This window comes from Buteo buteo, chromosome 26, assembly GCF_964188355.1.
Source record: "Buteo buteo chromosome 26, bButBut1.hap1.1, whole genome shotgun sequence".
Taxonomy (NCBI): Eukaryota; Metazoa; Chordata; class Aves; order Accipitriformes; family Accipitridae; genus Buteo; species Buteo buteo.
The window spans coordinates 13,984,107-14,055,366 of NC_134196.1; the positions used below are offsets into that span (position 1 = coordinate 13,984,107).

The window sequence follows — 71,260 nt, forward strand, 5'->3', positions numbered from 1 at the left end:
ACATTTTGCAGGTAGATGAAAGCAGCAAGTTTTCTGTGGCCAACAAACTGGATTTTAGATTTGCTTTTTACTAAAGAACAATTTTTGTATCATTAAATACCTTACGCAAATACAATACTTTTGATTTTGGCAATACAGAATTTTAGTCCTGGTTCACCCAGGACAAACACCTGCACATCTAACTTCAAACGCTGCTAAGGAGCTGAAGACTTTTTCACTTTAGAAACTGGATAATTAAGTACGAAATGTGAAGAATTAAGTATGAAATGTGAAGACATACTGGAAAACTAAAACTACAGAGTAAGTAAGGAAAGTTTTACCTAGAAGAGGTGGCTATAACAATGTGTGCTCAAAACTTAAGCAGAAATATCCCTTACCTCTCAAGACTTCTGTTTGGTCCAGATTCAGTAGAACTGGCACAGAAGAAATATTTCAAAAGCAAGATGAGTTTAAGTCCTATGATGAAGGATTGCAGATTCCCAACGTTTTCAGCAACTGAAGTTTCTCATCAGAATGAATATTTAACTGCCTATTCTGCTGCTTTGCTGTGACAATTTATTCCCATTCTTGCAGTCACAAACAGTAAACTGATGCCAAAGCAAATCATCCGGTCATAAAGCAGATGAAAAATGGAGCAATCAAGACGCTAACAAACAGGGTGGAGCCCAATCCACTCTTCTCATGCCAAGACAGTGTCAATTAAAGATTTCTTTTCTTGTTCTCCTGACTTCAGAGATCCACCCAGTGTCATAAATTGGTATTGAAGTTGCAGAGCACCCTATCACTGTACACAACACTCTACGGTACCACTGTTTTAGTCTCAGAAAAGATTGTATTTTTGACTAGATATGAAAAAAAAAACCAGATGCATTCTCAATCTGTGAAAGGAGTCTGTGTTTACTCCCTAGAATGGTCATAACAAAAATAAATAAAACTTGGTGCTCTGCTTTTCCACATAAATCTGAGATATTTCAGTTTTAGGAAGTCTAGGACATCACTGTAACAACAGGAGATTATCTCACAGCTGCCACGTCTTGCTACATGCGATATTTTTTCTTGATGACATAGGCATTGGGTAATATGAATGCAGAAAGGAGAATAACTTGGATTCAAACAAAATCTTCTCAAGAGAAATCTGAAGACATAAATAAAAAGTGAATATTTTTAACATCCATGATTATTTTAGTAGAATGGATCATGATTTTTTGATATATTTTGCATTATTTTGTCTTGAGACTTCACTCAGCCTGCTTTTATGTTAATTATTCAAGCCTCCCACCTGTAAGTCTATTCAGCTCTCTGGAATTCATCTTATATGTTTAATTTCTCTTATGTCAGCCACTGATTTAGTTGTAAGCCTTAGGCACACTGGAGCTGTTCCAGTCTTTGTGAGCAAAGTATTTGCATTAAAAAAAACCCACACCTTTTTTGCCTAAAGATTCAAACCCCAAAGAACTTTTGTTAAAGGCTTTAGATTTTTGTCTTGCAAATGAGGAACTCAAGAAATCTTCCAGAGTAAGTACTGCTCACATCCAAAATATAGCTAGTAAGGAAAAGTTCTCTATACAATAATCAGGCCACTAGTAGCTGCTGGCTGATGTAAGGTACTGAAACTTTTGCAGAAATGTCTCATGGTATGATGTTCAGGGATTCATTGTCTTAGGACACTCGTGTTGTATATATAAAAGTTAAGTTCAGCCTATGGAAGCCACTGTCCTCCTATTAATTAACACAAGGAGATTTCTGCAGTGTGTCCCCCCTCTGAAGTCATTTGACATTAGGTGAACTAAAACAACCAGTAAAGAAATTTTTCTTTCTCCATTAACTAAGAGAAAAGACTGATGATAATTTTATACTGCTAAATAAATAAATAGCACCTGGGTGTAGCTTAAGCACTGACCTCTCTGTAATGGACACTGCTTAATTGTAAACTTACTCTCCAGCTGTATTTGGACTGCTTCAACGAGCGGTTTCCAGGAGGTCCCTAGAGAGTGGGCTAGTCCTGAGGACCAGTTGGCCTTGAGGTCAGGGATTGGACCCAAGCCCACTTATTTAGCAGCACAGGCAAAGTCAAATATTAGCCTCTGTGCTTTAAATTAGGGCTTTTGTGAATATCATCCTCTTCCACTTCTGTTTTGTTGCCAAGTTAAGATTCCTGAGCTTTCCTGAAGATAGTATTAAAAAAAGATGTCTGGAGCTGGACAAAACACTTCAAATTCTTTAATTCTTCTATATATTTATAGTTCAGATTAAGTTGAAGAATAACAGTAAAGTGCTGCAAGAAAAGCTGAAAAAATTGTCCTGGCACTGAGGGTCACGTCACACCTCTTTACATATCGGTTTAATTCTCCAGGACTGCAATCCCAACACTTATCACAGCTACCAGCTGAGAAGTAACATGCATACTTTTTTTTTAATTTAACTTTTATAAGGCATTCATTTTGGAAAGTCTGGCTCCCTTGTCGATATGTTTAATAGTATAAATAATCAGACAACTTGGTGGTCCAGGTCCAATGGGATGTCTTTTTCAGCTGGCATGGCAAAACATCCAATGGAGAAAACAAAACCCAGACAAAAGAAATCACACAAAGTCACTGCTGCTGGTTTTTTGATTAAAAAAAACCCCCAGATACTCTGGTCCTGGGTCATCCCCTAACTGTTGCTGTTCCCCACCCTGTTGCAGCCCCCCTTTTAAAAGGGAAAAGCCAGCATATTTCCAACTCGCACAAACATATTTTCTAATGAAAATGACTCCTGTCAGCAGCCAACATTTCTCTTGCTGTTCTGTCTTTACCCCTGCAGCATTATGTCCTGCCCCTGCCTATGGAGACCACCACGACCATCTCTGTCACAGAACAACCCTTAGCACCCCTCCATGACATCAGAGATGTTCTCCAACAGAAGCCAGACATAATCCTTTTTGTAGATGGGTCCTGTCCCTGTGGCTCCACAGGGCATCCAGCTTCAGGGCGTGCTGTCGTGTACTTCCATCAAAGCTCTAGAAGCTTATTCATTGCCAAACATCTCTTCAGTACAAATTGCAGAACTTGCTGTCCCGCGTTACACCTCTGCGCTTGCACAAAAGCAATCAGCTCCCCTGCGCAATCTGTGTTTACACCGATTCCTGATACGCCTTTGGGGCTGTGCACGACTGTAGGCAACTGTGAAAACAACTCAGCTTCTTGACATCACCTGGCACTCCTATTTGAAATGGCTGCTATGTCGAAGCTCTTCTGCAAGCATTACTACTACCCCCTCTTTTAGCAATAGTACAATGCTAAACTCATGTTTTTCCTTGCGATGATACCACGCAAGAAAATGCCTTAACAGATCAATCAGCAAGGACAGTCGGCCTTTCTGGCCGGCACGCTCCTGACTGTGCTCTCATCAGCCTTTCCAGAGAGCAGTCACCACCTACTTCTCTTTCAGAACTGTCTATGTTACAGGACCCAGCCCCGGGAGATGAAAACGCTGTCCGGCTGGGCCAGGGCTGCCAGTGACACCTCGATTCCTTGAGGCACTCCCGACGGCCGCCTTGCTGCACCTCAGGTGTGATACCAGCAAGAGGGGGGTGATTGCAGCCGTAAAACAAGATTGGTTTGCCTCAGATTCCTCTGTAAGAGCACAAGAATACTGCAGCACTTCTCCTGTTTGGTCCATAACGTCGGATGAAGGGTCAAAACCAAAGTTGAAGCACACCCAAACCCATGGGTTTCCTTTGTAAATTTGTGAATGGATTTTATACAGATGCTCAAATGCTGTAACTACAAATACATTTCTGTAATCGTAAACATTTTCTCAGGATGGGTAGAGGCCTGCCCATATAGAAATGCAGATGCTGTTACTGTCACCAAGAAACTTTTGAGACAATGCCTCATTTTGGAATACCCCTTGTACTACACAGCGACTGGGGGACTCAGTTCACAGGACAAGTTGTCCAGGGGGTCTGTAAAGCCCTGGGAATATAACAGCATTTACACTGTGGAGCTGCTGAAGGGAAGAATTCTGTTTAAGAAATATACGGGCCAAAATTTGTAAAGAAACTGTCCTAAAATGGCCAAATGCTTTACCTTTGGCCCTAATATACATCAAGAGCACTGTGAACATAAAGCACGCATGTCCTGGTTTCGGCTGGGACGGAGTTAATTTTCTTTCTAGTAGCTGGTACAGTGTTGTGTTTTGGATTCAGTAGGAGAAGAATGTTGATAACACACTGATGTTTTCAGTCGTTGCTCATAGGGTTTACAACAAGTCAAGGGTTTTTCAGCTTCTCATGCCCAGCCAGCAAGACGGCTGGAGGGGCACAAGGAGTTGGGAGGGGACACAGCCAGGGCAGCTGACCCCAACTGGCCACAGGGGTATTCCATACCGTGTGATGTCATGTCCAGTATATAAACTGGGGGGAGTTGGTCTGGGGGGGATCGCTACTCGGGAACTAACTGGGCATTGGTCAGTGGGTGGTGAGCAATTGCATTGTGCATCACTTGTTTTGTATATTCCAATCCTTTATTATTATTATTATTATTATCATCATCATCATCATCATTTTATTATTATTAATAATTATTATTAGTTTCTTCCTTTCTGTTCTGTTAAACTGTTCTTATCTCAACCCATGAGTTTTACTTTTTTTTCCCCCAATTCTCTCCCCCATCCCACTAGTTGGGGGGGTAGTGAGCAAGCAGCTGTGTGGTGCTTAGCTGCTGGCTGGGGTTAAACCGTGACAACACACTATCCCCATAAGAAGTTGTAATGGGTAAACCCATAAGGTTACTGCATACCCCACCTAAGCCACTACATAGATCTAAGCTATAGATGACTGATGATGTTATGTTCAATTACTGCAAGGCTCTAATGAACTGCATGAGGACTATTCACTCACAGGTAAAAAAAAACCTTCCAGAACGTGCCTCTGAACGTGCCACTGTTGGGAACCTGTAGACTTGGGTCTACACCGAGGTGACACACCGATGACTCGAGATCAACAGAATGGAACCCATAAAGATGCTCTGTCTTCCAAGAGTTGAAAGTCTTTATATCTTCACATAAACTATTAAAATACCTTTCTTCGGTTGGCCTACCATTATGCTAAAGATTTAGATGTTTCAAAATGTTGGGTGTGTTCCTGTACCACTTGTCACTCTAGTGAAGGTGTCACCATGCTTCCCATAGCATGTAATTTGTCAGTAAAAAGACTAGTCTGGAGTCCCCAGAGGGCAGAAATTCCTTATCCAAGGTCATCCCCAGTGACAACAAATGGGAACTTATCCAAGTTGATCCAATACAGATGTGCATGAAGCTCCAACTCCTACCCACCACCTGGGATTAGTTGCCCCTGGGAACACTTCTTACTTGAAAGGAAATGCAATATGCTACATGGAGCAGAGTAATTGCACCAAAACTATTAATTGTCAGAATGATACTAGATGTTTATTTGATAACTCACAAAAGTGTGAGCTGACATCATCTTCTATACGTACTTCCTTGGGACCCTATTTAATTTGTGGTACATTAGCATACCTGTGGCTCCCACAGGACTGTTTTGGATCATGTTATATTGGGTATATGAGACCAGCTGTTCAGTACTTGTCATCTGTCCCCTCTGAATATTCTCAGAAAAGGCAAGCTATCTCAGAGCCTGAAAAATTGGGGACTGTTATGCTTCCTATGTATGAGGTGGCACAAACCACTAAAAAAATTATTAGCTATTATTTAAAGCAAATTGGTAATAACCCTGCAGATTCTTCTTACCAAATAACGACTGAAATGACCACTATCTGTACAGTCACCCTTCAAAACAGGTTAACACTTGACTTTATGCTGGCTCATAAGGGTAAAATATCCACCTTAATTGGAAAATAATGTTTTATCTCTATCCCAGACCATTCCGAAATCATTAGTGATTTGAGTGAACACATTAAAAAAGAGGCAGCCAAAGCAAAACAACCCAATAACTGGAACCCTTTCTTAAATATGTTTATCACAGAGGTGCTACCAACATCGCTCAGCTTTGGCCAGTGGTGGGGCCGTCTCGGAGCTGGCTGGCACTGGCTCTGTCGGACGTGGGGACAGCTTCTGGTATCTTCTCACAGAAGCCACCCCTGCAGCCCCCTTCCCGCGACCAAAACCTTGCCACGTAAACCCAACACCACACAACACCAGTGAAACTGGTTTATTTGAAAAGCATTTTGTCAAAATATGCAAGAAGTGGGGTAATACATTCTATAGTATTTGCACTTGAGAAATTACTATTTAAGTAGTATGTTGAATTCACGTAAAGTGAGATGGCAAGTCATTTATTTCCTAGCTAACAAAATGCAGTCTCAGTCATCCAGAAATACTTATAATTCTGAAGGGCAGGTTAAGATGAAGAAAACTTAACTGTCTTTCCTGGTCAAAAAGGAGGCGTTATTACTGTTACACCCTGTGTCTCCAACAGCTCAAATCCTCACTTGTGACGAGTACAAATAAACAAGCACCCTCTTGTAATCCTTCATTCTCCCCATCCAAAAACATGTTTAATAAAGGCTCCTTTTATTGTTGCAACAACTAACTTGTGACTTGTGTCCAAGACCAATTTCGTTATCCTCTGCTCTGAGTATATGCTATAGGAAATACTACTTTAAAAATGTTTATATTGAGGAATTTTAAGAACTGAGAAAAACTGCAGGACATGATAGGATATTGCTTCTGTATGTTTCTAAAGTGCTTTTAACAAAAAGAAAGGTATTGTACCTTAATAAGATGAAAATGCTATAGTACATTTTCACCCACCTCATCAGAAAAAAAAAAGTCTTGTGAAATTAATGTGAGGTTTATTTTTTCACTTCTTTCTCCTTCCAACATTCTGTGTGCAACCCAACACGTGGCAATATGAAATGTGACAGAAAACCTGTCACATGTTTATATTATTTTAAATCATGCTAATTTGAGCCCTTAGTTTCAGAGTTTCTGTTTTAAGGAATATCTGAAGTATTTAAAAAGCATTTAGGAAAACCATGAAATACCAAAATAATGGAAAGCGTTGCACTTAATCATCTATATATGTACTTACATACCTATCAAAGTCTAAAAAATGACCACAGACATTTGAACTGTTAAATATCTCTAACATAAAATTGGCTGTAGCATCCACATACTATAAATAATGACTCTCTTAATCTTTTATCTGAAGAGGAATTAAATGCCAAGATATTTTTTATTAGCAAGAATATATGCAAATGGTAGAATGGGAAATGAAAGGAAAACACTACAAGATCTTTCTAGTCCTTTATTTTGATCAACCATGTACACAAGTTGAAGAATTAAGGAACAGCAATCATCCTATCAAAGGGCAAAAAAAAGCATTACGCACTCCCCACAGTCTTTGGGGTTAACCTTGGGCTAGATGTACAAGTACAAGCTTCAACTACAATACAAACTCAACAGAAAAAGCCTACAGTCTTTGCCTTAAAGAGGGCACGAGTTCTATGGTTCAGTTTCTGACCTTGCTCGCTTACTTCTCCTCAACGTGCCATTCATTCTATGAGTCCTTACAGAAAGGCTTGCGTAGAGTCTCAAGTACCAGGGCAGGATCCCCACTTGTAAATCTTTGGGGAAAAAGCACCTTCTAACAGAGGGAAGTTAACTGCTACTTGAGTAAGGGTATTCCATCTGAAGTTATCTGCAGTGATCATTTTAGGTTCCTAAAAATAAGGCCTCTTCCAAAAGAAAAACCTTGTATGCACTTTGGGAAAGACAGAACTGACAAAACCAGCTCTTCCATCAGACGCTATTATTACCTGAGGTGAAAGCCTAAAATCACATTTTAACATCTCCCAGATTTTAAAGAAGTCTTCATTAGTAACTGATAGGTACTGAATAATTAAACAGTCATAAAAAGGGGATTTTTCTCATCACTGAGTGAGTATCTGAGAGCATATCAATGTGACTGATGAATATTTTAGCATTAACTCACCATAAATACCAAACTAAAGATTACAGACTACTTTTTGATTTGAAAAGCTTTTATAAATAGTCTTCTGCAAAATACCTCATTTTCATCTCCTATCTCATGTAAATATCTCATATTTATGTCTTGCATTTTTAACTCACCCAAGGGAATATTCCTTAAGGCATTTAATGTAATTTGCTCGGATGTACCTCTTGGTGAAATATTATTTGATTGGTGTGGAAGATCCCTTTGGCTGGTTTGGGTCAGCTGTCCGTGCTGTGTCCCCTCCCCATCTCCTGCCTACCCCCAGCCCACTCACGGAGGGACGGGCAGAGTGGAAAAAGGAGCGAGCCTCGAGGCTGTGCCAGCAGGGATCAGCCGCAGCCGAAACACTGGTCCATTATCTACACTCTTAGCCGTGGACCCGAAACACAGCACCATATGGGCTGCGATGAAGAAACTCCATCCCAGGCAGACCAAATAAACCAATACAAGTTTCAATTTAATGTAAAGTGAATTAAGCTTAAACTTGGCTAGGTTAAGTCTTGTGTTGGTATCGGACAATCATAACTGACACTTAGAAAACAGGAACGGAACAAAAATAACCATATAGTTAGCCTCAGCCAAACATTATAGTACCAAAAGATACTGAATGCCTTTTATGTTCTGAAATGTGGCCCAGTCCTTAAAGCTCAGATTGTGCTTCTGAAAAACAAGATTCCACTTTACTTGTAATAATTAATTTAATTTATGTGGTAAACATGTTACTAATTTTCTGCCTCAAACTTTGAAAATTCTATTTTTCTCATGTTTTGTGGATGAGAAATTAGGTCACCTAAAGCAAAAACGTCATTGAGACCACTAACTCCAGTATTGTTTTTCAGCTCTGGATAAAGAGCTTGAGACGCGTATTACGATCAAATAAGGCTATGGTAATTTTTTATGTCAGGGATATTTAAAACCTTAACAGAAATAATACTGCTAGGATTAGGATAGCTGCACTAATGGTTATAGTTCACATTTATAAAATACATAAATGAATCTTAGTTGCATTAAAGCTGTGTAACACCCTGTGACCTTTGGTATTTATGTTTACGTACAAACTTGTTACTAACTGCATGAGGTGAGTAACAGGAAGAGATCTTGAAGATATCTTTTAATTCCGTCTTAGCTGCTTATGTACACAAATTTCAGTAATTCAAATACATCTTCACAAACATACTATTTCTCCAGTGCTTTTTTGCCCATGTCTAGAGGTGCAGGTAATATTCAGGGAACATGATAAAGAATAAATCAAATTCTGCGTTCCAGTATTAAGAAGTATGCTTTCCTATAATTTAAATTATTCCATTTGTACTTCACTGAAAACATATTCAGTATTTAACACACAAATTTGTCCTCCAGCAGCAGTATCATCTATTTCAAAGGCATGAAGTCAAATGCAGCTAAGATAAAATTTCTTTATTTTTTGTCTTATATTTACCCATTGCAGTGAAACCTCACAAAAAAATTCTTCATCTACTACCTGTGCCATAAGCAACGAAGTTTCTTAATGTTTTCTCTTTGAATGGCAGCTCCCTCGCAGTTTTCAAATGTTTATGGCCTCTTGTTCAAATGTGTAGATACCAAAACCATCAGATCAACACATTCTTTTTACACATGCCATTTTATTCCCTTTACAGAACAGAATTTAACACTAGCAATTTCCCTGTTTATTAACAGTGATGAATACAGTTAATGAATCTGCTTCTTCCTGAAAATTTAGACATAAAATTACTTGCCTGATAACCCTAGATGAGAAAAAAAAGCAGGCAGTATCAGATAACTGAAATAAAAGAAGGCAACATGATACCATAGGATACACAAAACCACTAGAAGATTCTCAGGATCTTCTTTTTCAGATGGTTGAGTATCTCAGCTAGAAATTTATAGTACAGCTCATACAGCATTGTTGAATAAATTCAGCACACTTGTCAGATGAACTGTAGGCAAATATATAGTAACAATCAATAGAGTGGGAATATGCACATCAGGTTAATTTCCCATAGAGTTGCTGCTTTGTTGCCAATACCTTACATTTCTATAAACATTTTCCTTCCCACTAATAACACTGATTTCTAATTTCCTACTGGTGTATGAAAACACTTAGAAATAAAGGTAACTGTACAAAGGAAACTGGAACCAGATATATGCAAAGCTCTGGGGTGCCCAAGTAAGCAAACATCTGCTTTGAGGGAAATTTCTGCAGCTGAGATGCAGTGATATTGAAACTTCTCTGTAACTACAGTGGATCAGATTTCAGACACAGACATAGGCACCTAGCACCTGTTTAAGAAAACTGCCTGACCTCCAGCTGCTACTTCAGAAAGTTTTCAGTAGGTCCTGTGTCATATTTGTGGATGTTTTTAGTAATGTGGGATATGTAAAATAGTAAAAGCCACCAATTAAGCATGATTTCTAGAGATAACATCTATTTGAATAGAAGAACTGACACAAACAACACACTACTGTAGTATGATGGATACCTGTTAAAAAAAAAAAAAGGCGAACTTTTAACTTGCTTCATTCTTCCTTGTAAATATCTTAATAGAATCCACAGTTTTAAATAGAAGAAATTAAAGAAATTTAGGACGTGACAGACACATTCCATTACTTTGAGTTTTGTATGAAGTCAAGTCATTGGAATGGTATCTATTCTAAGTCATGTAGTTCGTCCACTTAGGCCAAAACAAGAGGATGCAAAGTGTTTTGAGCAAAGAAAGTAAGTTTTTTTGGCACAACATTTTGGACTTTACAAATCATATGCATTATCCACTCTCCCTATTCTTGTGGGATCTAAAGAAAATCTAGAGAGAAAGGCAAAGAAAAATAAATAGTAACATGATACTGAATTTTATTTTTGATACTTGTGCTTTTGTAGCACATTTTTCACTGAAAAAACCAAACCCCTTCATAATTCACCCTCAGGAAAAGCACAAAAAGGCAGCAGTCTATCTTCAAGTTTGGGAACTATGGCAGGTCTGCAAAGACATTTAGCATGCATTATCATGGCAAAGAAGCTCTCGAGGACTGTGCTAGAAGTTTTGAAAGTCAAGTTTTATGAGTTTTCCAGGAGATGCCAATTTGACTTAGAAAGGCTGAAAGGCTTTATTTAAAATAGGGTTTCTCCTTCTGCCCAAGAAAGCCATCACTGCTCACCTGACAGCACCCTGGTAGTGTTGTCCCAGAAGTGGGGTCGTCTACCCCGTGCACAAAACACCAATTACACATAGAGCATAGAGGTATTTTATTCCATTTACACATAGAGGTATTTTATTCCAATTCGTATTTGCACAAAGATGGGGGCTAGGTGGTAATCCACAAAGCTAGCACCCCTCATGCCTAAATGGGCAAGCACTTTATACAGTTCAGTTATACATATTCCATTTCCAAAGTTCTTCCCCAAAACTATTACTGGGAGTCACTTATCTAGTACAGTTTCTATTGGGTTAAAGTTTCCCCCCTTCAAATTAAAGGTAGTGTTCTTTCATTCCACAGCACAAGTGTTGTGGTCTTCAATTGAGTCGGTGGTCGTGATCTCCCCCTGCCACCTTTACCTTTCCTCCAGTTATCAAAGATTTTGGCTGACTTCATGCCTATTAGCAATTTTCCAGCTTCTCTGCACCTCCTGGGGTAGGATGTTCCCTTCTTATCAGTCTTTGAGTTCTCCTTCAGGGGCCCAGTCGTTAGCAAGGCATGCCTTGCATATACAAAGGGTATCTTATTTCACAAGACCTCTGTGGTCTTCTTAAGTAAATCACTCCTTAAGCATATCACTTCTCAAGTTGATCTTTTCTTAGGTACATCAGTAGGATGCCAAGCCCCTGAAACAGATGAGGTAGTACCAGAACACTCAGAGAAGTGAAATTAAAACAAATGATTTAAGGAGTTTATGCAACTGCTTTACCCTCTCTGATGCTCACTTTCCATTGCTGTCACAGAAGCCATCAGGGCCCATCTGAACTTCAAGGCAATTACAGGTCAGGCGAGCTTCCCTGAAAGCTCCTTCTTAAAAATTTTAACAGCAGTTCAGCTACTGGGAGGGAGCTGGCGGGTTACTGATGCCTACCAGGGTGCCGTGCACTGCCGAACGCCCGCTACTTTTCCTTCTTTAGAAGCCTGTGCACTGTTTGGGGGACCGAAGTACACGGGCCCCGCTGACAGAGAAAGGGTCTGCGGCTCGGGGGAACGAGCACCCGGGAGGGCCCGCGCCGTGGTTGGCGCTGCCCCGGACAGTGCTACGGGAAGCTGCCACTGACAGCGGGAGAGCAGCGCAGGCCGCCACCACCCCCCCCCCCCCCCCCCTCCCCTCCTCCACACAGCTCGCCTCCCTTCAACAAGATGGCGGCCCTTCCCACTCGCCTCCTTTACCAACATGGCGGCTCGAACCCCCATTGGCTCCCCCCCCCCGCCACCGCCCCGCTATAGGCTGAGCCACCGGCTTTCCCCCACCCCCTTCCCTGACGCGGCCTCGCCCCCAGTTGGGAACTACGCTACCCAGGATACCCCGCGCCGATCTCGCGAGAGTTCCCAGCGGGCCGGGGCGGGGCAGGGCAGAGGCGGGCGGGCGGGCGGCGGGGAAGGGGCGAGGCGCGGCGCCGGGCCGCCCTGCGCAGGAAACGAAACCGCCCGAGCGGCTGAGGGGCAGGGCCGCGCTCTGCCTTGGCCGGAGACCGTTCGGTCCTGGGCCCCATGGCGGCCGCGGAGGCGGCGGCTGCCGCTGCCGCTGCGCCTGCGGAGGCGGCGGCGGCGGCGGTGCTGGATCCTAGCGGGCTTTCCCCGAAGGAGGAAGGGGAGCTGGAAGACGGCGAAATCAGCGACGATGACAACAACGGCTTCGGGCCCTGTGGCGGCGGCGAGCCCGGCGGCGGCCTCGTCAGCAGCAGGCCCTACTCGAGGCGCAGGCCGCCTCCCGGCCTCCGCGGGGGCATCTCCCTCTCCTCCTCCTCTTCCTCCTCCTCCTCCGGCCGGCCCTTCCCCCGCTCGCGGCACCAGCCCCCGCCGGAGATGGGGCACCTGCACGGCCACGGCGGGTATCGGCCCAAGGACTCGTTCCGCTCCCACCCGCCGCCCATGCCGGCGCCGCGGATGCCGTCGGGTTCGCATTCCGAGACGGGCCCCCGGCTCTCATTTTGGGAACGCAGTCACAGTGCCTTGGATCGATTCCGTTTCCGAGGCCGGCCCTACAGGGGAGGAGGGCGCTGGGGTAGGAGCCGAGGCAGCGGCGATCGGGGAGGCAACCCTCCGGGGAGGCCGCCCGGAGGGGGAGGAGGCGCCGGATTCGGTGGCAGCCAGGGCTGGAGGGAGCCCTCGCCTCGAAAATGTATCCTTGAGACGTGAGAGGGAGGGGAGGCCGTGCTGCTGGGGTGGGCCTGGGGGTGTTGGTGCCGAAAGCCCCGGGAAGGGCCGGTTTTCCTTCCCGCCCTGGCAGCAGGACTCCTGTAGGGGTAACGGGGCGGTGGGGGGGGGCTCCCCTTCCAGGCCCAGGATCTGGCTGGGGCAGCGGGCCCTGCTTCTCGAGGAGAGGCTGCTGGGAAGCCGGATTTACTGCCGTGACCTGGCTTGCGACCTGGCCGATCAGTCCCGTCTAGGGAAAAAGTGTAGCCTGAAACAAAGCCTTAGTCGATTGGATCCCAGGTGGCTGCTTTTCTAGCCCGAAGTGCGAATCTTGTGAAGCGGGGTCAGTCTTTGGTGCGGCAGTTTTAATGTATATAATTAAACCTTCACAGTTGTTAAGCTAAAACCCTAAGCTGGTTAATTTCCCTTATTGGGCAATGAAGGATCCACTGTTTTTTCATTTTCGCTTCCAGCCCTTCAGAGGCTCTTACACATAGCTAAAGCTAACTTTAAAGCTAAACCTAAGTTGAACTGGGACTGTGTGCACAGAATGTGGTTTATACTGAAGTTTGGATAACATAGGAAAGCTCTATTTCTCTATAAAGCCATACCCAGCATTCCTTGTAGGATGTTCTCCACTGATCTCTCTTAGAGTTGCTTAGGTGGCTTTTAATAGTGTTCTAATATTTCCTCCTTTTAGGAGTAGGAACTGCAAAAGTGGTGGAACAAGCTCCTCTCAGTGTAACTTAGGAGCTGCCTGGTACTGAAACTTGATGTAACTGTGCTGTTGCCTCACTGAAAATGTAGATGAGTGTAAAAAAAACCCTGAGCCAGAGAACTAGTGGTTAAAACCTATTCTCCAGAATCTTATAGTGTTTTATTGTCCTCCATACCAATGGTCAAAGGATGTGTGTTCCTTGCTTGACTCTGCTGCTTGATCCGAGGAACAGGAATTTTTCCTACTTGTGCCAGCACTGAAGGCTTTGAAAGCTACTCATTGGATCCTTGTGTTACTTTAGATACAATATTATTTATCAGTGTCGTTAGATTTTTTTTTTTTAGTGTGGATGGAGTGTGTAAACTAGTCATAAAGAGGTGCTTTTATTTAATCTGATCTGGTAAAGTTACAGTGTTACTGAAGTCTTCATAAGAAATCTTCGTTCAAGGATCTTATCTCGAGAGGCAGTGAGTGAAGGTGTGATTTGCCCAAGGTCGCACGGTAAGACTGTTCTAGTGCTGAAAATAGATTTTAAATCTCTTAATTTGCAGTGTTGCTCTGAGTACCAGAAAACGGTCACTTTCTGTGTAATGAGTAATTTGCAGGGCAAACTTATTGATCATCCTAAACAGACCTTGCAGTGCTTGTTAATACTGATACAGTCTCCTTCTCCCTTTTAATAGAGCACTCAGAAATGGATAATTCCATTTTCAAACCAAAAGCAGAAAATGAGCAAGTCTTCTCCCCTCCCCCAATACTTAAGATGCACTCTTCTGTTTAAACATGATAGAGAAGGTTCTAATACTATTGCTGTTTAATAAGTGACATTCAGTTGTTCATGGATCATACAGTTAAGGAAGGCCCATGATTTTCTCTCAATCTAAGTTATTTTCTGTATTTTTCATATCCTTGCCACCTAAAGGAGTCAATATTACAGTATTCCTAAATATTACAGTACCTCCATGTTGCTAATATTAATGGAGTAGGGGTGTAGTTCATGGGCGTGTGACTTCAGAAGAGACCTTCACATCAACTGGTACAAGGAGGCTTGTGGCGTGGAGTGATATTTGGAGTTCCCCCAGGAAAGTGAAATGTTTTAAGCATCTGCTGAGAGAGAGGGAGATGGCTTTTTCTTCTTTATCTTTGGAACTAGTACTTTGCACAGTGCTTTGTAGGAGTATATGTGTAAATGGAGTAAATGACACGGTGGAACACTTCAAGAGTTCTTGTTACTTTTCTTTGGGTATTAGCTTTTAATATGCTTTTCTCTTAATTCCCAGCAACTTTGAGCACGAAGCTGTTGCATAGTCATTCTGCAGAAATTCTTGCATGGAGAATTGTGGAATTTTGAGTCTGAAATACGAGACCAAATTATGACTTCCTGTTTCCATTGAATTCTGAGCCCTTCACAGTGTACATATTTCTTCACTTCTAACCCCCCAATTTCTTCAGTTGATCTCTTTTTTTTTTTTGTTGTAGGATGAAGTCTCTTGAATTGATTGAAGAATAACTGTTGTTTTAATGTATATTTGCCTGTCTGTCTTTCATAGCATTCCATGTAGTCTTGCATTCTGTGTGTCGATCCATGTATAAAAAAAATTTCTACGTATGTGAAACAGAATTTCTGATTAATACCATTGTGGGAGCTCTAGCAATTGTGTTATCCTGAGCACAAAAAAAGATCTCAAAGCTTTGTCTTGTTACCCAACTCTAGATGACTCTACAAGCTATTGAAGTATTTCAATATCAAATAATAGTTAGACTTACTTTTATAAGTGATGTTAAATCTCTTAATTAGCTTCAGACTTTCCTGTGACTCACAAAATCACTAATGTAGTTGTCTTTTTGGACGTAGAAATGTGTTGGAAGTGAATTTGGCAAATACACTTATTAGATAATTTGGTGCTGTACTGCACACAGCTCTTAGTATTTTCAGCATATTTATAGATTGATTGCCTGCTGGGATTTTATGTAGTTTATCTTTACTAGTTTCTGCTTTTTGTGCTGACACTTAAGAAAGCATTGTATAGCAGAACATTTCCTGATACTACAGAAGTTGCTTTTGTAGGATACATACCAAGCTTCTTCATACTTACATTAGAAGTTAACATAGTGAAGCATCTGAGTTGTTAATGCACGTTGTGAGCAGAAGACAAATACAAAGTTATCTTCCTCTGGATTCAGTATGCCTGCATTCAGAGGACACCTATTTTAGCTTTTAGTTTTACTCAATTTATTGTTTTAAGAGATGACATTGATGAAAAAGCATTTCGCATAACTGGGTGTGAGTCAGCTGTTATCGCAGCAGGGTTGATACTGAAAGTCAAATGAGTCAAACCTGACTCAGTATCCAAAAAGATTTCCCCTCGAGCATGATTATTTTACAGGATAGTTTAGCTTTTCAAGTGTCAGGTTAAGGTAAGAGGAAGTGAACCTTTAATAATGAGAACTTTTATTCAGGATACAATTGCCTAAGAATATTTCTATTGCCTGCCTTGGACAACATGTTGTCAAGAAAATCTATCCCTTGAGCACACATAGACAACCTTTTCTGAGTAATTAGTAATTCCCAATCCTCTTTTAGCATTTTTTGAATGTTTTGATTGCAAAGCTTTAGCGACTTTTTTTATTCCCTTCAGTAGTTGATTATTCTCTGCCTTACCTCATTTGTTGAGTTACAGTTACTGCAGTGTATAATTGTATTGTGGCTAGACTTAGAATTTTATGAAAGGATAAAACGAGTGAGAATTAATTTAACCTATCTTCAATACTTGAGTTACGAACTTTGTAAGTCTGACTGTGATAGGGAACTTTTTCAGCTGTTGTTTCTGGGAGGATGGTGTGAGCAAGAGACAAGACTTCTCAGCAATTCGTGAAATTCTTGTCATAAGTAGGATATTTTAAATTGCTGGTTTCAGAAAATGTTTATTTAAGCTGTTAATATATAATAATGGCTACATCTTTTGCATGCTGCTTGTATTTATAAGGGATATTTTTCAAGGTAGCCTTAAGGTAAAATGAAAATATATGAGAATGATCTTAAGTCTGCTTGTCATAATTTAGTCTTCAGTGGTAATATCGCCACTGTTTTAAGGTTATACATGTTCTTGTCTTAGTTTTCTTGACCAGTAATTCAGCCAAAACTTTTGGAAGGTCTCCATCTAGAAAGCAGAACTACTCTTCTAAAAATGAAAACTCTGTAGAAGAAAGTTTTGAGGATCTGCTCTTGAAGTATAAGCAGATACAATTAGAGCTTGAATACATTAATAAAGATGAACGACTGGCTTTGAGCAACAGGGAAGAAAATGAACAACAAGATGATGATAAAACAGCAGACACTGAGGACCAAATAACTGTAGAAAATGACAGTATTACAACGGATGCTATAAAAGAAGTATCTCCTGAGGAGAAAAATCCGGTTATAGCCTTTCAGGCATTTGAACTGAAACCTCTCAGACAAAAACTGCCTACTCCAGCTGAGAGGAGCAGGTTAAAAAAAGGCAAAGAAGGAACGAAACAGTCATCGCAAAAATCTGAAGTCACAGAATCTGGCCAAGGTAAATACTTGTAAAGTTGTTTTAGCTTGTAAAGTTCTTTTTGCTTGCCATTATCTGTCATATTTATTAGGTGTGGGGGAAAACTGTTTTTGTTGTTTTTTTAATTAATGTGTTTTCTTAGACTAACTGATAGTTAAGCATGAGGACAAGACTTGAAGGTTTTAGTTGCTGTTCACAGCAGAAATCATTGCTTTCACTGAAAGTTTTTCTTCTGTTTTTCCCATGTTCTTTTTGCAGAAGCGAAATGTGGGGTTTTTTAGCTGAAAAGATAACATTTAGAGACATCTTTTTCTGCATTTCATCTTTATGTGCTTCCTTTAGTGTAACAAGCCTTTATGAGATATTTTCACCAGAATTATTTTGGTCATTATTGATATTCATGAGTAGTGAAGAAATCATGGGCCAGAAGTAGAAAGGATTTGTAGAAGAAATGTAGCAGAAGGGTAGAATAAGTTTCTTGTCCACGTAGTTCTGGACTGCAAGCCAAAGAGCATAATTGCTCATAAGCATGAACTAGTTAGTGAGAAACAAGTTATCGTGTCCAGCTGACCTGTGGTAGAAGTCCTTGAGCTTACTTTTAAGTCTGCAGCAAAATAAGGCAGCTAGCTTAAGCTTCCTGTTCTGAGGCTTCATCTAGTTCTAATAAGTATTTGCTGTGGTTGAGGGTGTGCTTGTGGATATCACTTGTCATCTTATGTTAGCTAATTTGTCAATGTGTGTAAACTATCAATTTGAGTGGGAAGAGACAAAGTAGTAAATGGATGGGTTAAGACTACAGGTGAGTAATTAGTAGGACTATGAAGAAAGGTAGGACTAGAGCAGTGAAAGTCAGAATGATTTATATGTAACTTCAGAATGAGAATTTAGAAGACAAAGCCTGTAAATAAACCAAAAAAAACCCCTGATAATTAGTAGTTAAACCACCTCATTCTAGGTATTTTTTCCCCTTGTCTTTCCCATTAATAAAAAAAAAAAAGGGAAAAAATAGATTCTGATATTCTTTAAGAGGTAATGCAGTTTTTAATGGGAGACATGAGGAAAAACAACAGATCTTGACCATAGAAGAAAAACCAGTAGCCTGCAGGAAGAGAACATGGCAAGGCAGGAGTAAAAGAGCTATTTAAAAAGCAAAACAGTTTTAAAAAAACAAAAGCCAACTTCAAAACTTAGGAGCACTGAAGTTGAAAATACAGTTCATATGATAGTGAAAAGAGATGCTATAGTATGCACATTAAGAGCATCTTAATTTTTGCACACCACTTAAATGTATGACATAAGAATGGTCTGAAAGCAAACAGATTATGTGTGAGAGTGACCATTCATGACATGTAATACAGGCTTCCAAAGTGGAAAAACCCAGCTGATTTGAGTTACTGCAGATTCATGTGTATCAAGTGAATGTATACTACTTGATTATGCATATATTAGAAAATTAGCAAAATTTGGTTTTCCCATTATATTTATTTTCAAATGGTATACTGGATGTTTCTCCAGACTTGTTGAAGTTGAGGAACTTAAAACTCAGGGAAGTTTGTGTCTCTTTGAAGAATTAATTCTTCGTGGTTCTGCTGTTCTGACAGGGGCTTTACAGTGTTGCCTGCTTTCCTTCCCTCGTTGCCCATTAGTCTGTTCTGCCTGTGTTGTCCCCGTCTGGTTTGAAAGAGCATTTTAGTTTGTGTAGTATGTCCCTGCATATGTCTGTCTGCATCACAGAAACTACTGTACCATCCGTGTCTCCCTACTTCCATCCTGTGGACTGAAATTTTAGGATTTTTTTCTTAGTGTAATAACCTTTTTGAATTTTCTTTTAGAATACGTATGTGTATTGGATATTATTTTTCTTTGTCTTGTATGTGTGCTTCTAAAAAATGCATGCATGTGCAAGCAGGAAGACCTTTAGTGTTTGCTACATGCCATTTTTGTTTAGGTATAAGGTCTTGGTATATTTTAAACCGTGCCTTTCTGAACGTGACTTTTCGTAAAATGCTAGGAAGATTAAAAGCTGTATGGAGTGTAAACTTATTTTCTACCAATTTGAATTGTGGGAAGGAATCCCTTTGAAGAAAGGCTAATAATGGAAAATATGTCCAAGCTTCTCTCTAAATGTTTATTTCCTCCTCTGATGCAGATAAATGTATATATGTGTGGTTATATATAAATTATATAATTATAATTTTGCTATCAATTATATTGATAGTTATTAGCTATAATCCTTAAATTATGTAATGGTATAATATACAGCATTATGTAAATTATATAATAATGTGTATCCATATACACTATATAATAAATACAGCTTTTGGGCAGTCCAACAAATTAGTATGTCAACATCTTAATGTTTAGCAGAAAAGTATTACTATTCACTATTCATTTCCATAGCATAACTCTTTTCTGTTTTCCTTTGGCATGAAATGGAGCAAGTGTGTTCTTACTGCAGCTTTGGGCCTTTATATTTAATTCTGCAAAAGACTGACCAGTTACCCAAAATAGCTGCCAGTGGAATCTGAGATGCTAAGGACAGCAGCTGACGTGACATGTTAGCATAAAATAGATGGCAAGAAGACTTCTTTTCCCCTTGTCTCCAAATCTTTTTGTCTCCAAAGTTTTTCTCTGCTTCTTGGGGAAGTACGTGTCAACCTTAAGACAGAGAATTATTCAAAAATGACAAATCTTGCCTTAGGCTTATGCCATCTTGATGATGTGGATTTCATGAGACATGCCAAGTTTATATTAATGTTTGTTAATGTGATCTTATACATACAACTGCCTATTCTGTTTTACACTATATACCAATGATACTGATAAAGTATGTTTGTATGGATTAAATTCTGCACTTCATTTTAATGTATTTCTGTCTCATGAGGAACAACTCACTCAAAAATATGGTATTTTTCTTTTGGCAGGTACAGAAGACAAAGAACAAACATCAGTGCGAAAGCTTAGCAGTTCAGATGTTACATCTGAAAAGGTGAGAAAGTATTCCTCCGTAGATGAGGCATAATTGCATTATGATACTCTGATGGCTTTTCCAAATTGCAGTCCTGAAATGTTTCAGTAATAGAAACAGTCCAGTCATTCCTTAAGACACTTAAGAGTACAGTAGGATTTTTAAGCTTTCTCGTTGTAAAAATTTTGGCACAGACTTCAAAATACTTTTTCAAAATAGATTTAGTTATTAAATGATGTTTCTTGACTTTTTGTCTTACCCTTTCTTCTCTTTTTTTCTCAAGAAGCTGCTTGATGATGAGGAGGAGATGTCTGAATTGCAACTTAGGCTTCTTGCACTTCAGTCTGCTAGTAAAAAATGGCAGCAAAAAGAACAACAGGTGATGAAGGAAAGCAAGGAAAAATTAACAAAAACGAAAAGTGTAACACAGAAAGTCAAAGCCAGTACAAAAGCACATTCAACAAAAAAACCTAGTGCTACAGGTAATAAGTTTAATGTTACTGAAATGGCTATCAATGGCATGACCTCTGAAATGAAAAAAAAAAAGTATGTTTTGTGAAACATTGGGCAATGAGCCTTTAATCCTTCTAAAACCCCATACATCTACTCAAAGCTCTAGGATTAGGGGGAACCATTTAGGTAAGGTGCAGTTAATCATGTATCTTTTTATTTAAAGCCAAGCAGGCTTTGAGGAAACAACAGACGAAGACGTCAAAAAAGATGCAGCAGCAAAAGGAACAAGACAGGCGTCAGAAAGAGGAAGACCAGAGGAAACAAGAAGAGGAAGAGGAGAGAAGAAAGAGAGAAGAAGAAATCAGAAAAATTAGGGACCTCTCAAATCAAGAAGAGCAGTACAATCGATTTATGAAGCTAGTTGGAGGAAAGAGGAGATCAAGAAGCAGGGTAACGAATTTGTTATATGGTGTTCAAGTGTTATATTTGAGATTCATGAGTGATTTCTGTCTTGCCCCTCCTGGTTCTATGTCCCTTCTGCCTCCCCTTAAAAAAAAAAAAAAAGAGAAAGAAAAGCTCAACATACTTCAGTGCTTCCAGTGTTTCAGTCCCATGCTAGACAGGGATTCCCTTTGGGTTTGCTAAGATCAGTTTGTATGAGTTGTACATTTGCAAGTCAGTGGTAAAGCATTTTCGTCCTAAAGATATTTTGAATGTTGTGATCAAAGAGCAGTCTGTAATTTGACGCAAACCAGTCAATCAAACTTTCTTGGCTTTCTTCTTTTAGACTGTAGTTTTGTCTCCATCTTCAAACTTTTTGTGTCAATACAACTTCAGTGGCCTGCTTCTTTCAAAATACCAGCTGAGGGTTGGTTTCTTTTTAGTATTCTTTAATTTGTCAAGGTACAGAATATGCTCAGACACAAGAGAATTACTTCAGCCTCGTTACAGGATGGCAGTTGTGTCAAATTTATGAAGGAATAGAGTTACTGCAGTGGTCATCATGCTACACTTGTAGACTGTCTTCATTCTCTCATCTTGAGATTAGCAAAAGGCACTTGAATCACTAATGTTCTGTCTCTAAAACATTGATACACTACAGAAGAAAATGACTTCATTAATTTTTTCATCATGGAAGCAGTACAGCTGCTGCAGCTAGATGCTTCAAGTGCTTGGAGCTACTGATGCTGTAAGGAGAAATGAAACTGCAACTAAGGGAATTGGGACTCCCGATCTGAGGTCATGTTATAGAAGAGTCCCATTTATAATAATAATGAGTGGAAAGTTGAGGCTAAAAGTGTTTAACTGTAAAGAGTAGAAGTTCTAAAAGCTACCAAAATGTCTATTGCATGCTTTTGAAAGATACAAATTGGGGAGTCTAAGTAGTCATATTTACCTGTTCTGCATATTTTCAGTGTTCACTGAACATTGTTTAAAGAATGCCTAAAACTATATGGATGCCAATCAATCTGATTTATTAGTTGACAGTCTCTGGGGATGTTTCAGTGTGGTATGTGGCTTCTTTGGGACAATAAAAGGATTCTCCATCTGAGACATCAGTCTTGGAACAATCAGAACGCATTTCACCTAAACACACCTTTGTTGTGATGAAGATGATCCTAGTGCAATTTTGTGGTGTTTGTAACAAGGGTAGTTCAAGTGCTCTTGGTAATTGCCGTGGCAGATTAACAGAAATAATAAAGCATTTAATTCTCTTCAGGTGTTTCAGCAATATATAACCATGGCAATTTACTAGATACATAATGACCTAATAGGTGTTTAAAAATTGCTTCTATGTATCATGACAACCCCCCACCCCCAAAGAGATCCAGTTTTAAAACTGCCTGTTAATTTGTGAAGTCACTACCTGCAATGGATTTGATTAAAAGGTAATCTTCAGTTTGCTCATTTTGTATAAGCTAAGTAAATTGCATTTATAAAGCGATTAGAAGTCAAAATTATGAGGGCCTGTTTCTAAAATTTACTTTTAATTGGTTTGCTCTAAAAGAATAACATAAGACCAACTAAATAAAATACACTTTTTTGTGTGTTTAGTCTTCAGATACGGACTTGAGATGGTCTTTGGATAAGCAGTCTACAGATAGTGCAGGAGGCATATATCAGTATGATAATTATGATGAAGTTGCTATGGATACAGATAGTGAAACTAACTCTCCAGGTAAGACTTATTTACAGTTTTCTTATATGGCAATTGGTAAAAATAGTTAAGAAGTAAGAAATGAGCTATCATTTTAGAAGGAAAGTCTGTCTTTTGAGATGTGGCAGTCATAGAACTAACATTTTAAGGTGAGCTAATTTTGTCTTGTTTTAATGCTGACTCTTTCTTCTCTATCTCTGCTGTAGTGGTATTTTGAAGGTATTCAAGGTTATACTGTTCTCATTGCAGTACTGTAGAGTTTGTTCTTTTACATTGCGAAGCAGCTGTGTAGAAAGTAAGGGCCCCAGGGTGTTGACTGGATAGACAGCAGCTTTGCAAAAAAGGGCCTGGGAGTCCCAATGAACATTAGGTGAAATGTGAGTCAGCAGTGTGGCTTTGGGTGATAAAGGCAAACTGCAGCCTGGGTTGTAGCGCTGTGACTATAATGAGTGGGTGGTTGGAGGGGGCTGTTAAACACTGACGAGACTGCATCAGTTTTCTGGTTTCATGGTAGGAGAAAGATAGTGATGTACTAGAAGGAGTGTAGCAAAGGACCTTTTGGACTAAGGGAGACTGTTTCAGGCCTGTTTTTCATGAAGTTTGTTGGGGACTGGAGCACTTGATTTATAGAAAGAGACTGGGAGAGCTGAGTTTGTGTTGAGAAGGCTAAGGAAGGCTTTTGCTGCTGTCTTCAACTACGTAGTGGGTATAGCTAAGACAGAACCAAACTCTTTTGCAGAGTGTGCAACAGAAGGACAAGAGGCAACACTTAAATTGTAACAAAATAAATTCTGGTTAGATACAAGAGAAAACTTTCACACAGGATGGTTAAACACTAGAACAGATTAACTGGAAAGGTTGTGGAATCTCCATCCTGAGGTATATTTGGAACTTGACTTGAAAAGGCCTTTAGCAACTTGGCTTTGGGGCAGCCCTGCTTTGAGCACCTGTGCTGGAGCATATGCCTTCCAGAGGTCTCTTCTAGCCTAAGTCATTTATTGACTCTGAGTTTGAGGTGCATTTAAGGTATTCATCTTGTTCCATCTCAACGTGTGCAGTGTTGAGAAGGCCAATAAAATAGTATGCCTAATGAAGCTATTTTTATTATCTTGCTTTTCATCTTCCATCCTTTTTTTTTAATCCTTTCTTGTCAGCCTTCCTTATAAATCAGTTTGCTAAAATACTGCATGTGGTGTTTTGGACATGTAAGCTACATGAATCTTCTCTTGATGAAGCATCTCAAGCTCTAGTTTTATGTTTTATAATTCAGTATCAGTTTGGTCTGCTTCTGTCCTAGTTTGTATTGTATTTTTCGTAGCCAGTAATCAGGACACTCCAAGATACATAGTTTAAGAAGGTTGATTCTTGCAAATTAAATCAAATATGAGGGCTGAACCATTTGGAATCATTACCTTAGTAGTACTATTTGGCTGTACTTGCATTTTGTATGTAAAACAGAAAAAGGACAGGTAACTACTCTTTTTGTGTACATATATCTAAGAGGTAAATGCACTGTGTGTCTGGTGTTACCTTTCAAATTGGTGCATAGTAAAAACATTTGTTGTCTCCTGCTGCATTAAATCAGTTGAAGTATAAGCATGAGTTGGTGTTTAGTAATTACCTGCCAGATTTCTTATACTCACTAATTTTTTTAATTACAGCTGCTTCTCCAGTGCAGCCTCCTTTCTTTGAGTGTCCAATAGGATATTTCCCACCTCCAGTACCACCAATTTCCTTGCCACTGCCACCTCCGATTCCAGTAAGTAACCTTGAAAGGAGTACATTTTTGAAAATGTTGATAATTCTCATTTTATATCTTATTTCTAATGCTAAAGTTAGGATTAAATTTAGATTCTGTTTTTGATACAATTCTTTATTTGGTGATTCCCTTGAACTACCTGATAGACTTGTGGTTGCTTTTTTAAAACTCTTTATTTCAGCTATTTTTTTGCTGATCCAATTCCTGTTTAATTGAAGTTCTCTCTATTTTGTCTTCATTGTTAGAACTATGCTGTTCCCTAACAGAAAGCAAAAATTACCTGAAGCACATAAGGAAAAATAATGATTTGGAATTGTTAGTGCAAGGCAAATTTGCCTCTCATCTCTAGGCCATGTATGTAGATATGCTTATTCTCTGACTTACTACCTTGAGGGGTGTCCTGGTTTCAGCTGGGATAGACTTTCTAGTAGCTGGTACAGGATTCATGAAATAATTTAGATCTCAACCTCTGCTAAATAATTTAGGTCTCAACCTCTGTTAAATAATCATTAGTAGTGATTTTCACATTTCAAACCCTTGTTTTCCTTTTTCTCTCAGCCTGTACCATCTTTGAGCCAACTTTATGTAGAGGGTATTTCTTGTGTTTCGCTTGAGCCGCCTCCACCTCTTCCACCTCTTCCCCCTGAAGAGCCTGAACAGCCACCAAAACCTCCATTTGCTGATGAGGAAGAGGAAGAGGAGATGCTGTTAAGAGAAGAATTACTCAAGTCTCTAGCCAACAAACGAGCTTTCAGATCTGAGGTATTCCATTGGTTTTTGAATGTAAACCTCTAGATGGCAATCTTGACCAAAACTTAAATGTGACCTGCTAAGTGAGGATTACAGGCTTTTTAATGCTGCCTTTCTGGTGACTTAAAAAAAAAAAATATTAAAAAAATTCTCTGAATTTCCATCACCCACTGCCCCCCAAAAGAAACCGAAACAAAAGCCAGTCTGGAACACTCTTTGAATTGTAAATTGCAGCTTTTCTTTTATTTCTGAAGGAATTACAAGACTTCAAGGTGCTGAAAATTGAGTATATTCAGGTGAATGGGCATTTTATTTTCTGCAAAAAAAATGTTTATTATTTATCAGCTGTCAGTTAGAAAACAAGACACTTAACTTTGTTTCAACCTTCTAGCAAAAAGAGTTAGGAGACGTTAACTGTTTTGGTTTTTTGTTGTTTTGGTTTTTTGGAGTGAGAAGCAAAGTTTGTGGTTTTGAAAATTTGGATTGTTTTTGACCTCATTAAAAGGTTGCGAATCTTTTGCGATTGACCTGTGAATGACTGGCATATTCTTGTGTGCCTTTATGATATTATTGCAGAATTGTGAGATTTGTCTAATACATTTGGATAGTTTGCCTAAATCACAATTCCATGTTCCAAAACATGTATGGAACAATCTCATTTATGGTTATGTCTTTTAAAATAGCTGTGTGTAGTGTGTATTCTTATGACCGTATTTTTGTTTTATTTTGTTAGGAAACTTCAAGTAACAGTGGTCCACCTTCCCCTCCTGTTCCAGATAATTTGCACTCTGTGCCAAGAAGCAATCTGTCCGCTGTCAGTATTAATACTGTGTCTCAGCCACGGGTACAAAATACAAAGTTTGTCAGAGTACCAAGGCCTCCACGAGCAGTGATCACAGTAAGGAAATATTGGTGCTTTCTATTTATAAGACTATGAGTTGAAGTTGTCCTCAGTTCAAGTGAACAGCGGACTTAAGGTTTTTTAGTGATACAGAATGGTGGAGCTTCAATTAAACATTTGGATTACTAGTAACTTTGATAATCCATATGCTTCTCTAGAAAGAATTTGACACTGAAGTAAGAATTTACATCTTAAGAGAGCACCAAAACCTGCCAGCACTCATCTGAACTAAAAGAGACTGTAAATATAGTTCAATTAATTTCTTTGCTAGATTAGCACAGACTAAAGGGTGCTGTTCAGTGGTAGCTGAGCCAATCTGATCGCTGTTTGTTGTCAAAATAGAGGTGGTCTTGCTCTTTCTCCTGCTCCTGGCTGAATGGCATCTCACTTCTTTTAAACTGGGGTCTGGAGCATCAGTCCTGTTGCTTAACTTATTTAACATGCTAAACTGGTTAGAAAACTAACATTGGGGGGAAAAAAAGTACTTTTCCTTCTAGGGGGAGTTGAATTTTTTCAGTGAACAGTGTGCGGGCATCAGAGCTAGTGCAAAAGTGGTGGCAGATGGCATGTCTGTGGGGTGGAAGACAGAGGAGAGAGTATTCTCTTTAGGCAGCAGACTTTGTTACGTTAGCTGAAGCCATATTCTGTAACTTGACCTTCATTTGAATGGTCACAGGAGGTATGTGAAGCCAGCATTTGATTTGTGATGTCTGCAATCTCCTTGGATTGCTGGAAATGTGTTATAAAAACATATTTGCCTGTGTTATGCCAGACTGGAAGCCCATATAATCTACTGTCCTATTTATGGCAGTGAACCATACAAGGTGGATAGTTTGTGATTATTTTAACAACACATCTTCGAGAGCTTATTTTGTTGTACCTCTTTCCCGTGCAGATTCTCTAATGAATAGTGTGATTGAATCCATACCTTTGACTTTCTGTCAGTGGAAGGTGTCTCTAATAAACTAATTTTTTTTCTTTACTAAATTTGGAAGAATATATAGTATCTTTGAGACTATTACATCACTGTCAAATCTAGCTGTAGCTGGCCAACAGCTTTCTTGCTTATAAATACAGGCTGAATGATCACTTGGTCACCATGGCCATAATGGGGGGAGGGGAAAAAAGCTTAAGATGGTAGAGACCCGAATATTCCTTTTTTGGTCATTTTAAGGCCTATTTCCCTTTCTGTAGCAAAATTGTGCTCTTAAGCTTAAAGTGGATTTATTTTGTTCTTTCTGTACCCATATTCACAATCTACTTTAAATTCTAGATATAACCAGAGTAATTGTTCAATTTGGGCATACTTACATCCTTTCTATAATAATTTCACATTTACTTAAATTTTTGAGTGTTCTTATGTTTAAATACTAGATCTCTTCTGAAAAAAACCCTTAAATTAACACATATTCTATTGTCCTGAGACTTCATTAACTGCTGTTCCATAAATGAGGGAGAACATGTTACTAGGGAGCTGTTTGTTTTAGTAACATGATAAATGTCTCTTTATCAGCTGTGCTGTTGAAAGGCATTATGTAAATGTTAAAAAACCTGCAGCTGAAGTTCAGTGCCTGTTGCTAATGATGGTTAGCTTAGTTAAAGCTGACAGATTAATACCTTGTGTTCAAATCAGCTAGCTTGGCTAGTGTCTTTTTTACAAAAATGATTATAGAAACAAAGCATTTTGCATTTGTTAATAATCTTTTTAAATAGGTTGGGATAGAGAATATTTATATAAAAAATAGCTGTGTGTTTTAAAGAACTTGCTGCCAAATGTTCACAGGAGACTAGTCAAAAGGTATTTCTGTCCTCTGTGAAAACAAATCAATATGAAAACAATATCAATTACTCCTGTTAGTTTAAGCTTTTGAAAACAATTTGTATTGAATGCTTATGATTTGTTTAAACTTTTGTAGTATTTGGTATTTCTCAGTAGAGCCTAAAAAAAAAATTAACTCATAAGAGTTTAATTTTGACCTTAAAAACTGATAGTTTTTCTGTGAGCATTGCTGTATATATCCAGAAATTAAGAAAGGTATAGAAAATACAAATTCTTCAGGCTTCTGAAATCTAATTTCATAGTTTTGGAGGCCTGGTAGCTTTTGAATGTTCTGAGTATGCTGTAGCATATTTCAGAAGAGGTTTTAAATTTACAGACCTTGGGATTTCTTCTGTTGAGTTGAGGACCTCTGCATAGTGAAATAGCCTACAGATATTGGTTTGCTTTTTCAGTGACATCTTGTAATCCTTTTTCAAAGTAGTCATGGACACTCAGGGGTCTGTTCACCATAGAGTGAAAATATGTCTTAGAATGTTACGGAGAGATCCTGCATTACAGCTGCAGTTGAAGCTAATTTACTGAAGGCAATGTGATGGTAGTTGCCTGGTGTTACTTTACTGATTGTTAAATGTTTTGCTGAACCACAACTGAAAATAACACTTGGGAAAAAACACCTGGAGAAAAGCTGACTTTGACCCTCCCCACTATCAGCTTTTCCCCTAGAAGAAAAATCGGAAGGCAGTTAGAGAAAGTTTACTCTGCACAACTGTGCCAAAAGCAGCTTGGCACCAAGAGCCAGAGACGGGTAAAGGGTGTATTGGGCATCTGGAGATGAGGAGATGGGTGGGGTGTTGCCTGACTAATTCAGGTTTCCATAGAGCTACAGCCAGAGAATATTTGTGAGGAGAGGACCAATGCCTTGTTCCATTTTCTTGCACCAATATAAATGGGATTTTCACCTACCTGTGCTATGGCAATGTAAAAATGATGCAGCTGCAGTACATACAGAAGTAGTAGATATGATCTTTATTTTAAGAACTGTCCAGAAAGAGAATATAAAAAAGAAATGATTGTAGAAATTGGGTATTTTTCATTTTAAAAAGTGGGTTTTTTTGTGGGCTGTGTGCTTTAAAAGGCACTTCGAGCTTTGAAGAGGTCCTGTCCTGAGGTAAAGGTTAAATGTATAACTGTAGTTGTTGAGACTTGGAAGGGGGGAAGAGCAGTCCTGGAAATGTGAACCGAGTTGCTTCTTTTCAAGCTGTAACTCCAGAGCATTTGAGGTTAATCTAAATTGTCTCCTTGTTTCTGCATCTTTCTTTGTGCTGGAATTGGCAGTCATCTGATCTGCAGTGAGCTGTTTCAGTTAGTGATGGTGGCAAAAAGTGATTAATTTTGTTCCGTTTGTTCTTTATTTACTGTTGGTGTTCTGCCAATTTAACTGCCTGAGCAGCTCACTGTAAAGTCAGCTAAGTGTAACTGTGGGACAAGAGGCATCACAACTGTGTGGCAGAAAGATGAGGGAGTTCTGGTATGTCTGGCACAGCATTTCTAATGCAGGCTTGATTGTTACCTCTCAGTTACTTAAAATTGCTTGCAAATGGAGGAAGATTAATTTTCATTACAATTCAAATAATTTATGAAGGGGAGGAGTCAAAGGTTTGAGATCTGTGTGCTATGAGCATGGAAATGTAAACGTGCTGCAGATACTTGGGAATAGGTTGAAAAAGTTGGAGTACCTTTCATGTTACAGTATCAAGAATGGGTACAGTGTCTTGTAGTGGAGATGCATGAATGCTTAGGGTTTTTTTCTTACAATGTGGAATTCATGTGCCATGATAAGAAAAGAACTTAACCTCCCTCTTCTTTTCTAGTAAATATCTACTCAGCTGTATCTGTCTCTAACTTTTTCTTCTTGTATAAAACTTCTTTCAATCTCCAACAGCTTCCAAAACACAAGTCTGTTGTGGTTACGTTAAATGACTCGGACGATAGTGAGTCTGATGGAGAGCCATCTAACTCAACTAGCAGTGTGTTTGGAGGACTAGAATCTATGATAAAAGAAGCAAGGAGAAATGTTGAGGTAAACGCTATCAGCATGTAATAGGTTTATTTTGTAATGATTTTGCTTTGTATATGGAATTTAAACTTTAGAATTTGGTCAAGAAATATTGGATTACATCAGAAATGGGCAAGAGTGGGTACATTACTCCTGTCTGGACCATTACATTGTAATTTGAATTGGACAAGCTAATTAAAATGATTTTTTTGGTTAAGGTGGCATCCTGAAGATAGAATTTGTAATACGTTTTGGTTTCATTTTTTCAAATAAAATTCAATACATCTTTAATTACTAGCAAAAATAACATTGGCTTAAAAGATCTTATTAGCCGTGAACAGCTTTAAGTTTGTGCTGAAATGCCTCTTAAAAATAGTAGTCAATAGCTATATTTAGTTAAATGCTGTATTTTAAACTAGTGTGACTAGTATTGACTTGAACCTCATTGTAACAGGCCTCAAAAATCAAAGCCCCTCCAAAATCAGAAAAAGAAAATGATCCAATGAGAACTCCAGAGGCTCTACCAGAAGATAAGAAGATAGAATACAGGCTCTTAAAAGAAGAGATTGCCAGGTACAACTGAGCTTAATTGTTAATGTAAAATGTATATTCTTTGTAGTCCTTTACTAGTCTATTTTTGTAACTGGAAGGAAAAATCTGACTTTGAAAACCTTGCCATTAACTTCAGGTTTCCCCCCCCCTCAATTTTTAGTAAGGCAACATAGGGAGTCTAAAAAAAGTCCTTGGATTTGAGCTGGCTTGCAGTAGTTGATTGCAGTTGTGGAAAGTTCTTTTTCTTTTAACTTGAAATCTTGTCCTGCTACTCTTTTGAAGATTTTAAAACTATTGGGAGTACCTATTGAAATGAATGTTGAAGCTACTGAACATTTTTGCTTTTAACATCTGTTTTAGTCGTGAGAAGCAACGCTTAATTAGGTCTGATCCACTGAGGAACAATTCATCGCCTGCAAATTCTGATGGTGAAGTTGATGGAATTGGGAGAATAGCAGTAGTGACAAAACAAGTCACAGAAGCAGAAGCAAAGCTTAAGAAAAACAGGTACATATTTTGCTGTTGTAAGTCCTACCTTGTTTACTTGGCAGGATGAAACTAGTAAATAATCTTTTTGAATGTGTAGCATTTAAAGTACAGCAAATTATTGGTTTTCTGTTGTCTTGAACTATTCAATCTTGAATTCTATTGCTGTATAAAAGGAATTGTGTTGTAGTGCCAGTGTGGTGTTTTGTAACTTTGAAGTATGGTTGTCATGCTAGCTGTTCTCAGCTGTGTTTATGTTGAGTGACTAGAATATCAGCTGTGCCACCTAATAACTCTGAAATACAAAAAAATGAGTGTGCTTTTAACTACTTAGTACACTCTGAGGGTAGCATGTTGCAATGGGATATGCCCGATACATGTAAATGAATGAGTGCTTCTGCAGAATAAGTATGCTGTTTGAAGCTCTTCCTGTATGCCTTTTCTCTCTTAGCATGCCTCTTCCATGTTTCTTGCCCTTCTTCTGTGTAATTGTGGAAAATCTAAGTGCTTTGCATCCTTCTTTTCTGCTTCCGTTGCCACTTGATTATTTCTTTGTGGTCTTGTGAACAAACTGGTTTGTGGCCAGACATTAACTGAAGCACGTTCTTCCCTCCTCCCTTTATTCACACCTGTCTATCTAAGTCTTCACCTTGCTTCCTTTAATGCATAGCTTTTTATATTTAATTGCTCTGCTGTTGTGCCCTAATACTATGGCTTGTAGCCTGCTAATGGGCTTATGCACCCTAAGGAAGAATTGGGTTGTTACTTAGCAGAAAGCAAGAACATGTGTGTTTTGCATGTCTTAATGTTAAAACCAGCATTAAAGATATGCCACTTACTTACTTTCCCCATCCTCATAACTAGAGTGTTTTCATCTGGTTTATACTGACATGCTGAACTTTGGTTACTGAAACTTGCTGTATGTACTACCAATATTTATTGTCTCATGGAAGTTAAGACTATCTGGAGAAACTTAGAATGTTGTTTGTTGATAAGTGAAAAAGAGCTGGGTTCTTAAATAACTAGGGTTTCAGAGGAGCAGCAGTAGCTCTGAGAAATGTTTGGAAAAAATTGTGTTACATGGCTTTTCTACTTACAGACTTCTATTGATGAAGGATGAATCTGTCTTGAAACATTTGTTGCAACAAGAGGCCAAGAAGAGAGAGAATGTTCGAATTGCTGAAAATAAAATTAACAAACTGGCTGAACAGCTACAAGCAACAGAGAAGATCTTGAATGCTAATAAGATGTTTCTCAAGAAGCTTCAGGAACAAGTAACTTTAATTTTGAAATCTTTCTGTTTCCCAGAGCTGGAAGTCTTGAAATGGGTAGCCTGATATTTGGAGGCAGTAGGCTTTCTTTGAATTAATTATTAAGACCCATGAATTTTCTGATTATATTTTATTATGTGGTCATATCTGAAAATTTGCATCTTACTGTAGTATTTTTTCTTTTTTTCAGATTCATAAAGTTCAACAACGAGTTACAGTAAAAAAAGCTCTGGCATTAAAATATGGGGAAGAACTTGCTCGAGCAAAAGCAGTAGCAAGTAAGGAAATTGGGAAACGAAAACTGGAGCAAGATCATCTTGTAAGTCTGTTGCATGCTTTTAAACTATGCTGTACTTGAAAAGCAGCAGCAGTTTTGATTAGGAAACTTTAGTTCAAATGGGATTTCAGGAAAATAGGAAACCATTTCAAAAGCACTGTAGGAATCTTCCTATTGGTTTCCAGTATTTTAGAGAATTCAACAGAAAAACCATTAAGCATTTAAAAAAGAAAACTGTTCAAAGCCTACATTTCTGTGCCAGGGAAATGTCACTAATAGATAAATAAGAGGAGCTATATAGCTGTGAGGGAAGGAAATGCTTCACTGTCTGTAGACGTCACTGATCTTGTTAAAACTATCCAGCGAAGACACTGGAAAAGGGATCTGATCTTGTTTTGAAAAACAAAATATAGAAAAACAAGGCTAAAATATTTTTGTAAATTCTTTTTGTGCACCCCCCACCCGACCCCCATATACTTGTTTTATAGCTCACCTTTTAAATGTGGCCAGAACTTCTGTTGAAGCCCCGTACATGATGTAGGATAATTTTTATCAAAAAAACCTGCAAACCTGCCAGTTGAATTGTGGCAAACTTTTTTTGTGGTTTTTCTGCTGCTTGTTGAAAATTTTCTGGCAAGAGTTTAAAATGTTTTCATAAACTCTGAATTAAATATCTTGCCTGTGTTTCATTTTACCTCCTGTCAATAGATCAGTAAATGTGAAAATGAAATAAAGGGAGTTTTTTTTCTTTTCAGCCAAGCAAAATGTTGAAATTGGAGAACTCCCCTGCATCAAGTCCAAAAAAGCATTCAGCAGAATTGATTGCACTAGAGAAAAAACGACTACAGCAACTAGAATATGAATATGCTCTAAAGATTCAGAAATTGAAAGAGGCCCGCGCACTTCAAACCAAGGAACAATCAAATATTGCACCTCATGCAGAAGAGGAATCTGAATTTGCATTACCCCAGCCATCACTTCATGATCTTACACAGGATAAATTGTCTTTGGACAGTGAAGAAAACTACTTCGATGATGAAGTCCTATCTAATTCAAACCGAGAACGAAGGAGATCTTTCAGAGAATCTAATTCTTTCACTAAACCAAATCTTAAGCACATGGACACTCCAAAACAAGAAACTGTAAACAAACTTTCTAAAAAGGCATCAGAGGAGCCTGAGCTGTTCCTTGGGTTGAATATTGATGAACTGAAAAAACTTTATGCTAAAGCTGACAGCTTGAAAGAGCTGCTAGTGAAAAGTACTGCCTTTATAGTACCTAAGGAAGATCTATTGTGTGGTCAGGTAAATGCTTTAAAACTAAGCATGAAGGTTGTCTTTACTAGGTGGTATTGCAATTGCTGTATATCTGTTTATCTGTTTCCTAGGAAATTTCAGTTGATGTGGATTTTGTTACATCGCAAAACAAACAAACTGACGTGAAACCATTTCCATTTGGACCGTATCATAGTCCTCTTCTAGTATTTAAATCCTACAGGTATGAAGACTCTAGTAGCTCTCTGACTTCTGTATATATGTGTTTTTATTCAAGTATTCTTCACTGATCTTCCTTGATACCTAGGCGTGCACAGAAAGACAAGCTGCAGTGAGAAACTTGACTATCGTGAAATACTTTAGTCTAGTTTAGGGAAATTAAGGATTTTAGTTACTTTTTCTGGTACACAGGAGTCCCTTGCTTTTGTGCAGTACCCTGCTTTTGCATTGTATTGCATACTATTCCCTGCAACTGGGTTGTTGTTCAGTATAACTGGATTAAAAAATAAGAGTTAAACATTTGAAAACAGGATTTTTATATCCAATATGAAGTGATCTAAAATCCAGGAAAAAAATAACAAGTGTATTTCAGTTATGCAGTTTTTAAACTTGGCTAGGTTTTACATTGTTTGAGTCGAGATTGAACCAATCACCTATTTTTTGCATTCCTGCTCAGTGGAAAGAGGCATGACCACACTGATTGATTCATCTTGACTTAAAGTAGACACCTGCAAGTGAAATCAGTTTGACACATCTGTCTTTTGACTAAAGAGAGCTTTGTTCCTACATATTAAATTTTAGAAAACAGAAGTCGAATTTAAACTGGAACAGTTGAATCCTACCATGTGCTTCAGGTTTTTTATTTCTGTACTCTTAAGTAGCAAAAGGTGGAGGATGCTCTCTTTACAGGAGTATTCATTTTAACTTCTTATAGGTTATGGCTTCAGTTCCTTAAGGAGCTAGAAATCCCAAAATTGACATAGTCAAAGGTTAGCTAAAGACTTAAAACAAGCATTAGTGTGCTCAGCTCAGACTGGTTTTTGTTTGTTTACACTTTATAAAATCTGATGTGGATTTTTTCACTGTTTTTTCAGGTTAGTCTTTCATGGTTCTCTTTATACTTCTATTTGACACTGATCTTATGCTGACTAGAGCATGAGTGCATTTTTTCTAGAACTAAACTGAAATTCAGTTTCAGTAGTTTGCTTTCCCTACTGGGTCATTACTACGCTTCCTGTTTTTATATGAACGAAGTTCTGCACCTAAGGGAGAAGAGAATTCTGGAACAGAATCAGTTTAGATTGAGAAGTACTGTTTTATTCCCTCCCTCTCACTATTTTAACCTTCCTCTTAACTCATGTGTTAGCGATGCTTCTGATTAGTAGCAGAGTTTTGGAAATAATGAAATTTAATACAGAAAAAGTGATTATTTTTTAAAATGTTTTGTTTAGTAAAACTGATGTCTTACCTTGTACACTTTGTCACAATAATTCACTGTTTCATTTTAGGTTCAGTCCGTATTATCGAACCAAGGAAAAACTGTACCTCAGTTCAGTAACATATAGCAATATGATTGAGCCAAAACAGTGTTTCTGCCGTTTTGATTTAACAGGCACATGTAATGATGATGACTGTCAGTGGTGAGTTCTTTTTAATTTTGTTTATTTGAACTGAACTTCTCTTCTAGATGTCTGACTCAAAGACCAAAATAGGCATGTTTTTCATTTCTTTAAAAGGTCTGGATTTATGATCCTGTGCGCAAGTTCTAGATAAGAAAGTTTTTTTTAATACCCTATTGCAGATACTTGGTTGGCAGGAAAAAAAACCTTTCGTCTAAGCCATGAAGAAAGGAGGTTCTTTAGATGTAAATTTAGAAAAGCAGTATGGACTGTTAGAGAATATTTCATCTTTTGGTTGCCTTGTAATTCAGATGGGACTCCTCTTGCTTTATAGCTTCAGCATAACTTCAGACCACCATGGAACCTCAGGTAGTGGTTGATACTGTTAAGCACACTAGAGTTATATCGTGCTGCTAACCAAATAAAGCATGCGCCAAATACTATGTGATTATGTAAAAAAAAAACCCCTATTGAAGTAGTGGAATTCCAATTTTCTGGGAAAATACTGGCTATGTTTTTTTCTTTGAAGCCTGGTGTTATATTAAAAATAGTTTGTTAAACAAGTTGTGCAGTAGATTTTTAGAAGTTCGTACAAGAGCAAATGGATATGAATTGGTCAGGAATAAACTCAATTTGGAAGCTTCTAACTACTGGAAAAATACAACAGAAGTGGACTTCAGCTCTCTTTTTTTTTTTTCCCTTTTTGGTGGCAGATAGCTTTTTGGATCAGCTTTTAGCTGTTACTGTCAAACTATAGTTTGAATCTTTTAAACACAAAGTGATACCTAATTCTTAAAACTACCTTGTTTGAACTGGAAAGTTCTAAATACTGTGGTTTTGTGTTAGTGCGAAGCAAGTGAGTAGAGGTTTATTTTAAAGAGTAAGGCTATAGTGAAGTAATGAAGACTAGGATTAAGTTACTGATGCAGGTTTAAGTTTAGAGAAGACCCAGATGTATTTTAACATAAATTTCAAAGTAGGCTACAGTGTTTTCTGTGGGTATGATTTTCTTTATGCCTCATCCTCCTGTCTAAAACCAACTTTCTAGTTATAAGGCTTATTAAATTCTTGCTGTGATAAATATATTAATTGCTTATTTGTTTGTTTTAGGCAGCACATGAAGGATTGCACTCTTAGCCGTAAGCAGCTGTTTCAGGATATTCTGTCTTACAACTTAGAACTGATTGGCTGTTCAGAAAAAAGCACTGATGAGGAAATCAGCACTGCCACAGGTTCTTAAGAGTCTTTTGCTCACTTTTCTATACAAAGATTCATTTCTGAAGGGAGTGGCTTTTGTTAAAAGCTCTGGGTGCAAGGACTTTGATGTGAAACAATATATAAGATATAGCTATATGAAAAGATAGGTTTCTGCAGTTGTTCAGTTCAGTCCTTTGTAGTGGGTAGTTACCTTGGTGTCTTTACAGAAAGAAAAAAATCATTGATCTGTGGAACATTTCACTTGGAAAAATAAAGTATCACTGGGATTCAGGGAATCGGGGAGCAATGGGCATGGAATCTTTCCCTCTCCCCTTCCTCACTTCTTTTTGTAACTGCTGGACTGGTCTGTTTCAGTGGAGCTGGAATTTTATAACAACGCTGTTGCCATATAGGCAAGTTGCTGAACAGAACTTTTTCAGTTTTTAATTTCTTTGGTTTAGTATGTTAAGTTACCATACTCTTGAAGCAGTCATATTTCATGAATTCAGCATAGGTTGTGCTAAATTGCTGTTAAGGTACGTATCCATTTTCATTTATGTGTTTACTTAAGATACAAATATTCTTGTTTCAGAAAAATATGTTGAAAAACTTTTTGGTATAAACAGAGACCGTATGTCAGTGGATCAGATGGCTGTTCTTCTGGCCAGCAATGTCAATGAGAGTAAAAGTCACAGTAAGTATCTTGGTAGATTAAATACAATATAAACTTTTAAAAATTTATATATAAAATTATAAGTACCCTGATGATTTTGTAGAAGAACAATTTTTTTGTTGTTGCTTAGTTTATCTCAGTGCTATAAATTCTGCTTGTGGTAAAATAAAGGCAGCAGAGTTTAAGGCAATAATATAATAGTTTTGGAGTCCAGTTTGGAAAAGTAACTTATGCACTTGAGCACAATAGATTTTAAATAAGTAGTGTTGAAACTTATACACTTGTGTTGCACTCACAGAACGTTGCTATCTAAAGTCTTTATTAGCAAAGATGTTTTAAGCTTGAATACAGAAAAGTAAAAGAATTGTTACTACTTTGCTTGTTTACAGCACCTCCATTTACAACATGGAAAGATAAAAGGAAATGGAGACCAAAGTACTGGAGGAAACCTCTGTTAGATAGTAGCAGCAGTGAAGAGGAACAGTTCGTTGGACCTATTAAATATGGTAATCTGGATGTGTGGCATCCATTGAAAAAGAGTACTGGGGGAAAATACCTGCCAACCTCTTCCCACCACCTAATTTTTGAAGTGGTTCTTAAGAAAACCAGTGCTTTTAATAGCTCTTGACTTCGTATTTCCTGCATGCAAACTTTATTTTGCATAAATTTCTGGGTAAAGTTTGAACTGAATTTGTTGTATTTAAGGGGAAAAAAAAAAGTATAATGTGTGACTGGAAGTTAAGGTAGAATTTCTACTTACCTGTTCTTAAAAGGAATATAAGGAACTATTTCCCTAGAATGTTTCGGCTTTGCCCATAGACCATTAGGATTTTTTTAATTTTTATTTTTCCCTCCCAGAACTGTAAGTAGTAAAACTTACAGTTTTACTTAAACTTGTACAGAGATAGTATTTGGTGTTGAGGTCAAGAGTTAAAAAAAGCTGCTGTTAAACAGCATTTGAGACTTGGAAGCTTGCTAGAGCATCAGTACCCTGACAGTGTTTCACATGTGACTCATTCAAGTGGGAGCTTTAGGATTTGTTAGCAAATCCTGTAAAAAGGATTTTTAGAGACTCAGAATTGAGATAATTTTTTTTGTCAGATGTGTCTGTTTCCTAATGCTGCCTAATGAACTGCCTTAATTGATCAAAGCAGCCTTTTACTACTATTTATTTCTTGCCTTTGCTTTTGAAATATAACCAGTTTTCTACAGACTACACAGTTCTAAGTTTTAGGGGATATTGAAATAACTCTGTTTTGCTCTGGTCAAAGGCTACACTTGAAATATATAAATGCCACCCCTTGTATGATTTCTAATTTTACAGGTCAATTCTGTTTTGAAAAGAAACATTTTTTAACTTTTTTTAATTTGCAGCCCATCCCACAGAACATAAAAAAAGAGTTCCAGCTCTTGATGCTGTGGTGACTCCAGATGATGTCCGATATTTTACAAGCGAGACTGATGACATTTCCAACTTGGAGGCAAGTGTCCAAGAAAACCCCTGTGATGTACAGCTTTGGATTAAACTTGCATACAAATACTTGAATCAAAATGAAGGGTAAGTCTGATATGTTTTAGACTTCATTTTGTGCTTTACCCATGCTGCTATGATCAAGTTTCCTTTCTGATGTTAAAGAACTTTCTTCAACAATGCCACAAATAATTTGTTACTTAAAAGCAGGTTAAAAAATAGATTAGATTTCCTACTGTATGCACTATAGTATGTGAGTAATAAATTACACTGACAGTTTATCTTTAGGTAGGTTCTGATTCAGAATGGAAGTTGATGGAAAGTAGTGTGGGAGAAATAATTGTTTGTGTTTGAAAAGTGCACAGTCTAATGTATTTCCAAGATTACAGTGGAATGTTGTACTTCCAGTGATAAAGCAGCGGACCAATAAACTCCAATCAGTTTCTCCTTTACAGAGTGAATGATTGTAATACTGTTTGAAATTACTTTTATCAGAAAGTGTTTCTTATGAGAACAGTTCTGCTATATGGTTTTATCCCTGTGGAAGCGGTCCGGTTAACACTGACTTTCTTATTTTGTAATTTTTTAACTTTTGGCTTTCTAAGTTTCTCTAGTTTCTGTTCTTCTAAATTATTCTGCAGCGTACCATGTTCTTATTGGCAATCAGATAATTTCAGTAGGAATTCTGTCATGGTGGTTTCATTCTAGAGACTGACTTCAATTTCAGTAGTGAGGTACTGGCTTAAGCAGCTGCAGCAGGGAGGAAAAGGAATGGGGAGGAGCAGCTCTGTCTTTAAAAGTCTTGTGTAAACTGTAGGTAATGGAAAATGTAGCAAAATACCAGTTTAGCTGTATCGATAGCTGCTTGAACACTAGAAGGGATAGAACTGGAAAGGCCAGTACTCAAAGAAAACGCTACCAGCAAGTGGCAGGGTGAGAAGAGCACACTTTCTAAATATAAGTGTGCCTGGAAAAAGACCAAGAAAAGAAGGGAGAAAACCTAATGGAAGACGATGCATCCTTGTCTTAAAACAGCCACCTCCCCCATTCCCCCCGTGTCTCCCACCCGCCTCACTACTCTGAGGAAACCGAGTGGTTTGGTAGGTGGCAGTGGTGATAGAAGGGATTGGGAAGGCTTCAGGCTTATCCATGGTTAACTGTGTTAGTTTTGTTTTGGGACATGTGTTTCTCCTCTCATAAATGTCTATGTAAAGTAACTTCTAAAGATGTTTTCAGAATAAATGCAACCTCAGAAGCTTTCTGTGGTTTTATGGAAGTTTGTTTATGAATTAAAGCTCAGCTCTGTGGTTTGCAATATAGTCAGTTATTTGAGCTACTCTTTTATCACTTTGCTGGTATCATCTCATGATAGTTATCTCAAAAAGTAAAATCTCCTTTTTTTTTTTTAATGGTTTAGAGGCAGAGAAAACCCCCATGATATGCATAGTAACCTGAAATAAAGGCTTGTATTTGACTGTAGAAAGTAAACTAAATATGTACAAAAATATTCTTACTTCACTAAGCTTTTGAAATTTCTACTTAAGTTTTTAAGTCTCTATGATGTTAATGCCTTTATATGATTGCAGCTTGAGACTTCTGCTTACAGATGAATCTTACCCATTTTTCATTAAATTGGACTCTTATTTGAATTGGCACTCTTTTCCTAGGAAACTTCTTTTTCCATCCAGTGTGATAATTGCACCTAATAATAACAACCTTTGAAGGATGAAAACTTACTGAAACTTTGAAATTTTCGTAGTAAAGGACAGCACATGTTAAAAAAATGGCTGACTGTGTGTCACTTCTAATTATAAGCATCCATTTTCATATTTGATATTAAGTCATAATACTAACACAGTTGATGTGAGTGCTTTTTTAATTTTTACAGCTCATCATCTGAGTGTTTAGATTCTACTTTAAATGTTTTGGCTCGAGCTCTTGAGAACAACAAAGAAAATCCTGAAATTTGGTGTCATTACCTCAGACTCTTCTCAAAAAGAGGAACCAAGGAGGAGATACAGGAAATGTGTGAAACAGCAGTGGAATATGCTCCCTCTTATCAAATCTGGTGGACAGTAAGTAAAAAAAAAAAAAAGTTTTACATGAAATGTTCATGTAAGTGTGCATTTTCTACTGTAGAAAACCAGTACATATGACAGGGAAAGTGTGAAACGAACAATACTACAGCTTTTTGAAAACTCAAAAGTCGCTCAGAAAAATGAAGCGATTCGAAGTTCTGTTTGAAAGATATTTGTAGAAATCATCACTTGTCCTCAGGTAATAAAAGTTATTTAAAATCAAGATGTTACATTTGTTATTTTTTGTTACTTAAGCTTAAAAAATTTAACTTTGACTATTTGAACTTTAATACTTAAACAGTATTTTTTGAGTTTTAATGTGAAAATATGGTTTGAGGGAGGGAAATATGGTTCATGGTAAAAGACATTATCTGAAGTTTGTGCTTCATGTGATTTTAAACTTTAACCTAGAAGCTTCACTATTATTATTATTAATTATTTCTCTCTAGTTTCTGAATTTGGAGAATTCCTTTGATGGAAAAGACTATGTTTGTGGGAGGATGCTACAGTTCCTAATGGAAGTGACAGGGGGAGAAGAAAATCCAAATCTCTTGTCCTTTCAGCTGCTGGAGACTCTCCTGTATAGGGTTCAATTAAGCCTGTTTACAGGAAGACATCAGAATGCTCTTGTTCTGCTGCAGGTAACTTCCAGGTTACGACCCCAGGAATTGTCTTTGTACCTTTAGCTTTCTAATGCCTGTGACTCTTGAGTGCCAACTTTTGAAGAACTGTTCCTTCCTTTACTTGCCAAAGGAATTCTCCTAGAGACATTTGTTTTGAGATACGATGCCGTTGTAAAATTTGGGTATACCTTTGGGGTTTTTGTTTCCTATTTTGCTTTGCTTGTGTAGCTAATAACCTAGACTACTACATCTCAAAATAATTCCCAGGGAATTGCTTTACTACTTGATTTCTTGTAAGCCATAGAACGCTTTTTCTGCAGTGAAGGGCCTGTGAGTAATGTATTGCCTCAGGTACTGAAATGTTTATTGCTGCAGAAATTATCAAACTAGTAGTTCTTGGGAAAGAACATAGCATGATGTTACCTAACAGCACTGCTCTCCTCCAAACTTTGGAGTCTTGTTAAATCAGACTGCATTAGTCCCATGAACTCCAAAGTCATAGAGTTATCTCAGGCTTTTATTGTGACTCCAGAAAGAATTTAGGTCACTGTAACTGTTCTGTAGACAACAGAAATGGTGGATGAAGGCGAGAAATCGTCCTGCTGGAGGTGGGAGTTGCTTGTAGTTTTCGGCTGCAAGTTTTTTCATTCCTACCAGCAGATGGCACCTTTTGCTTGCTACACCATAAAACATGGCTCAGCTCTGTGGTTTAAGGCTGTAATGCCGGGGTTTTTTTTTGTAGCTCCAGTTTAAATAGAAAAGTGTAATGCTGTGTTGACTTCCTCCAAAAGCTATTCTAAACACAGCATTACTGATAAATGTAACTCTGAATGTTTGACTGAATGAACAAAGAACAGAGGGAGAAAAAACTGTGTCAAATTGAGATAGAAGTCCAGTGTGTATGGGAGAACAACATGGGTTGGTTTCCCTTACCTTTCCCCAAAGCATCACAAAACCAAACGTTTTTTGGTTTTTATATTCATCTGAAGTGTGTAGTTGAACAGAATGTTTTGGGGAGAGATTATTTAACCATAATTAAGAGAAGATAATTTCTAAGTAAATGCTACTTCAGAGTAAGTAGCAATGTGTCTCTTCGAAACTTGAAAGCAAATTTTCTGAAATAAATATTTTGAAGGGTGAATAAGTGAAATGTTTTTGAAACTTCAGTTTTCACCTATTACAGGAGAAGTGTCTGCTGAATTTTGCCTAAATTTGCAAGTACTTTCATTCCCTTGAAAGTGCCTTCTATTGTCCTGCATTTATCCCGAAAAATGTTGGCGCATCACTAGCCACGAGATTCTGTTCTGTTTTAGGAGCAATTGTGTTTAGACTTTGTCTAATTGCATGCTCTAATGATTTTATTTGGGATCTGCCAATTTAACTGGACTAGTCTAGTTTTGCATATGACTGGTAGGGAAATTTGAAGCAGTATCCTTGTTCTCAGTAACGTTTCCAACACATTTTTTTTAAACAATGTCTAGAGATGGTGGTGCTTTCAGTAGACTTGGATAGCTGTAACTTAGTAGCTATAGAACTACACTTAATAAAAAAAAAAACAAAACACCAAACCATTGAACAAACAAAAGAACCCTGTAAACCACAAAACCCGGTAGAATATAAGAAGCTGAATTCAACTTCTAGATGAGTTGTCTCTAGGGCTAATGTATTATTTCTATGCAACTGGAAGTAATTGTCCAAGAATTAAGCAGAAAAATGGAACACATGTTGGGAGATGCATGTTTTCAAAGTCTATCTCTGTTCACTCTTCAAAATAATGATCTTCAGTTTTTCTAAACCTGTTACTAGAAATTATGCATGTGATTTGAATACAGTCACACATTCACGTAAGCCAAATATAATCATGGCTGACATAAAGAATTAGTTCCTGTCGCTTCTATGGAAAAGATTCGAGAATATTAAAACTTGTTCTTCCTATTTCCTTTTCTCATTCTCAGATCTTAAAGATTTTATGGTTGAAATACATTATATTTCTTTTAACCTTTACAGAATGCTTTAAAATCAGCAAATGAAAAGATAATATCAGAACGCCTTACTGTAAGTGACCGTTGCTTGGCTTGGCTGGCTTACATACATCTAACTGAATTTGGCATTCTCCCAGTCAAGTTCTATGATCCAGCTAATGTCAGTCCTTCAAGGGTCGTGAACAAAGAGCCATTTTTAATACCATGGCAAACAGTTCAAGATGTGAAGACTGATCCTGATACGCTGTTAGCTATGTTTGAAGGTAAGATTAAGGAGGTAAACTACTTAATACATTACTCGCTGCTTATAAATCAAGAAGTATTCTCCAGCTTTTAGAATTTCAAGGCAGTGCAATATTGCTGATGACTGTTAAGCCATTGGGATTAATCCAGTGAATATTTCATCTTGATTTGAACAGAACAGTGGGGAGAGTCAGTGTTCTTGGGTACTTAACACACACTGAGTGTTTTATCTGTGGTTCAAAGCTATAGCTTTTTCTCTGAACTATGATATTCTATCAAGATAAAGACCAGTGGCTTGTGACAGTATGACATTGCTAGTTTTCTTGGGCTTCTGTTGTCATTCTCTCTCTTACCCTCCCTCCGCTTAATGGGATTTGTCTATTGCAAAGTTACTTTCCTGGAAGATTAGTGTGTTTCCTTAGAAGAGGCAGAGCAATGCATGTGTTTGTCTTCATTAAAAATTTAAGTAAATGGAATAATTTTTTTTAAAGATGTAAAATGAAGATACTAGAAGAAATTGAATTCTTGACTTGTGGTGCTGCCAGAAGTAGACTTTATAATAGCATTGTATAAATGTCAGTACTTAGCATGTTAGCCAGCAGTGATATTGAATTGCCACTGAGAATGCTGCAGCTGGTAATGCAGTGTGGAAATGCTCAAGGATAGATTGAGTAGCCCAGTGGTGGGAGTGAAGGCAGTCTAGCCATGATAATGGGGTGTTCATTATGGGGTGTTCATTGTTGGGTAACTTTTTATTATGCTGAGAGGAAAAATAATATCCTGCATTAGCTTTTGTCTCAATAGCTTTCAGCAGCTATGCTGGAAATCCTGGAATGTAGTTTTAAGTATAGTGATAGACTGCTATCTGTAATGTGGCTTTAACATTTCATTAGTAGGATGTTTCCTGTTTTTAAATGAATGAAGGATGAAACTTCTGAAAGACTTGTTTTTACACTGTGGTGATGAGTGTTAAGAAAGCTTTTCCAAAGATGGTCATCTTCCTTTTTTTAAGAACTTGCAAAAGCAGCATGCTCAGAAATACCTTTCCACACTTACATATTTTCATTATGTTAAATGAGACTTTTTATTATGTTAAGACTTCAGATAACTTTGATGTTGCTTGAGGTCTAAAGGCTTGATTTTATACTTTTTGTTTTGAAGATGCGGTCAAAACATGTACTGATGAAAGCCTTGAGGCTGACAAAAGAATAGCTATCTGCTTTCCTCTCTACAGAAACATGATAGCTTTGCTGAAGCTTCTTGAAAGGTAAGTTATTTCAAGACATTGTTAATTGGAGTACTCCTCTGCTTTTTTGAAAGCTTACCTTTATTTCTCTTTAAGGTGGGAGTCTGCTGCAGAACTTTGTAGATCTTTATTGGAGCTCTGCCCTAACAACTGTCAGCTCTTGGAGAGTTTGGCCACCTTGTATTTGCAGATGGAGCAGAGTGACAATGCCTACAAAGTGTGGACTGGAGCTTTTGAGAAGTATCCTCAGAATGCAGAAATTTTTTATCAGTTGTGTAAATTCCTTGTTTCACAGGTAATACTCCACTCCAAAACTCATTTTGTTGGTCTGTTGGCTTTCCAAAGTTTGAGTTTTGTGTGTTGTTTCAAACATTTACTAAATTGATTAATCTTCATGACATTTTTGTAATGTCTCGTACTCCTTTATATATATAGATGGGAAAGATAGAGTTGGCAAGATTAGTGACATGATTGAAGAAAATCAAAGGAATTACATAAAATCATTAACTTGCAGTTCAGATTTTTCTAATCCAGTGCTAATAACCTTAAGAAAGAATAACAGAAATTAACAGTAAACTCTGTAATGTTTTCAGCTTTTTTCCTGCTACTTTTTGACTGACCCAGTTAAACTTCATTCTTGAGAGAATGAAGATAATGGAGTGTTGCAGAGATAGACACACCACTTGTTATTTATTGTGCTTAACTTGTTCTCGTCATTTTCAGGTTTATGTCTGATTTTAATTTTTTTTATTTTTAAAAAATAAAACCCCAAAACAGGAAAGGTCAAGCAGTATTCTTCCGCTGTTGCAAGATTTTGTGGCAGCTTTCTTTGAGGATACATGCCAACAGCACGGTCCCATGGATCTCTTAAGGTACATTTAGAATGTTTTTTCTACTTAAATTTCAGTAATGTTGGCATTTTCTTGAAAGACAAGACAGTCTAGAACTTCTAAAATCCTCTGTTTTTAGCTTAGCATGTTTTGCTAAAACTTCAGTGGATTATGATTTGGTAGTTTATAAGGTTTATAGTTCTTGTTTGTGCATATACGCTAGATTGTAAAACCACAGGCATTTAAAGATAAAACAGTCTGCAAGTTTAATGTCTGGATTTGGGGAATGAAAATCAATCATATGTATGCCACAGTTGCTTGTGGTTCCACCCCCCCCACCCCTCCCCAGCCCAAAGCTAGGAGCTTAAAATTGCATACCTAAAATACTATATTTACACACCCACAAAAGACGTCAGTTCAGAGGTCCAGCATGCTATTAATCAGCAGATTATTGTTGCTGAAAAGGCACAGGCTCATATCTGCCTGCTGATTTTCCACTTGAATTATAGCACCTAATTGAGAGACTTACTGAAGTTTTGAAGTCAAAATAGATGCCTCTGAAGGCCTTCAAAGGAAGACCTGTGCTAAAGCTTATGCAGATGAGGCTTTGAAATGTTTGTGTCTCCAGGTTAGGCGTTAGATTTTATTCCTGCTTACATTTGTTAATATTAAATTGAGTACCGGCAGTGCAGCTTAGCTGACTATGTAGATGATTGTACCTTGATGTATTTTATATGGGGAGGGAGAAGTCTGAGATATAAAGCAATATTTAACTTTGTACATAATGAGGGAGTAAATGCTTTCTATATTAACTATTTCTATATTTCTGTGTAATGCTTTCTGTATAAATTCTATCTGGATAGAGTTAAACTAAAATCTAGGAAAAGTGCATCTTTTTTTTTAATATGACCCACGAACTGGATTTCAGAACTAAATGTTACATCCACATAGGACTCTTCCATGTAGAGGGTTATTCTCACTTACTACTACTTTTTTCTCTTGCAGATACCTCTTGAATTTTCCAATGCCAATTGAATTTACATCACCTCTCTATAAAGAGCATCTTACAGATGATGTTGTAAACCAGCAAATCCCGTATCTGTGGCAGATCTACTGGTGAGACTTTTGTAAAGTATTTCTGAGAAACAGCTATTGAGTCTCAGTAAATTGTGTTTTCAAAAGCAGAACATTCATTATTTGTCTAAGGGTATATCACTTTGGGTTCTTTCAATAAATAATCTGCCAGTCCTTAGAGAACCTACCTGCCTGCTGCACAACAGAGACAATTTTACGGAACTGTGAACTGCACATCAACTTAAATTCTCCACTTGAGAAATCTTTCAGAAATTCTGCCCTATGTGAACAGTAATGGGTGTGTTCATCTCACAAGATGATTTTTTTTGTTTGTTTACTTTTGGTTTAGGTTGCTGCTGCTAGTAGTGTTGTTCTTCTGGTTTTCAGTTGTCTCCCTTTTATTTTATGATAGTTCCCCCGCTCTGTTTAACTCTGTTTAGCCCTGGTCTCCCCACCTTCCTTGACCCACTGTTTCAGCTGTTTATGGAGCTACTATCGACAGACTATAAAGTTGGAACTAGCTACAGATGCCCCTCCGTAGCAAAGTAATTTAGCTAAGTGACCTTTTCTTCTGCAAGAGATCGCAAAGGTGACAGAACTTTGTCATGTATACACAATCTTTTGTTTGTTTGTTTCTTCCAGCATTCCTTTTGATAGCAGCAATATCCAGGATTGGCAAGCACCGAAGTATTAGCCATCTGTAACTTACACTAGTATAACTGTGATTACTGAAATGCTGACTTAAGCTGTTTAAGAAGTTTACCGCTTCATGGCCTGGGTTTGTCAATCTTCACAAGTAGCTATTTGGGTTTTCAGATAAGTAAAGGGGGCAAAGATGATAATGTTTCATGTACTGAGTGAGGACTCCTCAGAACTTCTTCAACACTGTTGCTTGTAGTTCTTAATTGGTGGGCAACTTACAGGTAAAATGTATGGTTTTCAAGAAAACCTTTATGTAAGGTGTAGATTAAGTTATCTTAATGTTTTCTTTTTATATTGTCCATTAATACCAGTTTCAATAATTCTTTTTTTGAAAATACTTACCTCTTTGCAAGTTCAGTTTTAAGTTTGGTACTTGCACAGTAGAAACATTGTTAGAAAGATGCTTAAAGTCACTGTTTAGCCTTGTCATTAGGGACCTTAACTTAAGCTCAGATGCTACTGTATTTTAGCACCTGCTTCTAAGAGGAAAATTAGTGCTCTTGAAGTAGGTGCCTCAATTACTTTCAGAGCTAGTAATTGAGTGTTTCTGTGGTTGAGTTTTGCTACAGTAAGTGCCTAGGTATTTGGGCCTATGTATCTGTCTTTCCTGTTTTTAGGTACAGAGGATAAAAGACAGAAAAGTTTGCTTGTACCAAGTGAAAATAATCAGATTGAAATCAGCAAAGCCTCAAAGCTCCAGGAACAATGTTTTACTTTGAAAGATCATTGTGTGTACAGATGAGTATGTGTGTGCACAAACATATACACACAGTTTTTTAGGAAGAGTGGCAAATTGGTGATTTAGTTGTAGTTCTTGGGGAAAGCAGGAGTAGAATCAGGCACTCTGATTATGTGACCCTAGTCAAGAGTGTTCTATAGCAAGGTAGCAACATCAGCCCTATCTTTTTTGCATTTCTTTAGCCTTCCTCTTCATGAGTGGTTTTTTTTTTTCCTCTTATGACTTACTGAAAGTCGTCTTACCTTTTTTTCACTGTTACTTTACACTTTGAAATAAGGATTGTTTGCTGAATCGTAGTCAAAAAATGTGTCTACTTCTGTCTTTAGTGAGGTCATATATGGTGGTCTGACCATGAGTTTCTTTGAGCTGTGGAACAAAATTAAGGGTTTTTTTGACTATTCTTGTCAGGTTTTTTTTTCTGACGTGATCAGCATATTTCTACCCCAGATCCCCAATAGAATTTGTTTCAGAACACTAATTTTGTTGCCACAGTCTGATACCATTTCTCAAGTGGTTTTAATATGACTGAAATTTATTGTTCTGGAACTTTCCAGACGAACTCAAGACTTGTCTCCATTCTGTAGCAGTCAGAGCATCCCTATTAAAAGGATTAGTAAAAGGGTACTTTACAAGAGTAGAAGACAATTCATAATATTTCATTTTTATTTAAGAGTTGCATTTTGAACTGCATGGTTTCTGTATTATTCTTCATTATCTGCAGTTGAGACTTAGGCGTTTTAATAAGTTGACTGATAAATTAGTCCACAATGCTGCTGACCTGAAAACGCTGATTTTTCTTGCATCTCAGAATGAGAAGTTCTTGATTGTTTCTTACTCTTAATATGTAAGAACATGCATTGTTTATGACATACAGCACTTTTTAACTTTTAATATAAACAGTTTGTGCCAGTCTCTTCACGTGAGTGTTGGTGAAGCACTGGATGCTTATGAAGCAGCTCTGGGGGCAGTGATGCAGCAGGAAACTGTTCAGAACATCTGGCTGGAGTAAGTTCTTAAGGGAGGAAAGTAAATTAATCTCAAAACTATTAAGTGAAGGCTACCAGAACCATCTTTTTTCTTTTTTTTTTCTTCCAGTTACCTTGTTTTTATCAATAGCAAAGTTGTTGGATCCAACAACAAAGTTCAAGAATTCAAGCTTTTTACTGACCTAGTGAACAGATGTCTGGTTACAGTCCCCACACGATACCCAATTCCTTTTAGTACTGCTGATTATTGGACCAATTATGAGTTTCATAATAAGGTAAAAATGTGTCTGTGGACGGTTTTAATTCAACAAAGAGACTGATGACCTTTTAGCAGGTACCTGTAATTTACTTGTTCAAATACAGCACCAGTAGTATATGAACACTGAGAGCTAGAAATTAGTAGAAAAAGAAACAAGTATCTGAAGAGAGTAGTGTTCTGAGCAGAAGACTATCTAGCAGTGACCTTTTGAGTAAAGGGTGTGTAAGGCAAAGAGAAACTTCATTATGGCATGCTTTAATAATGTGAATACAGCTGTTAATGACAAGCTATTCTTTCCTAGAGAAAAGAGAAAATGCGTAAGGGAGGGAAGAGATGGTTGAGCAAGAAGGGTCTGCAGAACTGTAACACTGGCAGATGGAAACAGTATTTAAGCTGTCAGTTTTGATCATAGAAATTACAGTGGTCGAGAAACAGAAGAAATGAAGTAGGAGTAAAAAACAAGTTGAGCACTTAGGCAGAATAAAGCGTATAGAAATCCTGGGTCCCATTTTGCTAACATCCAGTGCATTTCTCTTTACTTGCTAAATGCAGGCTAGAAGGACTAAAATATGTGGTGTTAGCAACTTGACACTAACTTTTTATTATACAAATTGATTTCTGTACCCTGGAGGGATAAGGTTTGTAGGTGGTAACTCACTTTAGTCATAATGTTCGTAGTTTCTCATTCCATTATTCGTAGCAAAATTAGACAGCTATAAAGTGGATTAATGTTTATAATTCAAATTCTACAGGTAATTCTTTTTTATTTGAGCTGCATTCCAAAATCTCAACATTCCAAAGCCTTGGAACGGTTTTGTTCTACCATGCCTGCTAATCCTGGACTTGCACTGAGGTATGTAAAAATACTTGTAATCAAGACAAACAGCTGGTTAACATAACTGCTGTTTTTTGTGCAAGACATGCATGATTTGCTTTCTACTATAGAAGTAAAAATCTTCCTCTATTATTGCATGTTGCTTGAGGCATATTGAGCCTTCTCACATCTCAATCTTTCTTGTATTTGACAGGGTTCTGTTCTATCTACAGAAAGGTTATAGTTATACAGGAATTAACTCTGCATTTTACGTGATGAGTACAAGTGGTCAAAATTTCAAGTGTGTAGAAAAATGTCAGATATATATTAAAATCTTGTTGCTACTTAGTGATCTATTAAAAGTATAGTTCCAGCATGGAACAAATAAAAATGGATATGCCAGTGTGTAACAGTGCTACCTTAAGGCTTAACTTCACATTTATTTAGCAAAGATAAGCCATTCTTAATTTTGAAAAAAAATCTTACGGGAAACAAAACCAGTTAATGTAAACATCACACTGATTCTTACTTGAACAGTATTTCAAAATGTTCTCTTCCGGGATTAGAGAGTCCATGCTTTACTGTATTCAGCTGCAGCGAACTCCTGAACATTTGGTTGAATAATTTTGAAAAGTCCCCAAACACTTACTGTTTGTCATCAACAGTGAGCCCAAAGAATTCAAAGCAAGACTTGAAATAAGTGTGTGTGGTTGGGGGTGTGGGGAGAGTATGACACGCCTGCCTTTGGCACACGAAGTTGAATGGCTGCATTTTTAACCAAGTTGTGATTATGTCTAGAAGGAACTTGCAGTTTCCTTAGACAATGTTGATACTACATGAAATGGGTGAGCAGAACTGACTGAACAGTTTCTCCTAGCCATATGACTGTAAAACTGATCAGCCTCCTTTCAAACACACGGTTACCTTGTGCATGCTAAAAATTGATCTTGTAATGTGCCAAGATCATATTTTCTCTCCAATCTCACACTTCTTCGTTATTCTCTGAAAGTGTATCTTAACTTTTTTGTTTGGAGAGTGTGTTCAGTCAATATTGTATATGGTGGCTTGGGTTTTTTTCCCTGCTTGCACCTCTTGGCTCAGATTAGGTATAATGTATTTTGTGTAATGTGTTTGTATCTTTGGATTGCTTTTCTGTTCCCAGTGATTAGAACAGTGTTTCTTTCTCATTAATGCCTTTTACAGACTGCTTCTGCGATACTGGGAGGAGAGCAATGTTCAAATTCTGAAACTGCAAGCCAAGATGTTTACATATAATATCCCAACATGCCTGGCCATCTGGAAAATGTAATGCAACAGTCATACATCTGTTTTCATAGATATTGCTTTTGTTTATAAGGTTTACATCACAAAGGTAAATCTGAAACGTCCTTCCAATTGGGCTTGTACTGGAAGTCTCTCTTTCATTAGCTTATTATGTAAACAGTAACTGTTTGTTACAACAGACAGAGATACTGTCAATGCTTTTAAAATGAGAAATGGAACTTCCCTTTTGGGGAGGCTTATGTGAATGGATATTATGCAGATAAATATGAATGATGTATTTACAAGTTGCCTTTTTAATTCAACTATTGACTTCTGTCTCCCCCTCTCTACCCTCCCCTTTATATATCACAATAGCAGTAATCTCCATTATCCAGTGATGCTGAACTGATCTTTTTCTTCAGTGTTTGTTCATAATGGGGAACCACTGAAATGTCTTGCTCATGTAAGGTTGTTTTTAAAAAATGGCTATTTTTATCTTTTCACTGTAGATTAACATCTTTGGAAGTTAGTCAGTTTCTTCTCAAGGAATTTTTAATTCCATTCCACAGTCAGTATTCTGCCACTAATGGCATTTAAAATGTTTCAAGAATAAATATTTTTATATATTTCTTTTCCTCAGAGCCATTGCTGCCGAATGCTTTCTAATGGGACAAAGAGAAGTAAGTCAACACAGCTTACTAAAATGAGTAATTACAAAATTCTGTAAAACTTTTCATACCTTGGCTTTATCCAAAGCAATGGTCATCTCTTAAACCCAGGATTTCTAGATAGTTGAAATACTCTATGTATAAACACTGAAACATTTGCCTCAAGTGAGAGAAATATCTTTGGCAATCAAGGTAGAATGGATTATATCATGAGTACTTGTGCATACTGTTTGTGTGTATCTTTCCCTTACTTGGGGGGGGAGCTGTATTCTTCTCCCACTTTGGTGGGTTTTTTTTTTGGGGGGGGGGAGGGGTCTACCTGGAGGAGATTGCTAGCACTTAAAATACAGTAGAGGGAAGGAAGGGTGGTTGTGCTGGAAGATGCTAACAACTATCTGTCCAAGTAGTTGGAAGGGTGAGTCTCCCAAGCCAATGTATGTAGAGAGTTTGAGTACCCGCCCCCACCAAAGACATCAGTTCTTTTTCTCCAAAAAAACCAAGTTTACTTATTGGTACTTTGGGGGGGGAGACATTTTTTTATCACTCTATATACAAATACAAAAGGGTTTTGGCACAGCAACTGAGTCACTTTTCAGTTCAAACAGAATGGATCTTCCTGGTATTGTTGCTGTCACCTTCAAAATATTCTTCTGCCTGTGGAAAGATGCTGTGTATTGGGGGGATCCAGAGGCCCTGGGTTTGTGACTCACCACTTGCTTGTGGTGTTTCTGAGCTACTTCTCTGCTGTATCTTCTTTTGTGTCATTTTTGTAGTGGCTGCTTCTCAGCATCCTTCTTTTCTGTCAGTAGTCTTTCTTTTGAAACAGTATTAAAGCTAACTGATCCATAATGGGTAGCATGGCTATTGTTAGACTCACATATGAAATCTTTTCTTTGCTTTTTTACTGTCTCCTAGAATGTTTAAAAAGAACACCCCCCAAGCAGACAGTTATTTGGTTTGTAAGATCAAATAGTTCAAAGTCAGGAGATATCAAAGGCATGGTTGCCTATTCAACCTTAATTCTGTCTCCATGTTGATGGTTTGGTGTAATCTGTAATTAGTCACAGATCCCTGCTTCAGTCATTGTATTAGGTGGACTACATTTTAAGGCGCTGCCTATAGTGAGGCTGGTGACTTAAAAGATTCCTGCTTTGTTTGGTTAGAAAGTTAGAAAAATATATTTCAAATTTTTCAAAAAGAGGGTCCTTAAAGAAAATGAACCAATTAGAATGAAGGCATATGTAAAACACTGTAGCTGGATTACACCCAGAAGAAATCTTGAGATTTTCTTCTGCAACCACCTGACTAACTATACGGTGTGGAGTAAAATCACTTAAGTAGGCACACCCAGTGCAGTTAGGGTTTTGTTTTGTTTTGGGGGGGGGGCTTAGTTTGGGATGTAGTGAGCACTTGCAACTGTTTATGCAAATCAGTGACTGTTCCAGATAACTGGGTTTTCTAGTAAACAAGTAGAATATTGTTTTACAATTTAATTGTGATTCAGATTCTGGATTTCTTATTCCTGGAGAACCCATCATTTATTCCCTTCAGAGGTCATGTAAAGGTTTGCTAAAAGAATATAAAAATGGGTACGAGTATTTAAAATGCCAACAAATACCTCCCCTAATGACTCTCTGATTAAAGTTGGTACTTTAGATACCAGTAGTTGAAGGAGACTTGAGTAACTACTTGCATTAAACATTTGGGTCCTGTATTTCCAACCATAAAATGGTAAAAACATTTTTCCTTTAGAGAGAGTTGCAAAGGTGATTGTTAAAGCACAGATAGATAGATGCTGAAGGAAAAAACCCTATGAAACAGTTATTTTCATTGCAGCATCGAGATGGTATGTAATAAGCAAGACCTTGAGACTACATATTGTGTGGTGAGAAATATGCAGTAAGCTGTTTCATCCCCTGAGCGTGTTCCATCCTGTGCAATGAATGAGGCAAGAATCTTGTGAAGAAAAATAGAATGTCCTCATGTAATTAATCATGTGCATACAAGGGTCAGAATTAAGGTCAGACATAAACTTGCCTTTGCTTTTAGTAGCAATTATAATGCTTGACTTTGAAACTTTTTTAAAAACAGATTTTAAAAATTATTGCTTCAGATCACTCATTTTGAGCGTGTGAAATTGTGCTGACTTTTAATACTTGTTTTTATTTTACAGGTCCATCATTTATATCAGAGAGCCCTTCAGAAGTTACCTCTATGTGCAACACTGTGGAAAGATGTAATGTTTTCTCCTTATGATTCAGTTTGAGGTTTCATATAAATTTTCTGCATATCCCATATCCATAGATGTGGTGATGCTCAAGCTCTGGCTAAATCTTATATCTGCTTCCCCATCTCTTACAGCAACTCTTGTTTGAAGCATCAGGAGGAGGTAAAACTGATAACCTGAGAAAACTAGTTTCCAAGTGCCAAGAGGTTGGAGTCAGCCTAGATGAGCTTTTAAATTTAAACACTTACAGAACAGAAAGCAAGAATCACTGAACGCTGGGTACGGTCAGCCATAAGTCCTATTAAATGCCAAAATCAGTTGAATGATTCTTCAGGCTGATCCATGCCTAAGATCTGTGTAAGGCAGATGAGTATTGCTGAGCATATCAAGTCTCCAATCTGCTTTCCTTGAACCTGGAAACAATTAACATGACCCTCCTCTGGAAAAATGAACTCCCTGTCTGGCCTTGCTTCTGGGCCCTGCCAGATTCTCATAACGTCGTCTACGTAAGTATAGTTAATCAAAATGACAGACATTATTTTTTTATGTTTTCTTTTTATTTTCTATTTTCTTTGTTTTGCTGTTCCTGATTCACTTGACACTCTCACTGATGCCTGAGAGATCTGTGTTTGGGATTAATTTACTGGGCTGTGTTTACAGTAAAAAAAAAACAAGTAGTCCATTTTGGGTTTTTCCTTTTTTAAACCTTTTTTGAGACTTTTTCATTACAGGATTTAAAACAAAGCAGCCGCTCTTAAGGAAAGTGTAACTGCCGTGGCCACAAGTATGCTTCTTGCACTTGAAGGCTCTAAGAGGGTTGCTTACTACCCTTTTCTGCATTGGACTCACGGCAGAGACTATTAAACTTGAAGATTAAAGAAACTATTGCAAATGCCAGTGCATCAGAACCTAAGAGTGGTCAATTATGTGCAATTTTTTGTAAAGAAATTTTAATTTATAATAAAGTTTAACAGTTTAAAGAAAGCTAATATTGATCTGATTTTGTATTGGTACTACCTTGTAGTATTACAGGTGTTTTTACAGAGATATTTTCAATACAAGCTGACCTTTAAAAAAAACAACTGTTGTCTTTTGTTATTTTGATCAAAAGGTAGGCAAATATGGTTGAGCTACCTATTGTGGATCTAGAATAACTACATCTCCATGGGGTTTTTCCTCCTTTTGCCTCAGGTACACTGATGTTTGTCCCATAACAATTATTCTTGTCAATAATACCACTTCAGTAATAGAAAGTACATTTCGTATTTTATCCTTTTCACTTTTAATGAAATGAGGCCTGCTTTCCAATGTCACTACATGTACATTGCAGAGAGATGCTGTCAGCCCACTGAACCAGATGGGGCTGTTCACATCAGGTTGGCTTTCCACCTGTTTTTCTATCTGTGCCAAATCATATCAAAAGATGGTTATAGTACCTTTTGCATAGGTGATTTATGAAGGTGCCATGAAGACAGTGAACGACGAGTGGTCTTCATGTCTTGAGAATGAGGCAAAGTGGTTTGTGACAAATAACTTCAAGTAACTTTCAAAACTCTTTATCTGAAGTTACACATGAAGCAGCTCTCTTAAAGGAGAGGAAAGTGGGAAATACTGGTTTTCATCTAGGGGAATGGAGGGTGGTTCTGCACCTTAAGTCCTTTTAGACAACTCATATTTAAGCATTGATTACAAAATAAGTAAAATTTCAAATACCCACTTTAATGGCCAGGTTTTCCTGCAGACTACACAACCAGTATCAGAGAAGGGACCTGGGCATCCTGGTGGACACCAAGCTGAATGTGAGCCAACATTCCCCTGTGGCAAACACGGCCAACAGCCTCCTGTACTCCGTTAGCAAGAGCATTGCCAGCAGGTGGAGGGAGGTGATCCTTCTCCTCAGCACTGATGAGGTCACACCTGGAGTGATGTGTCCAGGTCTGGCTCCCCAGTACAAGAGAGGTATGGAGCTACTAGAGAGAGCCCCCTGAACAGCCACAGGGATAATTAAGGGACTGGTCCACCTCGCATATAAGGAGCGGCTGCGAGAGTGGGGACTCTTCAGCCTGAACAAGGCTCAGGGGAAGATCTTACCACTGTGTACAAAAGGAGGGTGTAAAGAGGATGGATCCAAACTCCTCTTGATGGTGCCCAGTGACAGGACTAGCAGCAATGGGCACAAACGGAAACGTAGGAGGTTTTGGCTGAATATCAGGAAATGCTTTTTTACTGTGAAAGTGATGGAGCACTGGCACAGGTTGGCTAGAGAGGTGGTGGAGTCTCCACCTTTGAAGACATTCAGAAGCTGTCTGGAGATGGTCCAGGATTCGTGGGCAGGGGGTTGGAGCAGATGACTTCCAGAGGCTGTTTCCAGCCTCAGCTATTCTGTGATTGTCATGTTCCCTGTGTACATTTAACCTGTGTGCTTTCACCACCTTTGTCTAATCAGCTGCACCTGGCCCCTAATTGCCTTCATGCTCCTTTAGTCAAGGGCAAAAAGCAGGGAGCCAGGCCAGCAACCTAGGTGCTTTCCTGCCGTCCCTGGCTGAGACAGAGCTGTGAGCATGTGATCTTTTGCACTTGACTAACTTTGTTTGTAAATACTTCTTATCTTAGTCTATACAGGAGCTTAAGAGCTAGCTATGGACTTTATAGTGTCCTTAGTGCTTTTATTGAGGTGTTCTCCCTGTGCACACCCTTTGTTTTACATAGTACAGGGATTGCAGTTACTGATAGAGGCTTCCTGCCCAGCTTTATTCTTCTGGAGGTGACCATGGCCTTCAATGAATGATGTATTTTAGGTTTTGTTTAGGTGATTGGCAGAAAAAAAAAAAAGAATGGTTTAAATTGAGCAGATGAAGGATGCTTGTTGATCTTGTATGACAGGTGGTTGAGACCCTGTCTCAGCTCTGTGAGGGTCAGGTGTAGAATTGGCTTGCTCTCAAAATCCTTCATGCATATTCCTTTGTGCACTTGTGCTGCCCTCGGTGCTCGTTAACCACCACTCAAAAGAGCAGCAAACTTCTCAAAGTGACAACGTCCCACCAAACATTAGAAATTCACCTCATCTTCAGAGGAGCTGAGTGAAAAGGGGTGGTGAAAACTTCCCCATCTTCCAGCTTCCCTGCAGAGCACAATACAGCTCAAGCCCCTATATGTTCCGTAGTCTGTGGCACTGTCCTGTATGTATACTCTGTCCAGCTGGATGCTTGGAACCAAGTCCATAGTACTCAACTTTGAGATTGTGTTGATAATGAAAGACGGTGCATTTCTGTCTAATCAGGAAGCATTAGCTCTTTTTTTTTTTCCTTTCCAGGCTTTTACTATAAATGTCCAAAAATCTTACCCAGCCTTGAAGATTCTCTGTAATTATCACCTAGGGCCTGGGATTAAAATCCTTTGAAGGATTAGTCATTGTTTTCCAGTCCTAAGGGACTGAACAACAACTAAGTGGTGAGAAACAAATCCAACGAGAAATAGCAGAGGTCTTCCTCGCTGCCATTTCTTCTTCATTCTGCTAGTTCTTCATCTGCTGAGGATAACCTTTTACGATAGCATATGATAAATATAATGGCCAAATCTCTGTAAGTAAATGTCAAAATAATCTGAAACTTTTGCCTGTTCTTCAGCCCTTACTGTGGGAAAGACTATCAGTGCCAGACAAAATTTGCTGGACTTTCCACACTGTGTGTTGCTGATGGCATAATCTGTATTTATCTGAGAAAACTGATGAACTACCTAGCATCCTGGTTTTGGTTTGGGGTGTATGTGTGTGGTGGTGTTTGGGTTTTTTTAAAGAACATATCCACATCTATATTTTGCTTACTAACTAGCTAATTGAACACTCCTCCTTCACCCTCCCACCCCAAACTCTAAGTATTGTAGCAAGTGTCAAAGGAAGCCTTCCTGAGACAAGCAGAAGTGATCAGACTTGGAGCACTCTTGAGCTGGACTGTTTTAAAATTGCAAACCATGATGACTGTTACAGAGGTGCAGTGATCCCAGTAGAGTTAATGATCATGAGCACATTCCTCCTAGCAATATATGGATAACAATGTATGGATAAGTTGAAATTGCCTTGATCAAGGAAAATCCACTTGTATGTAACAAGTTTGGGGAAGCAATTGATGGTCCCGTTGTGGCCTTAAGCTATATAAACACTTCATTGTCGTTGCAGTTGCTGTCATGGTTTTACTCTTCAAAATCTGGAAGCTGCAAATCTCTAGAGAAATCTGCTCACACGATTAAAATGGAGGAGCCCTTCATGCAGAGATGACTATCAAAGAGTCTAGCCTCTAGTGAGGAGGAGTGATAGGAAACATGCACCATGAACAGGCAGCAATCACAGAAAACTTCCCCTTGGAAGCAGGTGAATCATCAGTGAAGGAAGAAAAGCATCACAAAAATCTCTTCCCTGTAGAAGTTAGTTTCTCTGTGTTCCTGAGAAACAGTTGGTCTGGCCCTCTGTTAGTTCTTCTGCTCTCTTCTAGCAATTTTGGACATTGCCTGGGTTTGTTTTTCCTTTGATCCATAAAGCTGACCACCTCAAGATTTTGAAAATCATCAAAATTGATTATATTTATCAAGTAGAATATTTAATAGGATAAACTTGAATGAATTTTCTGTTAGAAGAAAAAAAGTAATTCTTGCCTTGCCCATCTGTGGGATGGGTTTGTGCCTCCAGAACGCTGATGGACTCGCATCTCTCCTTAAGCTGGCTGGACCTTGACTAAGCCCCTTCCTCCCCACGGGTAACTGGAGTTCATGTCCCATGAAATGTCACTCAGAATTACAGGGTAACAGAGTTTCTGTTTTATGTGAATAAATGAGAAGTCTGATCACCCAAATTTATATCATGGAACAATTCAGCTGAGGGATGAGTGCATCAATCATCTGATCAGCTTTTTAGGATTATGAGCAGACTTCATCCATGTGAACACAGAAACACAATCTGATCAATAATGTCATTTCTCCCCACTAGTAATACTTCTTCGGATTTCAAATATAAGGTTCCCAAGTGATGGTCAACTAGTCAAACCAACTGCAGTCCCATTTCCCTTTGCAGTTTTTAGGTCACATCTCTGTTGGATTTCTGTGCTTTGGGTTTGGTTTTTTTTTTCCCCCTTAGATAGCCATTAACTTCCTGAACTGTTGTGGAACAAACTGAACTCCATCCTTTTGGTGTCCAAAGGACACTATTTGTGTATCCACAGAAAATCACTGGCTGTTTCACTGACACTGATTTTGGCAGGATAGGGAGAATGCATGGTATTTACATTATTTTAGGAATACAGAATTTTTAACAAACTGCATGTAATCAAGCCCATTTATGTTCATGGAGTTTCCTTGTCAGTTGTTTCTTAAAACCTAGCTTACCTTTCAGCATCTGGCTAATAAAGTGATTTATTTCCTTGGTGCTGGGAATATCAAAAGGATATAATTTGAACAATTTTGCTTGATGCTATGTCGTGTCCTTGCATCTGGTAGATTTCAAAGATCGTTTCGAAGTGAGTTGAACGGAAGCATCTATCTCTTCGTGGTATTTGGTTACAAGAAATGGTTTGTTTACCCCCAAATTTGTGGGTTATGTATCTAATAAAAAGACTTAGTTGACTAGCTCTACCTACTTTATCTAACATATAAGATATACATGTCCCATCTCTGTTCTGTAATGAGAGTGTAATTGTAGGTGTGGCGATGCTCCTGACTAGCTTGGATGGACTACAAAGAAAGATGTAGCAGCATTCATTTCAGAATTTTTCAGCGTCTTTCAAATCCTTTAGAAATTCGAAGTAGGTTACTGAGGTAGTTGTAGCGCACAGAAATAGATGGAGCTGTATCTTACCTGAGGAATCTAGACTAAAACCAACAGATGACCTTACACGACCTGCCATTTCACCTGAGACTGGGGGTCATCCTACCACTGGTTTTAGGGAGTGATCAGGAATGAGATGAGAGCAGCAAAGGGCTGTTTTCCAGAGTCGGTCAGTATTTCATGCCAGGGGCTATTTGTTGCTCTGAAGAACACAGGGGTGTTCACTTACCCTTATCTGTAAGGTGGCTTAAAGTTTGCAAGGAACCCAAGATCAAAATTTGACTTAAAAGAGGATATAGGCGTTAACTGCTACTTTTCTTTTTTATTGCGTGCTACTATTTGTTGTTGTCCTACCTAAGTAGCAGATAATAAAGCAGAGCAGGGCTTGTAACTGAAACTTAACCTTGTAAAATCGTTGGCAATGAATTATCTATGTGTCTGTTTGCTCTCTGTTAATGGGAGCACAAAATCCAATCATAAAGTTTGCGGTGCTGCACCTGGGGTACTGGCAGAAGCGACCGTATCATGGCTCAGTGAAATGTTGACAAAAATGGGAAGAAGCCTTTCAGCGCAGACAGCAGGGCCTGGTCTAGCAGAAAATAGCCCGTATTTTTCAGCCCCTGCCCCTTGTAATCACATCTGCCTTTCCCATCAGCTTTTACCTTTCCCTCCTGAGGCTTCCTTTTCCCTCTGAAGCCTTCTCTGAACTTTCTTTCTCTTCTGGAAGAGATGTTAGGGCAGCTTTTTCTGCCAGGAGTGGTTGGATAGATTTTGGTGGGAAGGTCACCACCAAGACCTGCACTGTTCAGATCCCTGTACAGTCAAGAAAAGCCGAACTTTGTCTAATCTCCTGTTGGGACGGGAGTAAAGAGCGGCAGTGCATTCCTTACGTGGCCCTAGATAGACAACAAGATTGAAGCATGCTTTCAGAAGGGCAGTGGCTCTAAACTGTGCGATTACAGGTACGATACTGTTGTTCCTGGAAAGTGATTGAGGGAGGTTCAACTCAAAATCTGCCTAAACAGAGGATAAACAGTGGTTTAAAAAATGATATTCACAAAAGTCTTAAGATGGCTGAGGCTATGTATAAAGCCACCAGTGCAGGGTATGCTGAAGGTTTGATGATGGATGTGGGCAATGGTGGCAAGACCAGATTTGGTGGCAGATGGACACTCAGCACTGTGTGGGCAGCACAGACACCTCATTGCCTCCTGAGCCAAAGTCTCCAACAGAAGGCAGTGGGCAGAGGATTCTGATGTACCCAGGTACTCTGAGGCACTCATTAAAGAATCAGAGATTCTCTTAGAGGAGCCTATGGCTCTCTCTTACTACAGAAGGAGCCTGGAGAGGTCAGCATCCATGCCTTTGGTGTCAGCAGTCAACAGGACAGTCTATGCTGTCTTTGGGAGGAGCACCCAGTACGGACTCAGAAACCCACAATAAACTTAGAATCTATAGACGAGGGCTTTGAGATATGCTGGGAACAGTCATTCACAACAAAATTCGCATTCCCCGTCCACTGATGAGGCTCAGCCTATTTGCAGAAGATAATGGGCTTTTTATTATCCAGAGGATTTTGTTGGTCTCTGTGGTGCATTCATCCCCTGTCGGTCTGAAACCAAAGCTCTTCATGGGAGGTTACTGTGCTCCCTACAGCACAAACATGATAAAAGCATTGTTGACTATACAGGGCACTAACTGGTGGAATATTGTGTAGAGATGTATTTTCTTTAAGCAGAAGTTGGACAACATCATAAAAGCAAGCATGGGTTGGTGACAGTAATTCTCTGTGAGAAAGGGTTAAGCTTTTTTGGTTTTTTTCCTTTCTTTTTCCTCCACTCCCTAGATACAGAAAAAAATGGCAGGACTCTCTTGCCCTTAAAACATTTTTCAGCCAGCAACCCATGGCATATTTTCTGCTAAATTGTCAGAAGCCAAATGCGGGAGACTTGGATAAAGCCAAAGACTGAATTATGGGCAACAATCTTGTTTAGACTGCAAAGAGCTTCTGCTCCTTGTTTTTATAGTGGGTCTGTCTGCTCCAGCTGAGCAATGTCCGGGGGGACTGGCATGTGGCACTTGTGCACCGACTCGGAACGGAGGAGTTTTGACTCAGTGAGTAGGAAGTCCTGCTTCCACGTGTTTTCTGGTTGTAAAGCCCCAGTATAATCTAATGGGTCGTCTGGAGAGAGAAAGGTATTGCACCATAAATAATGTAAGTGGATTTATAATTGCATGATGGGAGATAGGAAAATGATGCGTGGAATTCATCTGGGAGGCAAAAATGTCAATGTTTTTGTCTGAAATGAGCACGTGAGTGGGTCAGTGTCTGTAAGGTGCCAATGAACACAAAGCCTGTGCTTTTAGCACTTGTTCAGCATAATCCTCCCAGAGTGCTATGCTGAGTTGCTTTTGAAGGCCCTGTGCCAGGGCTTTATCAGATCAACCTCGATCAAAGGTTAGGCTTGATTATTATGTTTGTATGTTTTTCTGCCTTTTCTTCTGTCCAATTCTACTAAGCAGTCCAGAGGCTTTAAGTTATGAAAAAACGTTTGTTGAAATGGACTAGTGAAAACTCTTTCAGCCTGGCCTTCTCTCACCCAACACGTAGATGGGTGGAGAACACGGAGGTACAATGTCGAGACCTGAGCTCACTCCCTGTATTGTACACACTCTGATTTCTGAGGTAGTGGAAGTCCTAAATCGTAACTGGGACAAATGGCCGCATAGAGAATTGTCCATAGAAACCTCGAGTCGCGAAGCCTTGATGCAGTCACAAAGCACCCTCTGATGGGCTAATGGGTCTTATCCGAAGTTGGGGTTGTGTTTGCTAGGTCGCAGGCAATTAGACAGTGGAGCGGACTGGAAAGTCTCTAAGCAAAGTCAGAAGTCCAGCTGGTTGCCTGGGATATAGTGCTTCCAGGTCTGCTGGACACGCTGCTAGGATGCTACGCCCAAACCCTGGACCCTCTCAGTCTGAACCATCTGATTTGTGCCAGAAACTCCAGAAACTTTGGTTGCATTAATGGGACTGGGCAAGATATGGACTCAAGCACAGGCTAACAGTCCAACATGCTGTTAGCAGGCTCCTGGCATGGTTTTGGCCCACACAGCATCTGTCCCAGGTATTGTCTGGTGAATTAACATAGACTAGACACCGTTCCCAATACGTTTGATGGACAAGACCACTCTATTTTGAGGGAAAGAGGGATTGGAGGGAACGTAAGTGCGTAGACCTGGATTATGCTTTGAAGCCAGAGAATATCCCCAGATTATTTAATTCACAGTGCAGACATAACCACTGTGTCTAGAGGCACGGGTCAGGTTTTGTGCTGGTACTCCAGAAGGAGAGGAGCTCACAGAGCCAAGCACACTGACCGGAGCCTCCTGGCTCTTTCCTGGATGGAGCTGGGATCCTGGAAATCCTGGGTGCCCAAACTGCAGAAGGTGGGATCCTGATGCCTTTTCCTGGAGGCAGCAGGAGGCAGCAGCTGGTCGCTGGCCTCAGTGCTCTTCGAGCTGAAGCTTTCTGGTGCAGCTCACATCTCTTTTGCTTCAAGTCCCCTGAGCTAGCATGAAACGTCAGCCTTCTCAGGACTGATGGAAAAACAAGTACATAAACAGTTATGCAGGGTGAAAGAGGGGATGCTTTCCTAATAAAGTGATTATTTTTCCATCTGGCTTATAGAAACTGTGGTGGTGATGGCAATGAAGATCCCAATTTGACTGAGCAGTCAAATGTGTGCAAATTGCAGTATGTTCTAGGATGTTTTGGCTTTTGAGGAGTGTAAGTCTCTTGTCATACATCCCTGCTGTAATTTGCCCACCTGCACACTTGCTGGGCTGCAGTATTGACTATTTTCTTGGCTTCTCCAGCACACTTTCTAATGTCCCACCTGCCTCAAGATTTTGGAATTGGGAACTGTAACACTTCAACAGGTTCGGGACATCCCTGTCCCATCTCCAGCCTTCTAAATACTCTGGGTTTAAAGCTTACCCTTTTAGATAGCTGAAGCAAACAGGACCATGTGCTTCCTATAGAATAATAAATGCATAGATATGAACAAAAGTAAGTCCCAATACACTTAGTTTCCTTGTTTCCCTGATCATTCTTCTGGACGGACATGAGAGTCCTCTGTACCTGATTTCCTAGTCCCCGTTTTCCCAGATCTGCTTGGCTGGGGTCTGTTTTCTGTGCCTTTGGCTTTCCTGCTATAATTTTCCTCAGCGTGGCTGATGAGATCCTTTTCTTTTATAAAGCTGGAGCCCTTTGATCAGTTTTATCAGTTGATCTCTTCATTGGTTATTTCCTTTCTGCAGTTAAAAGTGTTTTGCCGTGACGGGCAACCATCTTGCTGATCAAGGATGCTGTGTTTTGGATGGAAAACCACTGAAGCCTGAGGGCTCCCATTGCCAGCCTTGTGCCCGTCTCCGCCACCACCGTGAGAGAGCCTGGGAGCATCCCTTCTGCCAGAATTCCCCAAATACGCACAGGGATTTTCCTCAAATTGTCCTTCTCAGCCTTCTGGAAAAGGGATGGCTCACTGAACCAGAAACTGAGAAGGGAATTAAGTGTTTCACAGCGGCCCTGACGCACACGGTGGCACTAGGTGCCTGGCGAAACAAGATCGACTTTCTCCAGCTGGCCCTAACTGCCTGCGACCTCAGATCTACATCTCTGATGGAAGAGGCGAAAGCCTGAGTATCGCACGGCAAGACACAGTAAGAAATCTAGGTTTGCAGTAGAATGTCTGGGAATACTCTCTTAGCAAGTGTCTTCCTCCGTCTGTCATCTTGTCGTATGAATTCTGCTTCTGGTCATATTACACCCGCAAATCCTTTGGGGCAAGCTTTTCCTGTAATGCTTTCTCATGCCTCCTGCACAAATACACCCAGGGCACATTCCTGCTACCTTATTAAAAGATCTATGACATAGTTATTGAAAATATTGCTCACATTAAAAAAAAATTATTAGTTTTTTAAAAGGTGATGGCTTAATTTTCAGTCTGGGTCCTTCAGAATCTTTTAATGGCTGGTTAACATCACATTGGCAGCCTAGACTTCTGAGCCATAAAATGTGAAACTTTTAAATTTTTTCCTTATGACAGAGGTATTCGGGGTAGAAAATCTGAATGACACAAAAGAAGAAATTTGCCAGGGAGCTCTAAGGGGGAAATAGAGCTGAACAATCTTTTTCTAATTATCCTAATAGACTGCCATTATCAGAAATGCTCTGTGCTCCATTGGGAAAGAAGGTTATGTTAATAGGAAACAAAGATATTTGATCCTTCGTAGATCAAAGCACTTTTATGATGCTGCTGTCATTATGAAAGACTCTGGGTGTAAGAATGGTACTTTGTGGACAATGGCTCTATTGTTTGTCACTTATTTACCTTCTAAAAAAAAAAAAAAAAATATCAGACCTAGTGTATCATTTATGAGGTTCCAGATTTGATGAGAAATGCTTCACTCTACCATAAAGCAACAGTTTTTAGGACTATGCTGTAGTTCACCGCCTACAAACATGAGAAGTTTCACTGTGCAAAAAGGAGTATTTGATACGGAAATAAAAACTTGCCAAAATCCACCGAAGTGCAGAAGGTCCTTGCAAAGCCTCTGAATTCCACACTGGAAAGGCCTGTGGGCTTTCTTACCCATTTTTTCCCTTTCTCTTTATGCTTACTTGCATTCAGAGTTTAGCTCTGAGAGTGTCCAAGCAGCCTTTTTCCTTTTGTCCTTACACAATGCTTAGAGCAGTGGGATGCTGGTCACCAAAGCTCCAAAGTGCTCTGCTAACACAGATAATAATAAATATAGAGAGAGATCGATACTGAGAACAGTTCACCTGTGGCTCACAAAATGGATTTCTTAACTGCTGTAAAACCCTCCGAGGAGGGAAAAAGTGCTTAAAGACCTGGAGAGGCCTATGTACACCAGCAGTGTTGTGTAAAGAATAGTGTCAAGAGTATGGGAGAAGGAGAGAGAATGGTTTTCAAGGGAAAGCCTATCAATTCTTGTAGGTAGAAAAGCAGTATTGAGGGATAGAACTAAATAATTAATAGTGGTAGTTTACTTTGACCTATATTTCAGTTCTGTACAAGCTAGTATCACCAATTCCTATTTAAGTGGAGTGAATAGAAGAAAAAATGTATTTGAATGTTGAATAGCTTGTCAGTTCACCAAACTTAACACTTGATGAACACAATAAAACAAGATCTATTGTTTTGTTTGTTTTCTACTGACCCTTGTATAAAGGTGGGTTTTTAATGATGTTTTTCATGGAAATGCTTTCTTTCTACATGAGTATCTTTATCCTCTTTCTTTGACTGTTGCTCCATGAATAGTCTCATACTGTGGATGCACATACGTGTCTGTCTTCAAAACCGGAGATCTTTCTTCCCCCTTTTGCAATACCAATAAAGGGTACTGTACAGTCGTCCCCTGTGCCCAGCACATGGGTGCATACACAGTTTGCCCACTGCCATTTCAGTTTCTCTTTGCTGCTTTTTGGAATGAGGCACTTGGTGTCTATGAGGGTTTTTAAATGCTTTTGCTCCAGCTTCTTCTAACATTATCTTTTCTTGTACCTCTTCCAAATTCCACCTCTCAACCTCTATACAACCTCTCTGTGTTCACTGTCTTAGAGGTGGGCAAATTTCTAAGAAGTGCTCCGCTTGCGGTATTTTTAAGCCTAGAGCAAGGAGGGCTCAGGACTTTCAGTTGCAAAGCTGCTTGTTCAGGAAGCCACAGAAGCTGCATCCACACCTCCAGTAACTCATACCGTTATTCTGTAGTTTGGGAAGAAAGTTACCTGAAGCTAGGAGGTGATAATGGAGTCCCCTTCACCGGGATAAATGCAAGCAAGAGCACATGTCCCCAAAACTGCAAAGCTTTCTGGAATCTAAACTGATGTGTCAGAGGCACATCTTGGGTATTACTTAGCCAGAAGGATGAGAGGAGTGGGTCAGAGCAGCAGGTAGAAATAGCAGCGAGGAAGTACCAGCGTCACCCAGAGAAGCAGATTTTTGTACGAACAGGAAGGTTACAGAGCGTCTGGGTGAATCTGTGGCTGAACACAGAAATTGTCCAGAGCCTCCTTCAAGGCGACAGCATTTTGCAGTGTGCAGTAAATGAATGGGATAGTGCCAAGAAGGTATCTTTACTCTCTGAGGATGTCCCCTCCTCACTGGGCTTACACAGTCAGGGTATTTCACCATATCAGGGCATTTTAAATATGAATGGGAGTTTCTATGCAGGCATATGGGGATTCCTGGTCTCCAGCAGGAAACTCTGGTTGTCTTCAGTTGTCGCTGGAGTTAAGACTATACTGTAAAGGAAGCACCTAAACCCTGCCCAAGGTGGGGAGAACTAGGCCCTGGCCTTAGAGAAATTCATACTGAAGCTGAATGGCATTAAATGGACTTTCATGAATGTAGTCCTATTTTTGGCTTTTAAAATACAAAGTTAGCAAACTGGGTCAGAATGACAATTGCTAGATTAAACACTGTTCCTGGAAGTTGTAAACTGAGATGCTTTCTTGCAGGGTAGGTCTTGCAAACTTTGACTTGCTTTATTGTCTTGTGTTTTGGGGTAGGACCTACTATGAACAATTTTAGATCTTCAAGTGTGAACATAAGCGATGACCATTCTGGCAGCTGGAGCACCTCAAGCCTCTCTATATTCCACGGACTGGTGTTGAATTTGTTTGCAAAATGGAGACAAATCCAGTGGAAAATTTTCATGTTTTATTGTTTTCTTCAAGCTTCCTATGATTTTCAAGCAGCTGTAGGAGAAACTTGAGGTAAGTATATAAACCCCATTTTTAAGGAAATGGCTTTCTGTCTCATTCATTTCTGCAAATGGGCCTTCTACATTGTTCATCTATTACACTGAATTTAACAAGTATCAAATATACTGTGGCATCACCAAACAAAATAGCAAACGTGTAGAACTATGACTACCCTAGTGGCAAGCAATGACCAATTTCCTTAACGAATAGTCAGCTCCAAGAATCTGTGTATAAAATTTGTATGCAGTTACACATTAATATTGAGGAATATGCTGAAATCTCACAAACTCCAGAATATCGCCAGTTGCCCAAACCTGCAAAAAAACCCCAAATCACTCACGGGAAAATGCAACAATACGGAGGATTGTCTGTATACTGGGAGAAGTATATATCAAATAAAGCAAAACTCCTCATACTTTGCACTCACAGTAGGGCATTCAATTAAGTCAGAGAACTATTCTCGCACTTCATGAATTAAGATGCTGGTGGCTGGTTCTTCCACTTGGCTAGTTTGCCATGGTTTAGACACGTTCTCATCGATCCTCTCTTCTATGTACTTCCCTGGTACAAGGATCTTGGCTCCTCTTTCATTTGCTGACTGATCATGATGTTCAGGGAGAGAAGTGCTGAGGCATTTGTTCACATTGCAGACTTAAGACTGCTTTCATATCCTAGAATTCATTCCCCAGCCACACAAAACTTTCTGGAGTTCATTTTCATAGTTAACCAGAAAAGAGGCCTAGGAGAATTTCACAGAAGGCTGTGGTACTTCCTATAGGAGACAAAATCTGTTTCTAGTAGAACAATCTTCCCAATTACTTTTTTCTTAGAAGGCCAGGAGAGCTCCTTCCTCCAGGAAAAGGTCAGTTCATAAACTGGAAATGCTGATAATAACTGCAGTGACAGCTATAGATAGTCGTGAGAAGCTGTTGTTATGCATGGAACCAAATTAATAACTGCAGACACCTGTCAAAACAGTGATTACATATCAAGAATGACACCAGATGAAAAAGGAGATGTTTGAAACTTCCTTCAAGTATTAGTTTTGGAGTCCTGAGACTTTCAAGGCCAGTTGGAGAAGACTCTTGGTATGTGCATGCATAATACTTAGTGGAAGTCTTTAGATTCACAGATGGACAGTTTTTTCCCTTGTTAATGAAACATATTTTTTGCTTGACAAGTGGAAAACGATGCCACCTGTGAAAAGATTAAATAGGGATTTTGAGTGGACTCTTTGTGACTGAGTTTTTTAGAAATCCTGGCTGTGGGCCAGCTCTCAAGAGGAATATTCTTAATGTTTGTTTTTTCCTATGACTGAGATCAGATCCTTAGATAATTGTGACAATGCCACAACAAATTGTTTTATGGAGGGAACATACTCAAATTTCCTACGTCTCCAGAGTCACTGGAGCACAAGTCTGTGATTCTCATTATGTGAACAAGATGTTCTTAATGTTGATACTGCCTTTTCTTTCCAGTTAACTTGCAAGCGTTAGGTATAACACATGGAATTCCTTCTACTGTATTTATTAGCATGGGTAAGTTTGCATTTTTCTTTAAAATTTCTCATCTCATGTAACTGGGACTCTGTTCAAGCAAAGACAGATAAAGAGTTGAATCAATTTCCTAGGCTTAGTTTAGATAATATAGAAGAATGCCCACATTATTTTTTACAATACCATTGTTGCAGAATGACAGCTTTGTCCCTTGGTTGGCACATGTTTATTGAAAGAACACGACGTGCTTATTGTGGTTGGTGGAGATGCTGGTCCATCCTTTGCTGGTGGAAGCAGTGCAGCTCTGCTGGAGTTTGAGAGCTATGTTCTCCTACAGCACCTGAGCATCTGCACAATTACTGTGCCTCATGGATCTGCAAAGGATTTTCTAACACTGTTGTTGTTGCTGCTGTGATCCTAGTTCTGGTCTTTTATTGTTAGCTTTCCTGTACTCATGTTCTTACTCTTCTGTCTCCACTTCCTTATCTTCCAGTGCTTTCCTGAAGGAAGAACATTAATTTTGCTACAAACATTTTTAATTATTTGAGCCTTTCTTAAGTGGTTGAGTAATGAGATTTTCAGCAGGACCTTAACTTTCACACAGCAACCTAAACTGATGACAGAGAAATGTCTGATTAGGAGATTATTGTTCCAGTGTTTCATACAACAGTCAGAGGAAAAAAGTGGTGCCCAATACTGTAAAGCTGCAATTCCTATGACAGACAATATGGACAGGAGAGAGTTGGACACTTTGTGTGGCAGCAGCTTGCTTGCTGTCTCGTTTATGTAGGCCACTAAGGCAGAGAGCAAACATGGAGCAGCAGCAACAGCAAGGACTGTGCAAGTGGCCGGTCTCAATTCGAGATCAAGTGTGACCACCAGATTACCCAGGGATGTTGTCCCCCGTTTTGGGAACGAGGCCTGAAGCCGCATGCCCAGCTGATGCAGCACTTCTCCTGCAGTGTCATTCTCTGTGCTCCTCTGCTAGTGTCTGCTAAGGCTTGGCCTTTATCCCCATCCATTTTTCTTACAGGTCATCCCAATCTTCTTTATGGCTGTTTGCATCCTGTCTCTTGAAGCCCTTGCTCCTCCCTGGCTTATGCACTCCCCTGTGCTGTCTTTGTCACGCTTCTGGTTTTTTCCTCGTAAAGATAATTAATGCCTTTCTCATCCCCATTCACTGCTGGTTCTGTCCCACCTCATTAAGACTATTCTGAAACT

General features: G+C 38.9%; 2 protein-coding genes and 1 long non-coding RNA gene across 9 annotated transcripts in view; 2 read left to right on the forward strand and 1 right to left on the reverse strand.

The window, feature by feature from the left end:
• Positions 1–614, reverse strand: part of TMEM19 (transmembrane protein 19) — a 24,340-nt gene extending 23,726 nt beyond the window's left edge. For all 4 annotated transcript variants that reach the window (XM_075057905.1, XM_075057903.1, XM_075057902.1 and 1 more), the window contains exon 1: positions 378–614. The gene's annotated coding sequence lies outside the window, so the exon portion shown is untranslated. The remainder of the gene's footprint in view (positions 1–377) is intronic.
• Positions 615–12,565: 11,951 nt separating this feature from the next.
• ZFC3H1 (zinc finger C3H1-type containing) lies at positions 12,566–55,931 on the forward strand. 4 transcript variants are annotated; one of them, XM_075058091.1, is made up of 35 exons: positions 12,566–13,295; positions 17,165–17,584; positions 20,488–20,552; positions 20,818–21,013; positions 21,208–21,434; positions 23,040–23,163; positions 24,804–24,901; positions 25,460–25,663; positions 26,385–26,549; positions 30,275–30,412; positions 30,843–30,961; positions 31,301–31,447; positions 32,526–32,700; positions 32,888–33,016; positions 33,730–34,278; positions 34,362–34,471; positions 35,757–35,888; positions 36,978–37,099; positions 37,657–37,758; positions 38,127–38,243; positions 39,112–39,295; positions 41,097–41,283; positions 41,736–41,927; positions 43,917–44,154; positions 45,296–45,401; positions 45,477–45,675; positions 46,158–46,252; positions 47,216–47,326; positions 49,626–49,730; positions 49,821–49,986; positions 50,723–50,823; positions 51,988–52,089; positions 52,688–52,727; positions 54,889–54,951; positions 55,077–55,931. In XM_075058091.1, exons 1-35 carry the CDS (start codon positions 12,665–12,667, stop codon positions 55,212–55,214), a joined length of 5,997 nt encoding a protein of 1,998 aa, XP_074914192.1. In that variant the 5' UTR covers positions 12,566–12,664; the 3' UTR covers positions 55,215–55,931. The 4 variants fall into 4 exon arrangements, with proteins under 4 accessions (XP_074914192.1, XP_074914193.1, XP_074914194.1 ...); XM_075058090.1 differs by having other exon boundaries at positions 12,567–13,295; positions 20,815–21,013; XM_075058092.1 differs by lacking the exon at positions 49,626–49,730 and having other exon boundaries at positions 20,815–21,013.
• A 9,149-nt stretch (positions 55,932–65,080) lies between these two features.
• On the forward strand, positions 65,081–70,081 carry LOC142044899 (uncharacterized). Its single transcript, XR_012654450.1, has 3 exons — positions 65,081–65,476; positions 68,349–68,555; positions 70,022–70,081. It is a non-coding gene; the product is annotated as an uncharacterized LOC142044899 (long non-coding RNA).
• The last annotated feature ends 1,179 nt before the right edge of the window (positions 70,082–71,260 follow it).

Bases quoted from the DNA above. Each gene is read 5' to 3' on its own strand.
- ZFC3H1 (XM_075058090.1), top strand. From the start codon at position 12,665: ATGGCGGCCGCGGAGGCGGCGGCTGCCGCTGCCGCTGCGCCTGCGGAG. The intron at 24,902-25,459 runs GTAAGTAACCTT...TTTTTCTCTCAG, and splicing joins CACTGCCACCTCCGATTCCA to CCTGTACCATCTTTGAGCCA. The intron at 49,731-49,820 runs GTAAGTTCTTAA...TTTTTCTTCCAG, and splicing joins GTTCAGAACATCTGGCTGGA to TTACCTTGTTTTTATCAATA.